The sequence below is a fragment of the Heptranchias perlo genome, unplaced genomic scaffold (genome assembly GCF_035084215.1).
Source record: "Heptranchias perlo isolate sHepPer1 unplaced genomic scaffold, sHepPer1.hap1 HAP1_SCAFFOLD_44, whole genome shotgun sequence".
Lineage (NCBI taxonomy): Eukaryota > Metazoa > Chordata > Chondrichthyes > Hexanchiformes > Hexanchidae > Heptranchias > Heptranchias perlo.
Window position 1 is genome coordinate 8,849,137 of NW_027139453.1, and position 54,730 is coordinate 8,903,866.

Sequence of the window (54,730 nt, forward strand, 5' to 3'; positions counted from 1 at the left end):
CGTTCCTGGAATTGCGTGTAACTCCCGTCCCGGAGGTGAAAGGTCAGCATCAAACATACGGCACCCAAAACTACATAGGAACATTAGGAGCAGCAGGAGGCCATTCAGCCCCTCGAGCCTGTTACATAGGAACAGGAGGAGGCCATTCAGCCCATCAAGCCTGTTACATAGGAAAATTAGGAGCAGGAGGAGGCCATTCATCCCCTCGAGCCTGTTACATAGTAACAGGAGGAGGCCATTCAGCCCATCAAGTCTGTTACAACGGAAAATTAGGATCAGGAGGGGGCCATTCAGCTCCTCAAGCCTGTTATATAGGAATAGGAAGAAGTCATTCGGCCCCTCGAGCTTATTACATAGTAACAGGAACAGGCCATTCAGCCCATCAAGCCTGTTACACAGGAAAATTAGAAGCAGGATGAGGCCATTCAGCCCCTCAAGCCTGCTACATGGGAAAGGAGGAAGCCATTCAGCCCCTCGAGAATGTTACATTGGAACATGAGGAAGCCGTTCAGCACCTCTATCCTCTTATATGGGAACAAGAGGAGGCAATGCAGCCCCCATCGAGCCTGTTACACAGGAACTGGAGGATGCCATTCAGCCCTTTGATTCTGTTATACAAGGCAGAATATAGAAAGTACAATGGCAATTTATTTCTCAATCGACATGGGATGGTCGGTATGGGAGCTGGACAAAGTTATGCGAGTGGAGTCTCTCTATTGACCTATGGGGGCCTGAGCGTTACGGTTGGGGAGAAACACAGCCAGTTTGTACATAGAAAATACAAAGAAGAAGTGGAAAAGGAAATGAGTTGCAAAAAGAGATTATGAGAATAGACTAGCAGCAAACTTAAAAGGGAATCCAAAAGTCTTCTATAGGCATATAAATAATAAAGGGGTAGTAAGAGGAGGGGAGGGGCCGATTAGGGACCAAAAAGGAGATCAACACATGGAGGCAGATGGGATGGTCGAGGTACTAAATGAGTACTTTGCATCTGTCTTTAACAAGGAAGAAGATGCTGTCAAGTAAAAGGGGAGGTAGTTGAAATACGGGATGGGGCAAACATTGATAAAGAGGAGGCACTTGAAAGGTTAGCTGTACTTAAAGTAGATAAGTCACCCGGTCGAGATGGGATGCATCCTAAGTTGCTGAGGGAATTAAGGATGGAAATTGCGGAGGTGCTGGCCATAATCTTCTAAATATCCGTAGATACCGGGGTGGTGCCAAAGGACTGGAATATTGCAAATGTTAGCTCCTTGTTCAAAAAAGTGTATTCGGATAAACCCAGCAACTATCGACCAGTCAGTTTAACCTCGGCGGTGGGGAAGCTATAAGAAACGATAATCCGGGACAAAATTCATAGTCGCTTGGATAATCAGATAATAAGGGAAAGCCAGCACGGATTTTAAAAGGCAAATCGTGTTTAACTAACTTGATTGAATCATTGGATGAGGTAGCAGAGAGGGTTGATGAGGGCAATGCAGTTGATCTGGTGTATATTGACTTCCAAAACCATTAGAGACCATAAGACCATAAGAGATAGGATCAGAAATAGGACATTCGGCCCTTCGAGCCTGCTGCGCCATTTAATGAGATCATGGCTGATCTGATTTTTACATCAACTCCACTTTCCCACCCTTTCCCCAAATGACGTTTGATAAAGTGCCATATCATAGGCTTGTCAGTAAAATTGAAGCCCATGGAATAAAAGGGGCAGTAGCAGCTAGGATACGAATTGGCTAAGTGACAGGAAACAGAGAGTAGTAGTGAACGGTTGTTTTTCGGATTGCAGGAAGGTATTCCCCAAATGTCGGTATTAGGACCACTACTGTTTTTGATATATATTAATGGCTTGGATTGGGTGTACAGGGCACAATTTCAAAAATTGCAGATGGCACATTATTTCGAAATGTAGTAAATAGTGAGGAGGATAGTGATAGACTTCAAGAAGACATAGGCAGGCTGGTAGAATGGGCGGACACGTGGCAGATGAAATTCAATGTCGTGAAGTGCGAAGTGAGGGAGGACGAGGAGAGGCAATATAATCTAAATGGTACAAATCTAAGGGGGTGCAGGAACAGAGAGATCTGGGGGTATATGTGCACAAATCTTTGAAGGTCGAGAAAGCGCATAAAAAAAGCATACGGGATCCTGGGTTTTATAAATAGAGACATCGAGTACAAAAGCAAATAAGTTATGTTGAACCTTTATAAAACACTGGTAACGCCACAACTGGAGTATTGTGTCCAATTCTAGGTGCTGCACTTTAGAGAGGATGTGAATGCCTCAGAGAGGGTACAGAAAAGATTTACTAGAATGGTTCCAGGGATGAGGGACTTCAGTTATGGAGAAACTGGGGCTGTTCTCCTTAGAGCAGAGAAGGTTTAGAGGAGATTTGATAGACGTGTTCAAAATCATGAAGGATTTAGATAAAGTAAATGAAGAGAAACCATTCCCATTGGCGGAAGGGTCGAGAACCAGAGAACACAGATTTAATGTGACTGGCAAATGAACCAAAGGCGACATGAGGGGAAACATTTTTAACGCAGCGAGCGGTTATGATCTGAAAATCGCTGCATGAAAGGGTAGTGGAAGCAGAGTCCATCGTAACTTTCAAAAAGGAATTGGATAAATACTTGAAGGGAAAAAAAATCAGGGCTACGGAGAAAAAGCAGGGGAGAGGACGAACTGGATTGCTCTTGCAAAGAGCTGGCACACGCAAGATGGACCGAGTTGTCTCCTTCTGTGCTATAACCCTTTTATATGATTCTGTACAGGAGCAGCAGGAGGCCCATTCACATCTTCGAGCATGTCCCATAGGAAAAGGAGGAGGCCATTCATCCCCTCGACCCTGTTACTTAGGAAAAGGAGGAGACCATTCAACCCATTCTCGAGGGCAATTAGGGATGGGCAAAAAATGCTGGTTTTGCCAGCAACGTCCACATCCCGTGAACGAATAAAAAAAAAACCCTTAAGCCTGTTACGCAGGACCATGAGTACGCCATTCAGCCCCTCGTGCCTGCTCTGCCATTCAATAAAATCATAGTTGATCTGTACCTCAACTCCATTTTCCCGCCTTCACCCCATATCACTTGACCAACAAAACTCTAACTATCCATCGAAAGTCTATCTATATATTTTAAAGTTGTTTAGAAATGCTTTGCAGAGCATCAGAAACAACTGAAATAACAGTGAAGAGAAACAGTTTTATTGTAGAAATATTCTGTTTATTCCTTATACAATAAACAAGTACAGAAAAATATTTTAAAAATACAAGCAAGCACTGCGCTGTGAATACCTGATCTAATGACAAAACTATGAAAAATAATGGGCAATTCTGATCTTGGTTCCCGACCAAAAACTATGGGTGAATTTTACAACTTGCAATTAAATTTGTTCATTAATAGAATTGTAGTGGATACACCAGGAATCTCGTTAAACAGGGTTTTGAGTTGGGAATTTGAATTCCACTCTTAATGTTAAGCATCGATTGACCAGAATGACCAGTATGAGGAATTTTGGTTATGTGCAGAGACTAGAAAACACTGGGATTGTTCACCATGGAGCAGAGAAGGTTCAGGGGAGATTTATTGGAATTGTACAAGGAATGAGGGACTTCATTTACGTGGAGGGACTGGAGAAGCTGGGGTTGTTCTCCTTAAGCAGAGAGGGTTAAGTGGAGATTTAATAGTGGAGTTTAAAATCATGAGGAGTTTAGATCGTGTAGATACGGAGAAACTGTACCTACTGGCAGGAGGAGACAGATTTAAGATAATTGGAAAAAGAACCAGAGGGGGAGATGAGGACAATTTTTTTTACATCGTGAGTTGTTATGATCTGGAATGGCGGTGGAAACAGATTCAATAGTAACTTTCAAAAGGGAACTGGATATATACTTGAAGGTGAGGACACTGGCTGGGCTATGCTGAATGACTAAGCTCTAATTGGATAGCTCTTTCAAAGAGCCGGCACAGGAACGATGGGCCAAATGGCCTCCTTCTGTAAGATTTCATTCATAAATTCAACGATTCAATATTAAGATTTAAGGAACACGGATTAACAATTAATGGTAAACCATATAATCCGTAAACAGAAAAGCTCGTGTATTGCTCAATTCTTAACCTATTTAAACAAAAAACGGAGTGCCAAAAACATGAAAATAGTTATTAAAATAGAAAAGACAGAACGGGGCGTAAATCTGCTCACAGATTTCCCGGCTTAGCCGGCAGAAGTTCAGGGGTTCTGCTGGAGTTACACCAGAGCATCGGTGGACGTTTGGACCAAATTCACCGTAGGTATTCACAACACACTTAACTTTTATCCCTTTCCCAAACGTTTATCTTTGGCTTCATCGTTTTTCTGACCATCAGTCAAACCTTTTGCTGTAAGATGCCTTGTGAATATCAAAAAAGACACCGTTATTAGCATCAGTGAATCAGAGAAGGATACAGCACAGAAGGAGGCCATCCGGCTCATCGTGCCTGTGCTGACTCTTTTACGAGTTATCCCATAAGTCCCACTCACCTGCCCTATCTCCATTGCCCTTCAAATGTTTCCCTTCCATATATTTATCCAATTCCCTTTTCAAAGTTACTACTGAATCTGCTTCCACCACCATTTCAGGCAGTGCATTCCAGGTACAAACTACTCGCTGCATTAAAAAAAATCTCCTCATCTCGCCCTGGTTCTTTTGCCAATTGCCTTAAATCTGTCTCCTATGGTTACCGACCCTCCTGCCACTAGAAACAGTTTCCCCATAGCAACGCTATCAAAGCTCTTATGATTTTGAACAACTTGATCAAACTTCTCCTTAAACTCCACACAACTGGAGTCCCTCATCCCTAGTACCATTCTGGTAAATCTCCTCTGCACCCCCTTCAAGGCCTCGACATTATTGCCCTGGCAAGATCAATACGTTCAGTAATAATTGGGAGGCAATTGAATCATATAAAACGTTAATTGCTGGTAATACAATCTTAATCATGAAAAACTGTCTTCTAATATCACGATAAAATATTTTAAATTTCATAATGAATATTGTAAAATCTCTGCTTAATGCTTCGACCTAAATCACCGAGCACGGTATAATGGAAATGGCTCGGAGGTTTATACTTTTAAACAAACGGAAGTCTTGCATTTCTGGCGCACCTTTCACAATCTCAGGGCGTCACAACGTGCTTTACGGCCAATGAGGTATTTTTTTTTCTGAAGAAAAGTCGCAACTGCAACGTAGCAAACTCGGCAGCCAATTTCTGCCCAGCATGATCCCATATAGAGCATTGTGTTAATGACCAGCTAATCAGTTTGTCAGTGATGTTGGTTGAGGGATAAATGTTGGCCCAGCACACCGGGGAGAACTCCGCCTGCTCGTCTTCCAAACAATGCCTTGGGACCTACTGCCAATCTTTATTGGGAGTGGATTCTCTTATTGTAATTCTGTATAATGGAGGATTCTTCTCATTATTGTGACTGAGGAGTAAATTTGTGTATTAGAGCTCTATACAATAGGAGTGGGGAATCTAAATCTAAGGATCATAATGTAGGTAGTCACTAATAAATCCAATATGGAATTCAGGAGAATTTTACCCAGAGAGTGGTGAGAATGTGCAACGTGAAGTATTTGAGCTGAATAACATAGATGCATTTAAGGGGAAGTTAGATAAGTACATGAGGGACAAAGGAATAGAAAGTGTGAGGAGGCTCCTTCGGAGCATTAACCTCGGCATGGATTAGTTGGGCCGAATAGTCTGTTTTCTGCTGTGCTTTCCATATAATGCTGTGAGTGAATAGATAATGGATTTCACCACTAGAATTGTGTGCAATGGGAATAGTTGGAATGAACGTGGAATGGAGTTTTGCTGCATAAAATCTACGGGATGGGAGTGCACTTGTGTGCAGGGAGCCAAGGACTGAACGAAAACTGCTCTTTTACCTTCTCCGCTTATCTTTAGGAATATAGGAACAGGAGTTGGCCATTTAGCCCCTCGAGCCTGCTCCGCCATTCAATGAGATCAGGGCTGACCTGTGACCTAACTCCATATACCCGTCTGAGCCCCATATCCCTTCATAACTTTGGTTCACAAAGAGCGATCAATCTCAGTTTTAAAATTAACAATTGAGCTAGCATCAACTGTTATTTGCGGACGACAGTTCCAAACTTCTACCACCCTTTGCGTGTGGAAGTGTTTCCGAACTTCACTCCTGAAAATCCTGGCTCTAATTTTTGGGCCATGTCCTTTAGTCCCACACTCCCCAACCAGAGGAAATAGTTTCGCTCTATCTACCCCATCAGTTCCCATTAAAATCTTGAAAACTTCGATCAAATCATCCCTTAATCTTCTAAACTCCAGGGAATACAACACTAGTTTATGTAATCTCTCCTCGTAATTTACCACTTGGAGTCCAGGTATCATTCTAGTATATCTACGTTGCAGTCCCACCAAAGCCAAAATATCCTTCCGAATGTTTGGTGCCCAGAACTGAACTCAATACTCCAGCTGTGGTCTAACCAGGGCTTTGTATGGCTGTGGAGTATCTTGTAACCCCTCGTATTCTAGTCCTCTAGATAGAAAGGCAAGCAACCCATCAGCCTTTTTGATAATTTTCTGTACCTGTCCATGACATTTTAATGATCGATGTACATGGACCCCTAAGTCTATTTGGACCTCCACTGTTTCAAGCTTTTCACCATTTAGAATTTTCACTGATCTATCCTTCTTAGGTCCAAAGTGGATGACGTCACACTTGCTTACGTTGAAATCCATTTGCCACAATTTTGCCCATTCACTGAATCTATTAATATATATTTGTAATGTTATGCTTCCATCCACACTGCTTACAATGCTTCCTATCGTTGTTTTATCTGCAAATTTGGATATGTAGCTCTCTATCCTGCCATCTCAGTCGTTAATAAAGACAATGAATAGTTGAGGCCCCACCAGCCACATCCTGCCAATTTGAGTTCCTTTAAATGTGGAGGTTAATGTTGTGAATGCATATTTCATGAACTTTAGTCATCTTACCTTAGTTTTCCAAACGAGTATTGAGATGAAGGTTGCGTACAAGATGCTTTTACAGATCAGGATCAGATAGGACAATTTTGCTGTCCCCATGCTTTGCATTTTCTCTTCTGTTAAGTGAATACAATGAACAATGGTGTCATTTTTGATCTCTCAAGGAAAAAAACGCTCGCAAATTGAACACTTTCCATTTCAAGAGCCCCGTGTCAGCGTCATTTTCCAAATCCAGCTGTGACAGAACTGGTCAACAAAATCTGCTCTACTTTGACCCACGAACTTGCCCTGGGGCCTATCTCAATACCGCAAGTCTGTTCCATTTAAAAAAAAAAACATTCGTGGGATGTGGGCGTCGCTGACGAGGCCAACATTTATTGTTCATCCATTATTGCCGAATACGTGACATTTCCAATTTCGCAAACTTCTCGCTCCTGGGGAGTGAGGAGGGTGCTCTCTGAGCGAGACAAATGTTTACCACCAAATTTTTGGTAATTTTTGCACTGGGAACTCATTAGGTTTTGAGTTGAGAGTCATCGTTAGCCGCCACTCAGATGGTAACACTCTCCCCTCTGAGTCAGAAAGTGGTGGGTTCAAGTCTTACTCCAGAGACTTGAGCACATAATCCAGACTGACACTTTCGGTGCAGAACTGAGGGAGTGCTGTACTGTCTGACCTTCAGTGCTGAGGGATTGCCGCCCTGTGGGAGGGCTAGTACAGAGGGAATGCTGTACTATTGGACAGGCAGTACTGAGGAAATGCTGCAGTGTTGAAGCTTCAGTGCTGACAGAGTGCTGCACTGCCGGAGGTGCCGTCTTTCGAATGAGAGTTAAACCATGGCCTGGTCTGTCCTCTCAGTTGATGTCAATGATGCGACGGCCACTAGTGGAGGAAGAGCATAAGAGTTCTCCTCGGTGTCCCAGCTAATATTCATCTCTCAACCAACAGCTAAAACAGATTATCTGTTCATTTATCTCATTGCCATGCATGGGATCTTGCTGTGCGCAAAATGGTTTCCGCGTTCCCGACTATACAACAATGACTACACATCAACAAGTTATTTATTGGCTGCAAAGTGCTTTGTGAAGTACTGAGGTCGTGAAAGGCGCGAAATAAATGCAAATCGTTCTTTGACTGGAGAAAAGAATTCCATCTCTCAGCCCAAGATCTCACAGAGTAAAGTGTAAGGTTTAAGACAGATCTACCCCCATCCAGGTCTTCCCTCTCCTGCATTACGGGGGAATTGCATTTCCTATGTGGGTGACATTAACCCAAGTCCCAGAGAAAACAGGATTTCGAAGCCAATCCATTGGAACTGATCTCGAAAGCCCGTTGACATGCAACGTTAACCCAACCTTAATATCCCCACAGATGTTGCTCATAAAGTTGAAAAAAAGAAACAACAGTTTGCAAATTTTGGAAGGAGAGAATATTTGAAATGATTGACACCGTAACAATGCTGGAATTCTCACACATGCGCTCAGATCACTTCAGAGAAGCAGTGGGAAACTCACCTTTACTCACACCACAGATTTCTGAAAAACAAGAATGAAGAGAGAGAATAAAGGGTTAGCATCAGAGTAGTTCATGAAATTACTTCATGGATTCAGATTATCATATTTGTAAGTCAGACTCCAGTCTAATATATTGTGGTCGTCGTTTCAATGGAGTTTTTAATTGATGTTTCCTGCGAACATTTATTCATTTATTTCTCTATTAATTCAATCATCAATTTATTTCGTTATTTCTTGAGTTTTACTTTATTTATTTCTTTAGTTGCTTCGTTATGTAAATATTGGTTTACTGATTTATTTTGTTATTTATCAATTTACCGTTTCATCTATTATTTAGTTATTTATCGATTTTTGCTTTATTTATTGCTTGAGATGTTTAGTTATGTAAATATTGATTTACTGAATCATCTATTTATTTACTTGCTAATTTATTCATTCAGCCATTCATAACGAAGTAACTTGCTCACACCCTGTATCTACTGACGGTAATGCAAACATTCTTTGCTCAAGATTTGCCTAAAGGATATCTTAGGTCATTAATTACGCATCGATTTCCATCCGAATCTGTGTACATTGTATATTATGGGCATACTGATATGAATTACAGAACCTAGTTATACACGTGTTTATATGTCTGCAGGAATATGATTGAAAACGTATTTTCGAGTGATACATTCCGCCTTTATCAGTATACACATCCATTATAAATTTCGATGTACACACTTATAATACAGATTGCCTTTGCAAACTTAAAAGGGGTGCAGCAACAGCGAAACCTAGGCGTTTACATACAGAAATCATTGAAAATAGAAGGACAAGTTCATAAGTCAGTTAAAAAAGCATATGGGTGCTTGACATTATAAACAGAGGCACAGAGTACAAAGGCAAGGAAGTTTTACTGGTTGGGCCTCAGCTGGTGTATTGTGTTCAATTCTGGGCGCCACTCTTTAGGAAGGATGTCAAGGCCTCAGAAAGGGTGCAGAGGAGATTTACTGAACTGGTACTTGGGATGAGGGACTTCAAATACGTGGAGAGACTGGAGAAACTGTGATTTTCCTCCTTAGAGCAGAGAAGATTAGGGGGACATTGAATAGAGGCGTTCAAAATTATGAAGGGTTTTGAGGAGAAACTGTTTCCATTGGCAGAAGGGTCGGAAACCAGAGGACACAGAGTTAAGGTGAATGTAAAAAGGTGAGATGAGGAGAATTTCGTTTTTACGCAGCGAGTTGTTATGATCTGCAATGCACTGCCTGAAAGGGCAGTGGAAGCATATTCAAAAGGATCTTTCAAAAGGGAGTTTGATAATTACTTGAAGGGTGGGAAATTGCTGGGGTTTGGAGGAAAAACAGGGAAATGAGACTAATTGGATAGCTTTTTCAAAGAGCGTTCACAGGCACGATGGGACGAATGGCCTCATTCTGCTCTGTATGATTCTTTAATATCAATCAAAGTTTGGGAACAGTAGGTGACGGTGACTAAATACAGAGAGGGACAAAACTGGCCCTGGAATGAAGGCGTGATTATGAATGATTGGACGTTAACAGAGGACCGTGTCTGCTCTATCAATTGAACTGAAAAGATCCCCCGGCTACGATTGAAAGAAGGGCGGGGTGTGTGGGGGAGGTGTGGGCGGTCTCCCCGGTGTCCTGGGGGCAACATTTATCCCTCAACCGACGATCTGGTCATTGTTTGTGAGAGCTTGCTGTGTTCAAATTGGCTGCCGGGTCTCCTACATTTCAGCAGTAACTACTCTTCAAAAAAGTGCATTATTAGCTGTAAAGCGCTTTGGGACACCCTGAGGTCGTGAAAGGCGCGATAGAAATCCAAGCTTTTTCTTTCTTTTAAGCTAAAAATAATCAAATGTTACGGATCTCATTAGTGCGCCTACCAGCTTTGATATCTATTTTGGCTTTGAATGTTTCATGTTTTGATCCGATTTGGTAGTGCTCCACTTCACAAAGAACATTCTTAGACACAGCCCAATCCTTGGCTTCGAATCTCAGCCGACTGCTGATGCTGTAGTGTTTACCCCCTTCCCCTGCGATGGAATTACTGTCGGTGTGAATGCTTGTATCTTTGGAGTCTTTCTTCTTGCCATCGACCAACCAATGGATGTAAATGTTATCTGGGTAGAATCCGGTCACCAGGCAAACCACAGTCGCTTTCTCCTTTTTTTGGATCTCTTCGGGAGAGGGCTGGAACACAACGACTTTGGGATCTTGAATCTCATGTTCTGTTTGGGATTTTGTTTAATTACATGGAGAAGAAAACAAGTTTAGTCAACAAGTCAATCTGCTCAATCATATTTTACATGGAATTTCATAGAATCTACAGCGCAGAAACAGGCCATTCGGCCCAACTGGTCCATGCTGGTGTTCATGCTGCACACAACCCCCACCGCCCCTCACCCCTCTTCTTCTTACCCTCGTGTGTTTATCTCGCTTCCCCTTAAATGCATCAATGCTATTCGCCTCAACCACTCCATGTGGTAGCGAGTTCCACATTCTAACCACTCTCTGGGTCAAGATGTTTCTCCTGAATTCCCTATTGGATCCACTAGTGATCATTTTATATTTGTTCTCCCTGGTTTTTGTCTCCCCCACAAGCGGAAACATCTTGTCTACGTCTATCCTGATAGGATTAGATGAAGAGGGGTGGCAGGAGGCTCGTGTGAAGCATAAACACCGGCATAGACCAGTTGGGCCGAATGGCCTGGATCTGGGCTGTACATTAATGTGTACTCACACTTTACAAATGCTTTGATGGATTGCTAATCGTGAGCAGGCTTTAAACTGACTGAAGCTGACTGTTAATTTATGGAAGTTTTGCGACAGTTGTTTGAAGCTCTGGTCAGACCCCATTTAAGGGATTGTTTACAGGTCTGGGCACCGCACCTCAGGAAGGATATATTGGCCTTCGAGGGGGTGCATCCCAGATTCAACAGAATGACACATGGGCAAAAATGATTGAATCATGAGGACAGGTTGCAGAGACAAGGCTTGTATTCCCTCGAGTATAGAAGGTTAAGGAGTTATCTGATGGAGGTGTTTAAGATGATTAAAGGAGTTGATAGTGTGGATAGAGAGAAACTATATCCTCTGGTGGGGGAATATTTAGAGTTAGGCAGTTCAGGGGTGATGTCAGGAAGTACTTCTTCACAAAAGGGTAGTGCAAATTTGGAACTCTCTCTTCCAAAAAGCTATTGAGGCTGGGGGATCAATTGAAAATTATAAAGATTATATTGATAGACTTTTGTTAGGCAAGGGTTTTAAGGGTTAAGGAACCAAGGTGGTCAGATGGAATTAAGATACAGATGATCTAATTGTATAGCGGAACAGGCTCGAAGGGCTGAATGGCCTCCTCCTGTTCCTGTGTTCCAACCTATGTTTGATTAGACCAGACTACTCGGGATGTTGGCTCCTTTACAAAAATTGTTGACAGGGGTTTCCATCCGTTTCTAACTTTACAGCGGCCCTCCCGGGCTGTTTTTAGTTTTAAAATAATCACTATGAGTTCAGGATTATGTTCTTGTATTTAACTTTGTGAAATTAAATGCATTTGGATTAACCAATGGAAGCGTAATTTGTCAGTTTCACATATTTCACATTGTTAATGTTGTATCATCGCGAAAGTAGAGAAGGGATTTCAGTACAGAGCACATTATTATAAAGCATTATGAATACTCCTGGAGCATAATGATTTAAGAGTACAACTTCGTCTGACAATAAATGGCACAAAATCTAACTCTCTGACACCATGGAACATGTTCTGTTCAACTAACTGCAACCTTTATATTTATCCGGTCTTTTCTATTCTATTCATTTCTTGATGGTTATAATTTAACAGGAGAGGAGTTACTTTAAACTTGTATAGGAATTTGGTTAGACCACACTTGGAGCACTGTGCACAATTGGTCTCCATATACCTGGGTTAGACCACACTTGGAGCGCTGTGCACAGTTCTGGTCTCCATATACCTGGATTACACCACACTTGGAGCACTGTGCAAAGTTCTGATCTCCATATACCTTGATTAGACCACACTTGGAGCACTGTGTACAGTTCTGATCTCCATATACCTGGAGTTACACCACACTTGGAGCACCGTGTACAGTTCGGGTCGCCATATACCTTGATTAGACCACATTTGGCGCACATTTACAGTTCTGGTCTCCATGTACCTTAGTTTGACCACACTTGGAGTACAGTGAAGAGTTCTCGTCTCCATATTATAGAAAGGATTTAGAGGCACTGGAGAAGGTGCAAGAACGATTCAAAATGATGATACCAGAACTAAGTAGGCTCTACTTATCAGGCAAGGCTAAACAGGCTGGGGATCTTTTATCTCGAAAAGAGAAGGCTGAAGGGTGACCTGATCGAGGTCTTTAAGGTTATTAAATGGTTCACTAGGTAGAGGAAGGGAAAATGTTTCCTATTGTCGGGGAGACCAAAACTTGGGGTCATAAATATAAGAAAACAATTTGTAAATCCAATAGGGTATTCAGGAGTAACAGTTATACCCAGAGAGTGGTGAGAATGTGGATCTCCCTACCACAAGGAGTAGTTGAGGCGAATAGTATAGATGGATTTAAAGGGAAGCTGGATAAGTACATGCCGGAGAAAGGAATAGAAGGATAAGCTGATAGGGTGAGATGAAGTAGGGTGGGAGGGGGCTCGTGTGGAGCAAAAACACCGGCATGGACCTGTTGGGCTGAATGGCCTGTTTCTGAACTGTAAATTCTACGCAATTCTATGTAATTTTAACTCTGTTGACGATTTGCACTATAAATCCCAGTCCTTTCACCTCTCTTAATCCAATCTTCCTTTCCCTCTCGTTACTTCTCTTTCTGATTTAACTTGAATTCAACCCATTGTAATTCACCCTCCTTCCCAGTCGTCCCTCTCAATCTTTCTCCATCATCAAATCTCAAGGGTAAAGGAGATACATTGTAGGTCCCGCCATTCAGTGAGGACCCCCATGGCTCTTTCGTCTTCGCCCCGCCGTTATCAGCTCGCACGTCCTGCAAGTTACAGCGCAATTTTAAGGAAGGGTGCAAAAAAAAGCCGAAATAACGGCCGACACCTCGAGATGCTGAAAGCATGTTGTCGGACTCTGAATAATGCAAATAAACGACAGGTGTGTGTCTCTGTCCCTCTGTGTTAGTTTAGGACAGGGAGGAAGTCTCAGATCAGGCTGAGGCACATTGTAACGGAGATTAAATGGAATGATATAACGTTTAATATTCGTGTTATTCTCAAATGGAACCAAAATGATTTCTTTTCATTGGGTTAAGTGCTTAACCATAACCCCCCATTGGAGGTCACCCAGTAACCATCAATCTGTATGATGAATATAATGTTTTGACCCGTTCACTTACCTAAAACTACTAACTTGGTCCCATCGCCAAACGTATACTCATAGTTGTTTGAACACAGTGCTACAGGACAGTCTTAAAACTGTCAACTGGTTAGCAATTTAAAATGCACCGTCTTCAGATTGATCCTCAAAACGGTAAACTTACATACTATTAATCTGTGATGTAAAAATAGCAAGTGTTCACTCTGCAGCAACAATTTGCATTTATATAGCGTCTTTGACGTAATAAAACGTCCCAAGGCCCTTCATGGGAGCGTCATCAGACAAAAATTGTCACCGAGCGATATAAGGAGATATCAGGATAGGTGACCAAAAGCTTGGTCAAAGAGGTAGGTTTTAAGGAGCGTCTTAAAGGAGGAGAGAGACGCGGAGAGGTTTCGGGAGGGAATTCCAGAGCTTAGGGCCCAGGCAGCTGAAGGCACGGCCGCCAATGGTGGAGCGATGGGAATCGGGGAGGCCAGAATTGGAGGAGCCCAGAGATCTCGGAAGGTTGAAGGGCTGGAGGAGATTACAGCGATAGGGAAAGGTGAGGACACGGAGGGATCTGAAAACAAGGATGAAAATATTAATATCAAGGCGTTGCCAGGGCGGGAGCCAACGGTGTTCAGCGAGGTGATTCTGGTGCCAAGTGTATCATGCATTTTACAACATTTAAGTTCATCTGCATAACTCAAGCGTCCTCATTTGGGGGGAACTACAAAAGCTTTAATTCTGTACTCACCTCACATAACATGATCATTTTTTGTCGCCTTGCTGAACTAATACTGACTATTCTCTGTACACAATGTTACAGGGCTGGAGTAAAACCACAGGCCTTAGAGGAACTGGGCTAATGCATTGTTGCAACATTTAACACGCAATCGACTGTTCATTCGAGTCCTTATATTCAGGAAGTTATTACATTAATTACAAATTCACTTTAATTTGCAACTGATTAATTCCTGGGATGAAAGGGTTGTCCTATGAGGAGAGATTGTGTAGAATGTGCCGATACTCTCTGGAGTTTATAAGAATGAGAGGTGTTCTAATTGAAACATATAAGATTATGAGCAGGCTTAACAGGGTAGAAGCTGAGAGGTAATTTCCCATGGCAGAAGAGTCTAGAACGCGGGGGCATAGTCTCGGAATAAGGGGTCGGCCATTGAAGACTGAGATGAGGAGGAATTTCTTCACTCAGGGGGTTGAGAATCTTTGGAATTCTCTACCTCAGAAGGCTGTGGATGCTGAATGTTTTCATGTATTCAAGGCTGAGATCGATACATTTCTGGACTCTAGAGGAATCAAGGGATATGGGGGTCGGGCAGGAAAGTGGAGTTGAGGTCGAAGGTGAGCCATGATCTGATTGAATGGCGGGGCAGGCTCTGGGGGCCGTATGGCCTACTCCTGCTCCTGTTTCTTATGTTCCTTGTTATGTAACTGAATTTCAATATAGTTAAGTGTGAGGTGGTGTATTTTGGTAGGAATAATAAAGAGGCCACATACTTGGATAATAAGAGACTAAATAGGACAGAGGATCAAAGCGATCTAATGGTACAGATACACACATCACTAAAAGTAGCTTTGCAGGTTAATGAGGCCATAAAGGCAAATCAAGCACTGTGGTTCATTTCTAGAAGGATAGAATTGAAAATCAGTGAAGTTATGATAAACTTTTATAAAATCTTGGTTAGACCACACTTGGAGTACTGTGCACGGTTCTGGTCTCCATATTATAGAAAGGATATAAAGGCAATCAGAAGGGTGCAAAAAAAGATTCACAAGAATGTTACCAGAACTGAGAAGATATATTGTCAGAAAAGGCTGATCAGAATGGGGCTCTTTACTTTCGGCAACAGAAGGCTGAGAGAACATAAGAACATAAGAACATAAGAAATTGGAGCAGGAGTAGGCCAATCGGCCCCTCGAGCCTGCTCCGCCATTCAATAAGATCATGGCTGATCTGATCCCAACCACAAATCTAAAGAACACAAGAAGTCGGAGCAGGACCCGGCCACATAGCCCCTGGGCCCTCTCCGCCACCCACAGTGCATTGACCGAGAGGTGACCTGATAGAGTACATTGAGATAATGAAAGGGGTTGATCGGGTAAACGTAAAGGAAATGTTTCCATTTGTGGGAGAGTCCAAAAGTAGAGGTCATAAAAACAAAATTGTCGCTAATATATCCAACAGGGAATTCAGGAGAAACTTCTTTACCCAGATGGTGGTTAGACTGTGGAATGTCCGACCAAAAGGAGTAGTTGAGGCAAATAGCATAGATACATTTGAGGGGAAGCTGGATATGTACACGAGGGAGAAAGGAATAGAAGGAAATGCTGATAGGGTTAGATGAAGTAGAGAGGGAGGTGGCTCATGTGGAGCATAAACGCCGGCTCAGGCCAGTTGAGCCGAATGGCCTGATTCTGTGCCGTCGTTTCGATGTAACCCGATGAGATTCTCCATCGCAATCCCACTCTGACCTCTCTGGCCTCGGCCTCCTATATTGTTTCAATGAAGCTCAATGCAAACTCGAGGAACACCACCTCATTTTTTAACTAAGTACTTTACAAGCTTCCGGACTCAATACTGAGTTTAACAACTTCAGATCATGAATACTGCTCCCATTTTCTCCGACACCTCCCCTGGGCCTATCTTTTAACGGAATCATAGAATCATAGAATTATACAGCACAGAAGGAGGCCGTTGGGCCCATCGTGCCTGTGCCGGCTCTTTGCAAAAGCTATCCAATCAGTCCCACTCCCCCGCTCTTTCCCCATAGCCCTGCACATTTTCCCTTCAAGTATTTACCCATTTCCCTTTTGAAAGTTATTATTGAATCTGTCTCCACCGCCCTTTCAGGCAGTACATTACAGATCATAACAACTCACTGCGTAAAAATGTTTTTCATGTGACCTCATCTCTTTTGCCAATTATCTTAAATCTCTATCCTTTGGTTACCGACCCTTCTGCCACTTGAAAGAATTTCTTCTTATTTACTGTATCAAAACCCTTCATGACTTTGAACACCTCTATCAAATCTCCCCTTAACCTTCTCTGCTTATGGATAACAACCCCAGTTTATAAAAGACTTTGGGTTTCCTTTTATTTTACCCACTGAACTCTTCTCATACACTGTCTTTGCCCCTCTTATTTCCTTTCTCAGTTGTCCCCTGTACTTTTTGTATTCAGCTTGTTTCTCGACTGAATTATCAACCGAACGTTTTCTATCCATTTTTATCTCTATATCTTCAGTCATCCGGTGAGCTCTAGCTTTCAGTGCCTTTCTTTTCCCCGCCGTGGGAGTGTGTCTAGTCTGTACACGAACTATCTCTTCTTTGAATGTGTAACATTGCTTCATTACTGTTTTACCTTTTGGTTTCTTTACTTGTCCCATTGCCACCCCACTTTTGCTTTGCACAATCGTTCTTTTTGTCATTTAATCACTCCTGCCCTCCACCATATCAACCTTTTCTTCTTTCCTCCCCTTCCCCATTGCCTCCACCGCCCCCACCCCCGCCTTTTTTTCCCTGGCTCTACACTGACTAAAAGAATGTTAAATATCCAACTTATTTCAGTTCTGGTGAAAGGTCCCCGGCCTCAAACGTTAACTTTGTTTCTCTCTCCACAGAAGCTGCCTGACCTGCTCAGTGTTTCCGGCATTTTCCGCTCTTATTTTAGATTTGCAGCATCTGCAGTATATAGATTTTGTTATGAAACATATTATGATTTGTTAACTCCCATTTTTGGGAAGAACAATTATATCCATTTGTGTACTAGAATAACCTGCAACTGTTTAATTTGCCCTCCATGAAAATTAACATCTTTCTCTGTATATTTTATATTAAAGTCACCAGTTATTATTTTGCAGTGAAGCCCGATTTTAATACTCATTCGTTTGCCCAACTGAAATGTCTATTTTAGAAACAAGGCGGAATGATCCATTGTTCTGTGCAATTTTCGGTTGCAAATCGGAAACTATAAACAGCCAAAGCTACAATCGTTTTTTAAACGCTTCAAATCACCCAACACTGTCAGTTTCGCCCCGTCACCAAAGAAATAATCGTAGCCTTCAGAACACTTTGTTTTAACCCAGCAGCAAAACTAATCTGACCAATAAAGGTGCGGGGTATTGGGGGATTATAAAGGTCATGTTTGCTTGTCCACAACAAGCTACAATTGAGAAATTGCCCATTTTTAACCACGTTACCTTGCATACAATTCAAGAATTAGTCATGACCCTTCTCTCTCTCTCTCTCTAGCCTGGTAGCGTCCATATTTTAAATCATTGAAAAAACAGTCTTTCAGCAACCTTAAAGCACTTTCCTCCGAATCTTGACAACATAGATTTTCAGAGTTGACCCAACATTTCTCAACTCACCTGTCACCCTCAATTTGGTGCCACTTCCGAAGTAATATTGTTATCCAGAACACAGTGCGAGACTCTTGTATCAAAACCTCCTGAGGCAAAATTGGGTTTTTGCCCTTTATTACAATTGGCCCCATATTCATGTTATCTGCTTTCTTTAATTTATACATTATCAACTCTACATTTCTAGTTTGCGAACAAACTCAAAGAATCATAAAATGATACAGAATAGAAGGACGCCCATCGTGCCTGTGCCCTGCTCTTTGAAAGAGTTCTCCAATTAATCCCACTCCCTTGCTCTTTCCCCGTTGCATCTGAAAATTTATCCACTTCCAGTATTTATCCAATTCCGTTTTGAAAGTTACTATTGAATCTATTTCCACCGCCCTTTCAGGCAGCGCATTGCAGATCAGAACAACTCGCTGAATTAACAACAAAATCGCCTCATCTCGCCTCTGGTTCTTTTGCTAATTATCTTAAATCTGTGTCCTCTGGTTACCAAACCTTTTGCATAGAAACAGTTTCGCCTTACTTACACTATCCAAATCTTCACGATTTTGAACACCTCTATTAAATCAACCCCTTAACCTTCTCTGCTCTATGGAGACAAGCCCAGTTTCTCCAGTCTCTCCACATAACTGAAGTCCCTCATCCCTGGCACCATTCTAGTAAATCTTCTCTGCACTTTCTCCAAGATCTTGATACCCTTTGCGAAGTGTGGTGGCCAGAATGGGACGCTACACTGCAGCTGGGGTAATTTATAAAGGTTTTCCTTGTTCAATTCCTTATAAATCCTTAATCTTTGAATGTTCTTTTCATCTTTATCAAATTTTCATTGCAAACCCCTTGACTCTTTATCGTTCTAGCTCAGTCACCTCATCAACTCGCGTTAAACATTAGGTACAGGATTAGATCATTCAGCCTCTGATATAATTGATAGTTATCACAAGGCGATTCCCACAGGCACAATGGGTCAGCAATTTTGTTTTCGGAAATATTTGATATTCCATATCGGGTTCAGAAGCAATCGATGGAATCGAAGCATGAATAAGATTATGGTTACACTCATGTGTTCGTATACAGTGGAGTTCCCAGGGGTCAGTATTAAGACCACTGCTGTTTTTGACATTTATATTAACGACCTGGACTTAGGTATAGAGGGTATAATTTCAAAGTTTGCAGATGACACGAAACGCGGAAATGTAGTAAACAATGTTACGGACTTCAGGAGGACAGAGGAAGCTGGTGAAATGATCAGACACATGGCAGAGGGAATTTAATGCAGAGAAGGGACTAAAGGTAATGCATGCAAGTTTGCTGATGACACAAAGCTAGGTTGGAAAGTAAGCTTTGAGTAGGACACAAAGAGTCTGGAAGGGGATATGGACAGGTTAAGTGAATGGGCAAGAATATGGCAGATTGAGTATAACGTGGGCAAATGTGAGGTTATTCACCTTGGTAGGAAGAATAGAAAAACAGAATATTTTTTAAATGGTGCGAAATTATTGAATGTTGATGTTTAGAGGGATTTGGGTGTCATCCTGGACGAAACACGGAAAGTTTACATGCAGGCACAGCAAACAATTAGGGAGGCAAATGGTATGTTACCCTTTATTGCAAGGGTTTCGGAGTACAAGAGTATGGAGGTTTTGCTGCAACTGAACAGGATTTGGTGAGACAACACATGGAGTACTGCGTACAGTTTTGGTCTCCCTATCTAAGGAAGGATATACTTGCCTTAGAGGCGGTGCAGCGAAGGTTCAGTAGATTAATTCCGGGAATGAGAGGGTTGTCCTATGAGGAGAGATTGAGTAAAATTGACCGATACTCTTTGGAGTTTAGAAGAATGAGAGGTGATCTCGTTGAAATACATAAGATTTTGAGAGGGCTTGACAGAGTAGGTGCTGCGAGATTGTTTCCCCTAGCTGGAGAGTCTAGAACTATTGGGCCTAGTCTGAGGATCAGGGGTCAGCCATTTCGGACTGAGATGAGGAGAAATTTCTTCACTCAGAGGATTGTGAATCTTTAGAATTGTCTACCCAGAGGTCTGTGGATGCTGAGTCGTTGATTATGTTCAAGACTGATATCGATAGATTTTTGAACTCGAGTGGAATCAAGAGATTTGGGGATTGGGCAGGAAATTGTTCAGGCCGAAGATCAGCCATGGACTGTTTGAATAGCGGTGCAGTGTCGACGGAACGTATGGCCTACTCGTGCTCCTATTTCTTATGTTCGTATGCTCTTAGAAGTGTGAAGGGATAAGTTTTGGTAGGAAGAATGAGGAGAGGCAATAAAAAGTACATGGTACAATTTTAAAGTGGGTGCAGGAATTGAGAGATCTGAGGGTGGATAATGCTTCGAAGGTGGTAGGACAAGTTGATAAGGTTGTTAAAAAGGCATATGCGATCCTTGGCTTTATTAATAGAGGCATGGAGTACACAAGCAAGGAAGTTATACTAAACCTTTAGAAAACACTGGTTAGGCCTCAGCTAGAGTATTGTATTCAATTCACGGCACCGCACTTTTGGAAAGATGTCAAGACCTTAGAGAGGGTGCACACGAGATTTACGATAACTGTGCCAGGGATGAGGGGCTTCGGTTATGGGGAGAGACTCGGGAAGCTGGGATTGTTCTCCTTAGAACAGAGAAGGTTAAGTGGAGGCTTGAAAGAGGTGTTCAATATCATGAACGGTTTTGACAGAGTAAAGAAGTAGAAACTGTTTCCAGTGGCAGAAGGGTCGGGAGACAGAGGTCACAGGTTTGATGTAAGAGCCAGAGGCGATATATGATGATCTGGAAAGGGCGGTGGAAGCAGATTCAATAATAACTTTCGAAAGGTTAATTAGATAAATACTTGAAGGGGGAAAATGTTAAAGGGCGACGGGGAAAGAGCAGAGGAATTGAACTAATTGGATAGCTCTTCCAAAAAGCTGGCACAGGCATTATGGGCCGAATGCCCTCCTCTTGCGCTGTACCTACTATGATATTATATATCAGGCCCATGGCGCTGTATCTAGGTTGATAGCATGGCCATTTTCAATTTCAATGAAACAATACTCTCTCAGCTCTCATGACGTGAATCTCTCTGACACCACTTTAATATGACGAGCCAAAATGGTTCCATATCACTTACCGACAACAACGAGTTTTGAGCCATGGCCAAATATATAATCGTTATTTCCTGACACACCGTTACACAGTCGTAATAAAACTAGTGACTCCTCAATTCTCCACACAACTGCCAGTAAGCACAGTTGGATCACTTTGGGTAGAGCTAAATTCATTTCCCCTCCCTGTCGCTCTCCATCTCTTTCTGTTATACTTTTTCTCCTCGTCTCTGCCTCTTTCCTCCTGCCTTTCTCTCAGTTCCCAATTCTGTGCCGTTCTTTCTGTATTTCTCTCTCCCCCAGTCTCTCTCTATACCTGGTTGCCTCTTCCTCTCTGCCTATCGCTCCCCTCAAACTAACTTTTCTCCTACGTTTACTTGTTTTAATTTGTGCTTCTTTATTACAACTCGTCTTTCCTCTACATTTCATATTCTCTCCACTTTCAAACTCGTCGACACAATCAGTGCCCAGCCACCAGCAGTTAATTGATATATTTTGATCAACATCTCATTTACCCAAGACGGTTAACTTAATGCCGTCTCCAAAAAATGGAAGACGAGTTGTTCCTGCTCCCACATCATAATCTCCCATCAAAAAATATTCTTGAATGGTGTTGCAGCATTTTGGACCGCCCCACTTACTTATATCTGATATTGGCCCGTAGCTAATACGAACTAACTAGAACAACAAAAACTTGCATTTATACATAAGGAGATATTAGGACAGGTGACCAAAACTTGGTCAAAGAGGTAGGTTTTTAGGAGCGACTGAAACGAGGAGAGGCAGAGAGACGGAAAGGTTTAGGGAGGGAATTCCAGAGCTTAGGACCGAGGCAGCTGAAGGCATGGCCGCCAATAGTGGAGCGATTAAAATCGGGGATGTGCAAGAGGCCAGAATTGGAGGAGCACCGAGATCTCGGAGGGTTTTTGTGATGGAGGAGGTTACAGAGATAGGGAGGGGCGAGGCCATGGAGGGATTTGAGATTAAGGATGAACATTTTAAAATCGAGGCTTTCCCGGACTGGGCGCCAATGTCGGTCAGCGAGCATCGCGGGTGATGGGAGAAAGGAACTTTGTGAGAGTTAGAATACGGGCAGCTGAGTTTTGGGTGAGCTCATGTTTCTGGAGCGTGGAAAATGGGAGGCCGGTCAGGGGACCATTGCAGTTGAGGAGTCCAGAGGTAAGAAAGGCACAGATGAGGGTTTCAGCAGCCGATGAGCTGAGGCAGAAGCGGAGGCCATAGTTAATATAAACTTATAAACTAACCAGGATGTTTGGAATTAAAACTGACATCCCCAATACTTCCTGTACAGTTAACTACTTAATCCTCTTACTGTTCCCAGAACTCTTATCAGGACGGAGTTAAAACCTTTGACCTATCTCGAACTTGTGCACCCGGCGTGTTTAGATCAGCCATGATCTCAATGAATGGCAGAGCAGGCTCGAAGGGCCTAATGGCCTACTCCTGCTCCAATCTCTTATGTTCTTATGTGTTCTTAGGTAGCTCTTCAACTGATAACAACTGACAACATAGGAACAGGAGCAGGCCATTCAGCCCCTTGAGCCAGTTCCACCATTCAAAATGTTATGGCCGATCTATTTCTCAACTCAATCTACTCGCCTTGGTTCTGTAACGTTAATGCCCCAGCCTAAGAAAAAATATCAATCTCAGTTTTGAAACTTTCAATTGACCCACAGCCTCAACAACTTTTTGTGGGAGAGAGTTCCAAATTTCCACTCCCCTTTGTGTGAAGAAGTGCTTCCTGACATCAACCCTGAACGGCCGAGCTCTAATTTTAAGAGTATGCCCCCTTGTTCTGGACTCCCCCCACCAGAGAAAATACTTTCTCTCCGCCTACCTGATCAAATCCTCATGGAGGATACATAGAGTTATGTACAATGTACACTACAGAAACAGGCCATTCGGCCCAACTGGTCTATGCCGGTATTTATGCTCCACACGAGCCTCCTCACATGCCTCTTCATCTCACGCTATCAGCATAACCTTCTATTCCTTTCTCCCTCATTTGTTTATCTAGCTTCCCCTCAAATGCATCATTTCTGTTCGCATCAACTACACTCTGTATTAGCGAGTTCCACATACTTACCATTTTTCTGAGTAACGAAATTTCTCCTGAATTCCCTATTGGATTTATTACTGACTATCTTATATTTAAGGCCTGTAGTTCAAGTCTCCCCACAAGTGGAAATGTCTTCTCCACATCGATCCGGTCAAACCCTTTATAATCTTAAAGACCTCTATCAGGTGACCCCTCAGCCTTCTCTTTTCTAAAGAAGAGAAATCCAGCCTGTTCAGCCTTTCCCGACAGTTATATCCCCTCAGTGCTGGAATCATCCTTGTAAATCTTTTTTGAACCTTCTCCTGTGCCTCTATATCCTTTCTCATAATATGGAGACCAGAACAGTGCACAGAAAAATGGACTCTCATCTTTTTTAATTCTATAGCCGTGTCCTCGTTTTGTGATCAAGTTGAATACTTCTGTTTGCATCTCCGCTGATCTGAGTATTTTAGTAAAACTCCTCTCTGTTCGCTTTCAAACTCCTTTCCTACAGTGAAAATTAATTCGGCTCTCCAAATCTCGCTTCGGAAGCTAAAGTGTTACAATCAACTTAATTCGTTCCTATATTTGCAAATTCGTGAATTGAGCCAACGTTTCTACCATTAGACATATTTTCGCTTACCTAACACGACCAGCCTCGTCCCATCTCCGAAGTAAGCTTCATTGTTGTACACAGCAGTATGGGGCAGTAAGAAAACCCCCTCTGCAATCTCGATCGCTCGATCTATTCTAGTGGTGTTTCAGACGGTTTTGACTTTGGCAATGTCCCGTAAAGGTTATTGGAACATAAGAACTTTGGAACATCGCGATAAAGCGACATAGGGAAATATGATCAGGAGAAGACCATTCAGCCCCTCGAGCTTGTTCCACTATTCAACTAGATCATGACTCATCAGCATCTTAACTCCATTTACTCGCCTTGGTCCATTAAGACCCTCGAACAGCAACATTCTATCAATGTCAGTTTTGAAATTTTCAATCGGCCAACAGCATCAAGAGTTTTTTTTGGGGGGAGAGAGCTCCAGATTTCAACTAACGTTTGTGTGAAGAAATGTTTTTTGCCATCACCCATGAACGACCCAGCTCTAATTTTAAGGTTATGCCCTCTTGATCTGGACTCCCCACCAGAGGAAATAACTTCCCCCTATCAATCTTATGAAATCCTTTAACCATCTTAAACACCTCAATTAGATCCCCTTAATCTTTTATACTGGAGGGAATACAAGACTAGTCTGTTCAACCTGTCCGCGTAATATAACCCTTTTATATTGCAAATACAGAAACATTACCCCAACCAACCGTTGAACATTGTTTATACATATATTCTGAACGAGAGAAGAAACAGAAAAACACAGTTACCTTACCCAAAATAGCCAACTTGGTCCCGTCGCCGAAGTAAAGTGTGTTCCCTGCGCAATGCTCAATTCTTAGTCATGAACAGGCCCGGGATTTCCCCATTCTAACTGAAAGCGTCGGGGGCTCTTACAGGCAAATAGTAACGAAGCATGTCTCGTATAGAACAGGTTTTGTAAAACTAAACATTTTAATCATCAGTAAACAATTTATCTACCGTTTGGGAGAGAGATTAGAGACATGATAATTGACTCACCCAGAACTGTTAATCTGGTGCCTTCTCCGAAGTAATACACGTCTGTAGCACAGTGATACCCCACCGTCTCAAAATAGTTAGGTCTGGGTTCCAGTCTAATCTGTACCATCCCATTCCAATCTGAATTATCTCGTTCTAATCTGCACCATCCCATTCCAATCTGAATTATCTCGTTCTAATCTGTACCATCCCATTCTAATCTGTATAATCCCATTGCAATCTACAGATTCCATGTATGATTCAATTATAATCTGCATGGAACCCATTCCAATCTACAGGGAACCCTTTCTAATCTGTATCATCCCATTCTAATCTGAATTATCCCATTGTGATCTGTGTAATCCCATTCCAATCTATAGATTCCATGTATGATTCAATTATAATCTGCATGGAACCCATTCCAATCTGCAGGGAACCCTTTCCAATCTGTATCATCCCATTCTAATCTATAGATTCTAGGCTAATCTGTATGAGTTCATTTATAAACTCATCTTCGGTTAAGTTAAGTCTGTGTTCAGACCACGCTAGATTTCCCATGTTGCATTCAACCAGTTGTGTGTACCACCTCCAACTTTACTGAGTTTACATACATCTTAAGGGAGAAGAGAGAGGTAGAGAGGCGGAGAGGTTTAGGGGGGAAATTCCAGAGCTTTGGGTCTAGGAAGCTGAAGGCACGGCCGCCAATGATGGTGCGATGTGAATGGGAGGATGGACAAGAGGCCAGAATTGGAGGAGCACGGAGATCTCGGAGGGTTGTAGGGCTGGAGAAGGTTACAGAGATGGGCAACAACGTTAGAATTCATACAGCTGGACAGGAATTTTTGTTAAAACTGCCGTTTTCTTACCTAATACCGATAGTGCGGTGCCTGTTCCGAAGTAGGGAGTGGTCCCAGCACGTCACGAAATCCTCTTACATCAATAGCGTCGGCAAGAAACAGCTAAAAGTGGGTGTCTAAGCATTTCACCACCTCAGGGCGTCCCAAACCACTTGACAGCAAATTAAGCAATATTTTGAAATGTAGTCACCATTGCAACGTTGGAAATACGACAGCCAATTTGCTGCACGTACTGTACTATGGCAATGACCAGATCGTCTGTTTTTTTTGTGAGGTTTGCTGAGGTGTAAATATTGGCGTTCACGGAGCATATTAAAGGTTCGTTTCTTTTAATGATACAAAACGGTTAGGTTTTCCATAAAAGAGCCCTGGGTTATATGGGTGGATTATTCTAATGCACCTTTTAAAAGTAAATGTCCCAGCTCTCACAGTGATACAGGTGTGAAGCTCACGCTTTTAGCGTGTCCCCAGCGCCCTTGCTGATCTTTCGAGTCTCGTGTCGACGTAGGTTTTTGTGCGGGGGTTGCATTGGATTCTATCACCGTGCCCCCCTGTCCCCACGATGATACAAACTCCTACAAAAAAGAAATATCAGATCGAAAGCAGCACCGCTCCGCCTCTCAACAGGCACTGGAGGATTCAGCTGGTGACGTCGCTTGAGATTGAGGTATTGGAGATTAGTTAGCATTCAGGAGCATAGGAACAGGCCATTCAGCCCCTCGAGCCTGTGACATGTGAACTGGAGTCGGCAATTCCGCCCCTTCGACCCTGTTCCATAGGAAAAGGAAGAGGCCATTCAGAACATCCAGTTTGTTACACGGGAAAAGGAGGAGGCCATTCAGAACCTCCAGTCTGTTGCACGGGAACGGGAGGAGGCCATTCAGAATCTCCAGTCTATTACACTGGAATCGGAGGAGGCCATTCAGAACCTCCAGTCTGTTACACGGGAGCAGGAGGAGGCCATTCAGAATCTCCAGTCTATTCCACGGGAATAGGAGGAGGCCATTCGGAACCTCCAGTCTGTTACACAGGAATACGAGTAGGTCATTCAGCCCCCTCGAGCCTCTTAGAGAGGAACAGGAGGAGGTCTTTCAGCCCTTCAAGTCTGCCAGGCTTTTTTCTTCTGTCACTTGAAAATGTCCCCACAATGTGCAGGACCTCGGGAAGTAACGGCACTGTCTCTCAAACAGACTACATTTTATACATAAATACAATAACTCTTGCACACTGTAATCTCCGAACCGATCTCTCAGAGCACCCTGTGTACCAGGTGCACGCTCGTCGGCCAGGTGTCGTGTTTAGATTTGTAACGCTATTATCTTTTCAGTTTATCTTTGTTCAAACCGCCGCACTTCCCCATACGTCTGCCCCAAACTAAAACGCCGAGAGACCAAACGTTTAATTCTCTTCATATGGAACGTTATCTCCATCTGAATGAAGCTCCGGGTTATGGTCTAAACACGAAGTGTCTAACAACAAAAGCAGACGTTAAAAGAAGAAATGGGAAACCGGCGTTTGAATATTTTCAAAGAAAGGCGAATGTGCGTTCAGTTCAGTAAGTAGATTTATCTTTGTCCTTTTGCAAACATGGTACAATGTTTAAATCAATTGTTGCTTTCAAATGTTCCCCGGACGCAACAGAGTTATGAGCAATTATGTCATTCTTGTTTGGAAATTATTCCAGGGATAGTGGACTTTAGTTACGTGGATAAGCTGGAGAAGCTGGGGTTGTTCTCCTTGGAACAGAGACGGTTGCGAGGAGATTTTATAGAGGTGTTAAAAATCATGAAGGGCCTAGACAGAGTACATAAAGAGAAACTGTTCCCATTGGCGGACGGGTCAAGAACCAGAGGACATAGATTTAAGTTGATTGGCAAAAGAACGAAAGGTGACATTAGGAAAATCTTTTTTAGACAGCGAGTGGTTAGGATCTGGAATGCATTGCCCGAGAGGGTGGTGGAGGCAGATTCAATCGTCTTTTTAAAAGCGAACTGGATAAGTCCTTGAAAGGAACAGCATTTGCAGGGTTACAGGGATAGAGTAGGGGAGTGGGACTAGCTGTATTGCTCTTGCATAGAATCGGTGCGGACTTGATGGGCCAAATGACCTCCTTCCTTGCAGTAAGCTTTCTATAATTCTATAAATTTGGTTAGACCGTACTGAGAATACTGCGCTCAGTTCTGGATTCCTTATTACAAAAAGGGTATAGAGGCACTCGAGAATGTGCAACAAAGATTTACCAGGATGATACTAGAATTGAGAGGTTATACATATCAGGAAAGACTTAACAGGCTGGGGCTCTTTTCTCCAGAAAAGGGAAGATTGAGGGGTGACCTGATGGAGGCCTTTAAGATTATGAAAGAGTTTGATAATGTAGACGTAGAGAAGATGTTTCCACTTGTGGGGGAGACCAAAAATAAGGGCCATAATAAAAGATATTCACTAATAAATCCAATAGCGAATTCAGGAGAAACTTGTTTCCTGACAGAGTGATGGAGCCGAAAAGCATAAGTGCATTTAAGGGGAAAGTACATGAGGGAGAAAGGAATAGATGGATAAGCTGATAGGGTGAGATGAAGTAGTGTGGAAGGGCTCTCGTGTGAAACATAAACACCATCATAGACTAGTTGGGCTGAATGGACTGTTGCTGTGCTACAAACTCGATGTAATACTCCAATACATCGACTTCAGCAGCATTACACGTGTGAATGTGGTTCCGATTATATGAGCTCCTTTGGTTTATAACCTAAACGCTTGTGTAAAATGCTGTTAAGAGGATTTGTCCACCATTAGGTTTGTGACATCGCTAACATAAGAAGATAAGAAATAGGAGCAGGAGTAGGCCATTCGGCCCCTCGAGCCTGTTCCGCCATTCAATAAGAGCATGGCTGATCTTCAACCTCAACTCCACTTACCTGCCCGATCACCATATCCCCTGATTCCCTTGGAGCCGGGACATCTGTCCATCGCAGTCTTGAATATATTCAACAACTCAGCATCTACAACCCCCGAGAGTAGAGAATTCAAAAGATTCACAATCCTCTGAGTGAAGAAATTCCTCCTTATCTCGGTCTTAATTGTCCGACCCCTTATCCTGAGACGATGCCCCCTAGTTCTAGACCCGCCAGCCAGGGAAAATAATCTCTCAGCATCTACCCTTTCAAGCTGCCTCATAATCTAATGTTTCAATTAGATCACCTCTCATTCTTCTGAACTCCAGAGAGTAGAGGTCCATTATACTCAACCTCTCCCAGGAATTAAGCGAGTGAACCTTCGCTGCACGACCTCTAAGGCAAATATATCCGTCCTTAGATAAGGAGACCAACACTGTACACAGTACTTCATGTGAGACCTCACCAAAGCCCTGTCCAATTGTCGTAAGACTTCCTTACTTTTGTGCTCCAACCCTCTTGCAATAAATGCCAACATTCCATTTGCTTTCCTAATTGCTATACCTGCATGCTAGCGTTTTGTGTTTCTTGTACGAGGACACCCAAGTCTCTCTGAAAACCAACAATTAATCGTTTCTCACCATTTAGAAATTATTCTGCTTTGCTATTCTTCCTAACAAAGTGAATAATCTCACATTTCCCCACATTATACTCCATCTGCCACCTTCTTGTCCACTCACTTAACCTGTCTATATCACTTTGCAGACTCTTTGTGAGGTCCTCACAGTTTACTTTCCCACTTCGCTCTCTATCATCAGTAAACTTGATACATTACACTCGGTCCATTCATCTAAGTCATTCATAGAGATTGTAAATAGCTGAGGCCCCAGCACTGACCCTTGCGGCACCTAGTTACAGCTTGCCAGCCTGAAAATGACCAGTTTATCCCTACTCTCTGTTTTCTGTCCGTCAACCAATCCTCAATCCATGCTAATATATTACTCCCAACCGCAAGAGCCCTTATCTTGTATAACAACCTTTAAGTGGCGCCTTATCGAATGCCTTTTGAAATTCCAAATATACTACATCCACTGGTTCCCCTTTATCTACCAGTTAGTTACATCCTCAAAAAACTCGAATAAATTTGTCAAACACGATTTGTCTTTCATAAAACCATGTTGACTCTGCCTAATCATATTATGATTTTCTAAGTATCCTGTTCACACTTCCTTAATAATGGATTCCAGCATTTTCTCGACGACTGATGTCAGGCTGACTGGCGTGTAGTTCCCTGTTTACTCACTCCCTCCTTTCTTGCACAGCGGGGTTACATTTGCTAGCTTCCAATCCACGTGGTCTGTTCTAGAATCTAGAATTTTTTGGAAGATAATAACCAGTGCATCCACTATCTCTGCAGCCACCTCTGTTGGAACCCTCGGATATAGGGTCAAGGGGATTTATCAGATTTTAGTCTCATTAGTTTCTCAAGTAACGCATAACGAACAGAAAAAAGTCGCCGGTTTTTAGTCTAAATGGTTGCGGTGCAAATAATGTTTAATCCAGCAAATTTTCGGTCGCCGTTAACTACAGTGGAGATCTGAGCGGCGAGAATGGACTTTTTTCAGCATTCGACAGGGTGACGCAAATGGTCCATTGATTTTGCGATGGATTGGGACATGGCTTATCTCACTTATTCCGCAAATCGCTGAATATTCTTTTCTTACAATTTAATAATGGCGCCCGCCGTTAATACATCGTTAATATATCTCAATTTCCCAGCAGTTCCAGGCCAGAATGGACGGTTGGGTGTATTGTGCGACAGATAAATATGTAGCAATTGTAGATGAGAGAAACCTTCACATGGAGAATAATGGCAAGATATCAATTTGCTCTAATGACACGATTACTGACACTATTAGACACTATTACTATTCGACACTATTACTGCTCAAGTTACTGATAATGATATACTGCTGGTCCAGTTACTGATAACGACACTATTGCTGCTTAAGTTACTGATAATGGCACTATTACTGCTTCAGTTACTGATAATGGCACTATTACTGTTCCAGTTACTGATAATGGTACTATTACTGTTGCAGTTACTGGCAATGACACCATTACTACTCTAGTTACTGACAATGACACGATTACTGCCCCGGTTACTGATAAAGGCAATATTACTGCTCCAGTTACTGATAATGACACCATTACTGCTCTAGTTACTGATAATGACACTATTACTGCTCCAGTTTCTGATAATGGCACTATTAGTGCTCCAGTTACTGATAATGAGACTTTTACTGCTCCAGTTGCTGATAATGAGACTTTTTTTGCTCCAGTTACTGATAATGAGACTATTACTGATCCAGTTACTGATAATGAGACTATTACTGCTCCAGTTGCTGACAATGAGAAAATTACTGCTCCAGCTACTGATAATGTGACTATTACTTCTCCAATTAGTGATAATAACACTATTACTGCTCCAGTTACTGATAATGAGACATTACTGCTCCAGTTACTGATAATAACACTATTACTGCTCCAGTTGTTGATAATGACTTCATTACTGCTATTGTTACTGACAATGGCACTATAACTGATCCAGTTACTGATAATGACACTACTACTGCTCCAGTTACTTATAATGACACTATTACTCCTCCAGTTTCTGATAATGACACTATTACTGCTCCAGTTACTGATAATGACACTATTACTGCTTCAGTTACTGATAATGACACTATTACTGCTCCAGTTACTGATAATGATATAATTACTGCTCCAGATACTGATAATGACACTATTACTGCTCCAGTTGCTGATAATGATATAATTACTGCTCCGGTTACTGATAATGAGACTATTACTTCTCCAGTTACTGATAATGACACTATTACTGCTCCAGTTACTGATAATGGCACCATTACTGCTCGAGTTACGGATAATGACACTATTATTGCTCCAGTTACGGATAATGACACTATTACTGATCCAGTTACTGATAATGACATTATTGCTGCTCCAGATACTGATAATGGCACTATCACTGCTCCAGTTACTGATAATGACACTATTACTGATCCAGTTACTGATAATGACATTATTGCTGCTCCAGTTACTGATAATGGCACTATTACTGCTCCATTTACTGATAATGACACTATTACTGTTCCAGTTACTAATAATGACACTATTACTGCTCCAAATACTGATAATGTGAAAACAAATGCATCATTGCGTGGCTTTCTCTGAACCAGGTGTGCAGTTAAGCATCGAAATAAATAATTTTCATTTTCATAGCGCCTTTCACCACTTCAGTTCCCAAAGCACTTAACAGCCAATGATGTGCCTTTGAAGTGTAGTCACTGTTGTAATGTAGGAAAAGCGGCAGGTAATTCGCGCATAGCAAGATCCTACAGACAGCAATAAGATAAATTGCTAGATAATCTGATGTTGATTGACGGGTAAATATTGGCTAGGACACCAGGAAGGACTCTCCTGCTCTTTTTCCAATAGTTTCTATGGGAACGGCGACTTCGTTTAACGTCTCATTCGAAAGTCGGCACCTCCGACAGTGTTGAACTCCCTTACTTCTGCCCCTCTGACAGTGCAGTACACCCGTAGTACTGCCCCTCTGACAACGCAGTACCACTCTCAGTACTGCCCCACCAACAGTGCAGCACTCCGTCAGTACCGGATGTCCGATAGTGCAGCACTCCCTCAGTACTGACCTTCCGACAGTGCAGCGCTCCCTCAGCACTAGCTGTCCGACAGTGTAGCACCCTCACATTACTGCCCCTCCAACAGTACAACACTCCTTCAGTACTGGATGTCTGAAAGTGCAGCTCTCCCTCTGTACTGCCCCTCCAACAGTGTAGCACTCCCACAATACTGACCCTCCGACAGTGCAATACTCCCATAGTACTGACCCTCTGGCAATGCTGCACTGGGAGTTTCAGCCGAGATTATATGCTCAATTTTCTGGAACCCACTACCTCTGACTCAATGGCGAGAGTGCTACCCACTGAGACATGCCTGACATTCGTCATCTAAAGGACAGATTCCTCCCCACGTGTTGAAGCTCTTGCATTGCTTGAAAGGAATCTGTTGTGCGATGTTTGCAGATGAACTGTCATCTTAGAAAACCCAAGATTCACAATGGAGGCACAGATCCTTGCATTTTTTCATTTAGTTTCCAACCGTGACTCAGTTAACAAAAGGCGTTTGAAGCTTTGGCGGAAAGTTGGTGCTAGGTGGCGCAATTGCTTTCATAATAGTACTGGGTTTGCACATCATTTCCTGCCGCCCCCGTTCCGATTATGTCTCTCCTGCTTTATCCCCCTCCACATTTATTCCAACACCCCCACCCCCACCCTGCGCTTTGTCAAATTCCTCGAACTCCCTCCGTAACTGCACTGTGGGAGATCCTTCATTACACGGACTGCAGCGGTTCAAGAAGGCGGCTCACCACCACCTTCTCAAGGGCAATTATGGATGGGCAATAAATGCCGGCATCGCCAGCGACGCCCACATCCCATGTATGAATAAAAGTAAAAGGGTCCAGTCTTTAGCAGTGGATCAAATTATCTCCATTCGTGTCAGAGGCAGACAACGAGGTCATGTTGACTTCATATCCCCATGAATCAAATTTAGTCCTGATCTATCATCAACTCTCATTGTGGAGAGTCGACACCCGTTTGCCACTGACACATATTGACTGTGTCCACTTCCACTAGGAATCTACTCTTAAGATAACATTCTCCGTCTCCTGTCGCTTTTCAGTCCACACGACCATGAGGCGAGTGTTTACATACTGAACTGTGACTGCCGCCGGCCGACACACGAATTAAGAGCAGGAATAGGCCATTCGGCCCCTCGAGCCTGCTCTTCCTTTTGATAAGATCATGGCTGATCATATTGTGACCTCAGCCCTACTTTCCCGTCTATCTACTATAACCTTTGACTCCCTTGTTAATCAAGAATCTATCTAACTCAGCCTTAAAAATATTCAATGACCCTGCCTCCACCGACCTCTGGGGAAGGGAATTCCACAGACTCAAGACCCTCTGAAAGAAAAACATTCTCCTCATCTCCGGGAGACTCTTATTTTTAAACTATGGCCCCTTGTTCCATTCTCTCCCTCAAGGGGAAATATCCCCTCAGCATTTACCCCTTCTAGTCCCCTGAGGATCTTATATGTTTCAATAAGATCACCTCTCATTCTTCTAACCTCCAGGGTATACAGGCCCAACTTGTCCAACCTTTCCTCATAAGATAACCCCCTCTTCCCAGGAATCAATCGAGTGAAACTTCTCTGAACCGCCTCCAAAGCAATTATGTCCTTTCTTAAATGAGGAGACCAAAACTGCATTTCAAATGTGAATCTACCATCTTCTCCGTATCTCCTTCTCCTCCAAATCTCCCAAGCTCTTTGTGCCTTGGTCAAGTGAGCCCCATACCACAGTATGTGACGTGCCAGTGTCAGCTAGCAATAGTTTTGGGCGGTCTTCAATCCGTCCTTTGGAATTAGGTCCTCCATACTGTTGCTGGTGCAACGCACATAAGGTTACCTTGACCAAAGAGGCTGCAAGCCGACATTTCATCTGTCACTGACTTTCATGAGGTAGCGCTGAGCTGTTTATGCTTCCACGACTGGGGGTGGGGCAAGAGAGGGGAATGCTGGGGAAGGGTAGAATTCTATCTCCTGTCGCGGAGCGTCTATCTCAGATTTTAATCTTTCCTCCAACTCCTGCATTTTCTTTTGACAGTGGTTATGATTCCCCTCTCCTGCTACACGAGGCTGGTCGCCCTGTTTCAGACTTCGGACTCCCCGTCGGGCACTACTTAAATCACCGACCTCCTTTATCCACCTTTTATCCTGACCTTCCTGTCGTTGTAGCTCGGCGTTACATGATACTAAATTTCTGGCTGCATTTGCCCCTACGGTTTGAATGTGGTCTCCTCACTCAGCCAAAGTCCGGTTGCAAGAAGCTATACGAGCTGATTCAATTTCCAGTTTTTGTTCCATAAACTATTTGTTGAGCTCTGCCTCGGTTTCTAATTGTTACTTGAGTTTTATAATTTAACGTCCTTCTCATAACACGACTATAATTTTCCAGTTTTCCTTATTCACATGTTTTTCTTTGGTTAGTGTCTGAAGCAACTCTCCAAACTGTTCGAGGTATTCTGCATTCTCTGTCAAAGAGATTTATTAACTCTTGGATAATAGAACGACACGAGATTTCCGAATTCTTGTCCTAGACTTAAGATATATCCTTTATTTAGTCTTTTCTCTTTTTCAGTCTCTTTTTTCTTATCAATGCCAATCACAAGATAAAAGGGGTGCTGCCAGTTTGCTGACAGCCATCACATTTCAGTGCAGCTGAGATGATTATCACAACGTTTTCAAAATTGATGCCCTGCAATTAACAAGACATCGTTGTTTGATTACAGTTACACACAACATTAAGTCTTTACACATCAATTCACACTCACAAATACTGAACACGACTATAATCAGATCAATTCACACTCACCAATACTCAACACGACTTCAATCAGATCAATTCACACTCACCGATACTCAACACAACTTCAATCAGATCAATTCACACTCACCAATACTCAACACAACTTCAATCAGATCAATTCACACTCACCAATAGTCAACACAACTTCAATCAGATCAATTCACACTCACCAATACTCAACACAACTTCAATCAGATCAATTCACACTCACCAATACTCAACACAACTTCAATCAGATCAATTCACACTCGCCAATACTCAACACAACTCCATTCATATCAATTCACACAACACAACTTCATTCAGATCAATTCACACTCAACAGTGCAGCACTCCCTCAACACTGCTCCTCCAACAGTGCAGAGCTCCCTCTGTACTGACCCTCCGACAGTGCAGCGCTGCCTCAGTCATGCCACTCCGACAGAACTATGATAACTCTCTTCTTCAAAGCAATCATTTTGCGACCATGCTTTACACTGGAAGGGTTTTTGTCAGGGTTGTGAATCATCCTGAACCGCTGTGCCCCATCACCGGCGGCGCAATAATACAACGCCGTGTCGGTCCGTCCCAGGCCTGTAATCTTGAGCGTGGATTTCTTATCGCCGTCACTGCGCACCATTTGAAATCTGGCCTTAAATTCCTCTTCCATTTCTGCTTGCGACGACCAAACGATTTTGCCAATTAACAGCAGCCCCCCTCCAGCGGATTTGTACCAAAGCATGCTGGAGCGTGCAGTTCCATTCTGGAAACAGTTTAGTTCCACGCTTTCTTGTTGAGTTACAACGATCGAAAGGGGCCACTGAGATACGAGATCTGAGAGGGAAAAACCTACAAAGGAATTGGTGAACAATGAAGATCATTCAGCGACACAATCAATTATGTATTGACTACACAACCTGAAAAGGACGTTCCGTTTATCAATAAAAAAACCGGCCAGCAACGAATTAGTAAAAGTTAGAAGCAGAAAATTTACATAGAATCGTGCAGCACAGAAGGAGGCCATTCGGCCCCTGGCGCCTGTGCCGGCACTTTGAAAGAGCTATCCAATTAGTCGCACTTTTCATCTGTTCTTTCACCATAGCCCTGTAAATATCTCCTTTTCAAGAATTTATCCAATTCCCCTTTAGAATCTGCTTCAATTACACTTTTCAGGCAGTGCGTTCCAGATCGTTACAACTTGCTGTGTAAAAAAAACACAATTCTCCTCTCCTCCTCTGTTTCTTTTGCCAATTATCTTAAATCTGTGCCCTTTGGTTACCGACCCTCCTGCCTGTGGGAACAGTTTCTCCCTATCGATTCCATCAAAACCTTTCACACAATAAAAACATGCACTGGTTAAATAAAACATTATTGCAATAACATATTAAATAATCGATTATTGATGTATAATCGTCCCGCCATATTCATATTACTATAATTGATTAGATGAATCTAAGAGAGACGTTGCCTAATCGGGACGTTTACGGGTCTTCAGACATAAAAGAGTTAGTTGCAGAAAATGTAAATGCATCTTCGTCAGAAGCAATCGGTCGGTTGCAGCTTTGCAGGTTGTGAGTTACCCTTGGAATTAGCAGATGGAGCGTCATAACCGGAAATTACGTCACCTGCAACCTTAAATCCGCGAACCGCAAAATGAACAGGCAAAAAGCCAAAAACAAACAAGAGCCCTTCAAAGCCACAATCAGCAACCTCATGGCTTGTCACATCACTCATTAAATCAAAAGGCCAACCACCGTTCAATGTGGAGTTAAGAGCGGCGTGTCAGGAGACTATACGATCGAATGAAGGATTAGCCCCAGTGATGCATCTGCACAAGATTTACCTACATCACAATCCCCCTTCCCATTTACTGGCACAGGTGATAATGAGAGAACTTTCAAATGGGATTTGGACAAATACATGAGGAAGAAAATTACAGGGCTTGTAGAGAAAGTGCAGGGCAGTGAGACGAATTGGATTGCTCTTTGAAAGACCCGGCACAGGCACGATGGGCCGAATGTCCTCCTTCTGCGTTGTATGATTCTTTGATTGCAACTGTATCCAGGACTGGAATCCTGTATCAATAGCAGAGACCCTGAGAACGTTGTTGTAGATATGTGCACAATTTAATCGTTCACGGAATGTTTAATCCAGTGTAAAATCGCTTTTTTAAACATATATTTATCGAATTCAATAGAATTTACGGCACAGAAACAGGCCATTCGGCCCGACAGATCCATGCCGGTGTTTATGCTCCACTCGAGCCTCCTCCCTCCCTAAATCATCCATCCCTATTAGCATTTCCTTCTATTGCTTTTTCCATGGTGTACTTATCTAGCTTCCCCATAAATGCATCCATGCAATATATAACGTTGTGAGCTATTATCTGTTTCAATTATTTAGCAGAGAAAATTGATAAATTGGTTCACGACGACTACTGATGACTTTTATCAGTTCAGAAAATGAAGCTTACGTCACGTCAGACAATACATCGATCACATAATAAAATATTGCTTCATTACACAAGCACACAAACGTGGAGCAAAAATTTAATAAATCACGCCAAGCAGTTTATGAAGGACTATTAAAAAAAAGTCAATGAAGTCGGGAAAGGAAATAACGGTGTTGGTTGTAGGCTCATGTGAAATCTGCAAAAAAAAAGAGCGAAAGTGGGAAAGTGGAAATTTGATGTGAAATAAACCGGAGGTTGTCGATTACAGAACCAGAGTAGATGATGATGGATTTGAATTTGTATGATTTATTTGCACGAGCTGCTCCGAATGTTGCCACGCTGATGTGAGCAATTCCCGGCCCATTGTCATTGATTGCGTGTCGACAAACTGGGGGCGATGGTAGCCGCGCCGCAAAGGTTACTGAGTCACCAGAAAACACCATGGCCGATTGCAGCCCTCATTGTTCAATGACAACTGCACCGTGGCTGCAGTGTGTACCATCCACAGGATGCACTGCAGCAACTCGCCAAGGCTTCCTCGACAGCACCTCCCGAACCCGCGACCTCTACCACCTAGAAGGACAAGGGCAGCAGGCACATGGGAACAACACCACCCGCACGTTCCCCTCCAAATCACACACTATCCCGACTTGGAAATATATCGCTGTTTCTTCATCGTTGCTGGGTCAAAATCCTGGAAGTCCCTTCCTAACAGCAATGTGGGACTGCAGCGGTTCAAGAAGGCGGCTCACCGCCACCTTCTCAAATGGCAATTCGGGATGGGTAATAAATGCCAGCCTCGCCAGCGTCGCCCACGTACCATGAACGAATAAAATAAGGGGAATGCTTTTTGGATCACATGGCCTTTTCTACACTTTGTCGCTGGTCCTCTTGGCGGGTAATTAATACGAGTGCCCGGTGTCACATAGAGAGCTTTCGGCCTGGAGCAGCATTACATTTCATCTGCCACTGTCCTCCTCACTGTTCACAACACTTCCAAGCTTTGTGTCATCTGCAAATTTTGAAATTTTAACCTGTACACCCAAGTCCAAGTCATTAATATATCTGGGGAGTCCAGAACGAGGGGTCACAGTCTCAGGATCCGGGGTATGCCAATTAGAAACTTGATGAGTAGAAATGTTTTCACTCAGAGGGTGGCGAACCTGTGGAATTTGCTACCACAGCAGGCAGTGGAGGCCAATCATTAGATATATACAAGAAGGAGATAGATATATTTCTTAATGCTAAAGGGATCAAGGGATATGGGGGAAAAGCGAGAACAGGGTACTGAGTTGAACGATCAGCCATGATCATTTCGAATGGCAGACCAGGCCCGAAGGGCCGAATGACCTATTCTTGCTCCTATTTTATATGTTTCTATGTTTCTAACAAGAAAAGCAATGTTCCCAGCACCAACCCCTGGTGAACACCACTGTACACCTCCCTCCAGTCCAAAAAAGCAACCGTTGACCACTACTTTCTGTTTCTTGTCCCTTAGCCAATTTTATATCCATGTTGCTGCTGTCCCTTTATTCCATGGGTTGCAATCTTGAAGATAAGCCTATCGTGCGGCACTTCATCAAACGCCTTTTGAAAGTCCATATACGCCATTTCAACTGTCTTGCCCTCATCTACCCTCTCTGTTACCTCATCAAAAACTCTATCAGGTTAGTTAAACACGATTTGCCGTTAACAAATCCGTGCTGGCTTTCCCTAATCAATGCACACGCGCCCAAGGGACTGTGAATTCAGTTCCGAATTATTGTTTCTAAAAGTTTCCCCACTATTGAGGTTAAGCTGACTGGCCATTAGTTGCTGGGTCGAACCTTGCACAATTTCTTGAACAATGGTGTAACATTTGCAATTCTCCAGTTCTCTGCCACCACCTCTGTATCTATGGATGTTTGGAAGATTATGGCCAGCACTCCAACAATTTTCACCCTTACTTCCCTCAGCAACCGAGGATGCATTCCATCCGGACCGCGTGACTTATCTACTTTAAGTACAAATAACCTTTCAATACCTCTTCTTTATCAATTTTTATCCCATCCAGTATCTCAACTATATCTTCCTTTTCTGAAGTATCCCATATACCTTTAGTTAAAAAAATCTATCAATCTCAGATTTAAAATGAGCAATTAAGAGAGCATCAATTGCCATTTGCGGAAGAGAGTTCCAAACTTCTATTACACTTCGCTGTAGAAGTATTTCCTAACGTTAGTCGTGAAAGTCTTGGCTCTAAGTTTGAGATTATGTCCCCTGGTCCTGGACTCCCCAACCAGCAGAAATTGTTTCTATCCTATCAGCTCCCCTTAATATCTTGAAAACTTCGATCAAATCACCCCTTAAACTTCTAAATTCCAGGGAATTCAAAGGTAGTTTGTGAAATCTCTCCTCGTAATTTAACCCTTGGAGTCCTGGTGTCATTCTAGTAAATCTACGCTGCACTCCCTTCAAGGTCAACGTGTCCTTCCTAAAATGCGGTGCCTAGAACTGAACACAATACTCCAGGTGTGGTCTGAACAGGGCTTTGTATAGCTGCAGCATAAATTCTACCCTTTTGTATTCTAGTCCTCTCGATATAAAGGCCAGCATTCCATTAACCTTTCTGATTATTTCCTGTACCTGTCCATGAATTTTTAATGATCTATGTGCATGGACCCCAAAGTCTCTTTCGACCTCCACTGCTTCGAGCTTTCCGCCATTGAGAAAGTAGTCTGATCTCTCCTTTTTAGATCCAAAGTGGGTGACCACACATTTGCCTGCACTGAAATCCATTTGCCAAAGTTTTGTCCATTCACTGAAACCATTAATTGCTCTCTGTAATTTTATGCTTCCATCTACACTGCTTACAATGCTGTCTGTCTTTGTGTTATCGCCAAACTTGGATACGCGGCTCTCTCTCCTGTCATCCAAGTCGATAATAAATACAGTGAATACTTGATGCCCAAACACCGATCCCTGTGTGACACCACTAGTCATACCCTGCCAACTTGAGCACCTGTCCATTATCCCTACTCTCTGTCTCCTGCAGCTCAGCCAATTTTATAACCACATCAATAATTTATGCTCAATTCCATGAGCTTCAACTTTAGCTAACAGCCTCTTACGAGGGGCTTTACGAAAGCCTTCTGGAAGTCCAAATAAACAACATCCATTGACATTCCGCTGTCTACTACTTTAGTCACCTATTCAAAAAACTCAATCAGGATCTTCAGGCATGTGCTATCGTTTACAAATCCATGCTGGCTCTTTCTGATCAGCTAAATATATTCAATTTGTTCACTCACTCTATACTTAATTATAGAATCAGGTAATTTGCTAGGCTAACTGGTCCAAAGTTCCATAATTTCTCTCTCTCGCCTTTCTTAAATAATCGAGTGGCATGTGGAAATTTCTGATCTAAGAGAACGGTTGAATAACCGAGAGAAGTTTTGAAGATTATAGTTAGGGCATTTGCAATGTTCTCACCTATTTATTTTGAACCTTGAGATGGAAACCATCTGGTCCTGGGAACTTGTCACTCTTTTGTGCCATTAATTTCTTCATTACTGTTAATTTGCTTACGTTAAATATGGTGAGTCCCCGTCCCCGATTCAAAATTAGTTGCCTTGGGGATCTGGCATCTCTTCATCAACTGTAAATACTGATGCAAATTAATTATTTACCATGTCCGCCGTTCCCTTATTTTCCTTTGCAATATCAACTCTATCCGCTTTCAATGGACCCACATTTCCTTTGAAAACCGTCTTATTCCGAATATAATTGTGAACATTTTTGTGTGGATTTTGATATCCCTTGCAAGTTTCTTTTCATTCTCCCTTTTTGTAGCTCCCACTATATGTGTTGTCACCCTTTGCTGTTTTTCGTATCTCTCCCAGGCGCCAGGATCTGTGTTATTTTTTGCATTTTTGTACGCTTGTTCTTTCAGTTTTATGTTGTCCATTACCTCTTCTTTCGTGCATGGCTGATTTTTTGTCAAGTAAAGCTCTTGACCATTGGGTGTAATCTGGTTCTGTATCATGTTAAATTATTTCATGAACACCGCCCACTGATTTTCTGTCGTTTTACCCATTAACAGATTTGCCCAGTTTACTGTGGACAGCCGCTGACTCATCCCGTTGAAGTTGGCCTTACCTAAATTCAGAATCTTAGTAGCTGACACGGGTTTCTCCCTTTCAAACAGAACATTGAACTCCATCATATTCTGATCACTATTTGATAAATATTCAGGCACCGTTAGGCTGTTAACTAAATCTGGCTCATTACTTAATGTTAAATCTAATATGGTCTGTTCCCTTGTTGTTTTCAGGACATATTGTTGCAGAAAGCTGTCCTGAACACACTCAAGAAATTTGCTACCTTTCTGACATGAGCTCGTCTGCTTATCCCAATCACTATGAAAGAAAAATCACTCACCTGCCTTTGCTACATGCATGTCTAATCTCTGCATTTATACATTCTGCCATTTCACAGCAACTACCAGAGGGACGATACACAACTCTCACTGCAGTCGTAAATATTTTCCTATTTCTTAATTCTACCCATAAAGTCTCGACTGCCTGCTTACCTCTCGTTATATCCTGTCTTATCATTGAATTAATTCGGTCCTAACTCACTGGGCTATTCCGCCACTCTAACAGTTTTTCTATCCTTCCTACAGACTTGATAACCTGGTGCATTCATTTCCCAGTCTTTATCGTCCTGCAGCCATGTCTCAGTAATGGCTACCGTGTCATACCCTGTAAGTTGAATTTCTGCCTGCAATTCGTTCAACCTGTTCCTTATACTCTGTGCGTTTGCATAAAGAACGCTTATTTGGGTCCCATACCGTAATTGACTGCCTTCTGGAAGTCGACATAAACATTCCCCTGTCCATTACTTTAGCCACGACTTCAAAACATTCAATTAGGATCGTCAGGCATCTGCTGTCCTTTGCAAATCCATGCAGACTCCCTTTGCTTCTGCTCTAATGTTGTTTTTCTCATTATTTCTTATTTCTCTCCCCTAATATAATTACTTTACATCTTTCAGTTTTTGCGTTGTTTGTAGTGCATAATTTTTAACTTTCCTACTCGTTTCCTTTTCGTTTGTTTTTGAATTATCATTTTTACTACCTTTTCCACCTGACCGCTCCCCCTCCACATTTACAAGTTTAAAGTCCATGTGACCGCCCTATTTATCCTTTATGCTGGGTCATGGTGCCAGCCTGGTTAAGGTGGTGTCCGTCCCAACGGTACAGTTCCTTCCTGTCCCAGTACTGATGTCATTGTCGCATGAAATGTTGCCACTCTTTCTCTTATCACTCCTTCAGCCACGTGTTCACCTCGCTAATCTGCGTATCCCCATGCCAATTTGCACGTACCTCGGGTGATAATCCAGCGATTATTGCTCTTAGGACCTCATTATTTGAACCATATTCTGTTCGCAATTATATATTGCGATAAGTACATCAAGAGAAGGCATTTACAGGGCAATGCGAATAGGGCAGAAGAGTGGGTCAAATTGGATAGCTGTATCAAACAGGAACGTTGCGGTGAATGGCCTCCTTCGATGCTGTATCATACTATGATACAATGACACAATGACACTATTTGAAGCAATGCAAATGTAACAAATTAAGAACATAAGAACATGCGAAATAGGAGCAAGAGCAGAGCATGCAGCCCCCGAGCTTGTTTCGCCATTAAATAATTTCATGGCTGATCTTCGACCTCAACTCTACTTTCCAGCCTGTTCCCCACATCCCTTCATTCCACGAGAGTTTAAAATTCTATCGATCTCAGTCTTGAATATATTCAACTACTGAGTATACTGAGCTTCCACAGCTCTCTGGGATAGAGAACCCCAAAGATTCACAACCGTCTGAGTGAAGATATTTCTCCTCATCTCAATGCTAAATGGCCAAGAACTTACCCTGTGACAATGATCCTCAGTTCTAGACGCTCCAGCCAGGGGGTACAGCCTCTCAGCGTCTACTATGCTAAGCATTCTTGCAATCTTATATGTTTCATTGAGATCATCTCTCATTCTTCTAAACTCGAGAGAGTATAGGCCCACTCAATCTCTCCTCATGTCACAACCCTCTCATCCCAGGAATTAATCTCGTGAACCTTTGTTGCACCGCCTCAAAAGCAAGTATATCCTTCCTTAGATAAGGAGAGCAAAACTGTACGCAGTTCTCCAGGTGAGGTCTCATCAAAACCCTGTACAAATGCAGTTAGACTTCCTTACTCTCGTATTCCACCTCCTAACAATAAAGGCCAACATACCATTTGCCTTCCTAATTGTTTGATGTACCTGCATGTTACATTTCTGTGTTTCTGGTACAAGGACATCCAGATTTCTCTGAACACCAACATTCAATAGTTTCTCATCAATTAAAAATATTCCGTTTCTCTAGTCTTCCTACCAAAGTAAATAACTTCACATGTCCCCTCATTATACTTGTTCTGCCACCTTCTTGGCGACTCAGTTAACCTGTCTATTTCTCTTTGCAGAGTCTTATTGTCCTCCTCACATTTTACTTTCCCACCCAGCTTTGTAACGTCAGTAAACTTGGATAAATTATTCTCGGTTCCTTCATCCAAGTCATAAATATAGATTGTAAACAGCTGAGGCCCAAACACTGATCCTTGCGGTGCTCCATTAGTTACAGCCTGCCAAACTGAAAATGACCCTTTTATTCCAACTCTGTTTTCTGACCGTTAACCAATCCCCTATCCATGATAATATAGTACCCAAAAACCCAAGAGCCCTTATGTTATGTACCAACGTTTTGTGTAACAGCTAATGGCTTTTGAAAATACAAATATACGACATCTACTGGTTCTCCTTTTTTTATTCGTTCATGGGATGTGGGCGTCGCTGGAGAGGGGGGCATTTATTGCCCATCCCTAATTGCGCTTGAGAAGGTGGTGGTGAGCCGCCTTCTTGAACCGCTGCAGTCCGTGTTGTGAAGGTTCTCCCACAGAGCTGTTAGGAAGTGAGTTCCAGAATATTGACCCAGCGACGATGAAGAGACGGCGATATATTTCCAAGTCAGGATGGAGTGGGAATTCGAGGGGAACGTGCAGGTGGTGTTGTTCCCATGTACCTGCTGCTCTTGTCCTTCTAGTTGGTAGAGGTCGCGGGTTTGGGCGGTGCTGTCGAGGAAGCCTTGGCGGGCGAGATGCTGCAGTGCATCCCTATGGATTTTAGACACTGCAGCCACAGTGCGCCGCTGGTGAAGGGAGTGAATGTATAGGGTGGTGGATGGGCTGCCAATCAAGCGGGATGCTTTGTCCTGGATGGTGTGGAGCTTCTTGAGTGTTGTTGGAGCTGCACTCATCCAGGCAAGTGGAGAATATTCCATCACACTCCTGACTTGTATATTGTAGATGGTGGAAAGGCTTTGGGGAATCAGGACGTGAGTTCCTCGCCGCAGAATACCCAGCCTCGGACCTGTTCTTGTAGCCATAATATTTATATGGCTGGTCCAGTTAAGTTTCTGTTGAATGGTGACCCCCAAGACCTTGATGATGGGGGATTCGGCGATGGTAATGTCATTGAATGTCAAGGGGAGGTGGTTTGACACTCTTTTGTTGGAGATGGCCATTGCCTGGCGCTTGTCTGGCGCGAATGTTCCTTGTCACTTATGAGACCAAGCCTGGATGTTGTCCAAGTCTTGCTGCATGCAGGCTCGGACTGCTTCAGTATTTGAGGGGTTGCGAATGGAACTGAACACTGTACAATCACCAGCGAACATCCCCATTTCTGACCTTATGATGGAGGGAAGGTCATTGATGAAGCAGCTGAAGATGGTTGGGCCTAGGACACTGCCCTGAGGAACTCCTGCAGCAATGTCCTGTGTCTGAGATGAATTGCCTCCAACAAGCACTAACATCTTCCTTTGTGCTCGGTATGACTCCAGCCACTGGAGAGTTTTCCCCCTGATTCCTATTGACTTCAATTTTACTACCGTTCCTTGGTGCCACACTTGGTCAAATGCTGCCTTGATATCAAGGGCAGTCACTCTCACCTCACCTCTGCAATTCAGCTTTTTTGTCCCTGTGTGGACCAAGGCTATAATGAGGTCTGGAGCCGAGTGGTCCTGGCGGAACCCAAACTGAGCATCGGTGAGCAGGTTATTGTTGAATAAGTGCCGCTTGATAGCACTGTCGACGACACCTTCCATCACTTTGTTGATGATTGAGAGTAGACTGATGGGGCGTTAATTGGCCGGACTGGATTTGTCCTGCTTTTTGTGCACAGGACATACCTGGGCAATTTTCCACATTGTCGGGTAGATGTCAGTGTTGTAGCTGTACTGGAACAGCTTGGCTAGAGGCCGAGCTAGTTCTGCTTACTAATCTTTTTGGCAACTTTTTAGGCCTCTTCGCTTTAAGCTAATACTATCCTTAGCTTCTCAAGTTCGCCACGGTTGGATCACTCTTCGCGGGAATGATGTTATTCCTCAAGGGAATGGATACTCCTTCAAAATTATGAAATATTTCTTTAAATGTTCGCCATGGCTATTTGCCATCATAACTTTTCATCTAATTTCCTAATTAATCTTGGCCAACTCGCCCTTCATACTTATGTAATTGACTTTATTTAAGTTTAAGACTCTAGTTTCGGACTTAATGATTTCTCTCTCGAACTCAAAGTGAAATTCTGTCATATTATGACCACTCTTCCCCAGTCGATCCCTTACTATGAGATTACTAATTAACCCTGTTTCATTGCACCAGAGGAGGTATAAAATAATTTATTCCCTGGTTGGTTCCACGATATATTGTTGTAGGAAACTGTCCCGAATACATTCCAAGAACTCATCGTACAAACTATTTATTATTAATTTCCTTCCCTCGTTCTTTTCCCTTCTTTCTCTCTTTCTGTCTCTCTTTATTTATTTGTTTGCTTTTGTTTATTTTTCTTTCCTTCATTTTTTTTCTTTCGTGTTTCTTTTTCTTTATGTTTTTCTTTCATTTATTATTCATTTTTTTCCTTTCTTTCTCCCTTCCTCGTTTTTTCGTTCTCCCTCGTTCTTTCCTTCTCTCTCCCTCTTTGTTTATTTTTGTCTTTCTCTCTTTCTTTCTTTATACCTTTTTCTTTAACTCTTTTCCTTCTTTTCGATTCTCTTCGTTTCCTTTACTTGACCTGACTTAATAAATCACAATATGCAGATTATTCAGTTTCCTTTGCAAATAAAAACAAAGAGTGAAACAAAATAACGTGGGTAGTCATTGGTATCTGGCGTCGCGAGAAAACAACAGACATAAGGAAGTCTAAGTGTTTTTTTGTGCTAAATGGTCGAGAAGTGATGGCGTTACAGGGAATCGTCGACCTCCTGCATTCTTGCTCATTCTGCGCCGAAGCGTGTACTGGTACAGGATACAATGGAGCTACAGCGAACCTAGTGGTTACAACCTGAAACTACAAGCACCTGGGATTTCAGGCTTTCCCAGTCTCACCGATTATGTAGATATTTTCAAGTAACATATTCAAATTGATCCGCCTTCCAATTTTCTCCTCTCCTTCAGGTGCTGTCGCTTGTTACATGGATTGCGTCGAATATACAGCGCAGAATGAGGCCATTCGACCCAAGAGGTCTATGGTGGTGTTTATGCTCAACAGGAGCCTTATCCCACCCCTCTTCTTCGAACCCTATCAGCATGCTCTTCTATTTATTTTACCCTCATGCCTAGCTGCTCCTTAAATACATCTGTAATATTCGTCTCAACCACACAACGTGGTAGCGAGTTCCACATTCTCACCACTCTCTTGGTAAAGAAGTTTCTCTTGAATTCCTTATTGGATTTATTAATGACGATCTTATATTCATCAACCCTAGTTTCGGTCTCTCCCACAAATGGAAAACGCTTCACTACCTCTACCCTTTCAAATCATTTTATAATCTTTAAGACCTCTATCAGGTCACCACTCAGCCTTCTCTTTTCCAGATAAAAGAGCCCCAGCCTGTTCAGTCTTTCCTGATAGTTGTAACCTCTCAAGTTGAGGCAGCGTCTCTTGGGCATCGGCAGCCATTATTCACGTGCGAGCGCAGAGTATGTGCGTTGACAGAATGTTCGATCTTGGGAAGATGAGGACGGGGTAAGAGTGTTCTCATCTGACGCCAATTAACACGCCCACTTTCCTGGAGATAGTTCCCCTGATGGCAACTAAGAGAGCCAATTCCGGTCCGTGCCTGCAATTGGCCAAATGCTGCACACACAGCGCGGATTGAACGGGTGCAGTTCTGCACTCAGTCACACGGGGGCGCTCCTCTATGACGTCAGTGTTCGAGGGTTTTTGTCAAGGCGCCAAATGAACCTGAGTCGCTGTGTCCCATCACCGGCTGCACAGAAATACACCGCCACATCAATGGGTTTGACACTGTTGATCTTCAAAATGGATTTCTTATTTTCCATTGTCCGTGTAATGACAAACCTGTTTTCAAAATCATTTTCATACTGAGCGTCACCACCTGTATAAATAGAGCCGATTAAGACGAAGCCCCCGCCGGTGGACTGATAATACCACAGCATGTAATTGCGCAGCGTCCCGTTCTGAAAACAGTTCAGTTCGGCGGATCCTCGATCGTTAACGCTGAGAAAGCGGGGCCATTGATGCACCACATCGCCCCGGGAAACACCTGGAAACAGTAATTGGGGAAAGAATTAGGATGCTTTATGTTGCACGTGCGACAATAGATGTGGGAGTTGCGCCGAATTAACGATATAAATTAAATCTACAGCCAAATCTCCTACAAATACCTGGGACAATACAACTGTAAAATTGAACCGGAAAAGCTGCTTTAGGGTGAAAATATTACAAGGTTACACTAATATTAATAACAGTTATTGACCAAAAAATAATAGATTAAAGAATCAACTATCATGTATTAAATAATTAATTGCTTGTATATCATTAATCGCGGTGACGTTAACGAATTGCATTATTTAGGACATTAATTATCCTTTTCCGTTGATCAAGAATATAAATGAACAGTGACTGTCGTTCAATTTTAACATACTCAGCATCATAAAGTAAACAGAGAAGACGAGGAAATTTAATCACATCTTTGCGGGTTTCTAAGACACGTTCTGCTGCTTGTTCTGGCTTTAAGGGTGCGACCCAGGGTACATGCAAAATCGAACGTCACAAGCGGAAGTGGCGTCAAGACAACGATCTCTGTTCCTGTCGTTAAGTTATAATATTATCAGAGAATTAAATTATCCATTTGTTTGTTTCTTTCTCTCTTTCTTCCTTCCTTTCTGCCTTCCTTGTTTCTTTATTGTGTTCTGTCCTTTCTTGCTTTCCTTCCCTCTTACATTATTCACCTGCCTTTTCCTTCTTTCGTTTCTTTCCTTCTTTCTTTCCACCTTTCTATCTTTCTATCTTTCCTTCCCCTTTCCCAATTCACCCTACACTTTTGCATCTCTGCAAATTTCTTCATTTTAGTTTCTCTTCAAGATGTTTTCAAGTAGAAGCGAGCAGAACATTAAATGTAGCATGGAGTGTGAGGTGGCTCGTCAAACGACTGTGTCTCGGTGACAGATTTTGTAAGGGCGCCCGATTTGTCTGCGGCACTGTGCACCATCACCAGCTGCACAGAAATAATCCGCCGCATTTGAGGGGTTAACGCTCTGAATCTTCAAACTAGACATCTTATCGTTCATAGTGCGTGTGATTTCAAATCCAGTTTTGAAACCATCTTCATATTCAGCTTTGCTGCTTCTGTAAATATACCCAATGATCGTCAGTCCTTGCCCAGCGGACTGCTGGTACCAGAGCATGTTATCTCGGGCTGTTCCATTCTGATAACAATTTATCTCGGCCTCTCCACCCTGGACAACAGCAATCGAACGGGGCCACTGATGTATCACATCCGCCAGCGGACAGTCTGTAAAAGAGAAGTGAGATTTTTTTTAAAATCGGATAAAATTAAGAAATTTTCTTCGCTGTTCAACTTTTGGCCTGGGCGTGCAACTGGCATTGCAGAGCCGCGCCTGTATAACGGGCGGCCGATACGCAACGCTGGTTCTATGATTTAAAATATTCCCGGATATCTCTGGGATTATCGACAAATTATCAATAGAATCGCAATTTTCTTGCAGTTAGGTAAGATAAAAAAGGATTATTTAAATTTCATTTATAATGAGAACAATTTATACATCAATAGACAGTAAAACAGCTAAAATCACTTTAAGCAATCAATAGGCAAAAAGCTTACAGTTTAAAATAAATTATCGATATTTAATAATTGATTGCTCATATATTAATGCTCGATAATAATATTAAGGCATGGCACGATGTAGTTTAGTAAATATTTTCGGTGGTAATGTGATATTAGAATAACACTTATAATCATTTAACGTTATCTTACACGGCAACAGAAATAAAAGAGCAAAGAACAGCAAACACAAATGCATCATTGAAGGCAATCGACGATATAATGCGGCAGATGAGGCCTGACAGAAATTGCGACGCTGATTCTTATGCATATGTAAAATGAAACGTCAGAACAGGAAGCTGCGTAAATAAAAGGAAAGAATTTGCATTGATACAGCGCCTTCCGCGACCTCGGGCCGTCCCAAAGCGTTGGACAGCCAATTAAGTACTTTTCGAAGTGTAGTCACTGTTGTGATGTAGGAAACGCGGCAGCTAATTTGTGAACAGCATGATCCCACAAACAGCAGTGTGATAATGAGTTCCCCTCATCTCCTCATCTGGTCTTTTTACCAATTACCTTAAATCTGTGTCCTCTGGTTACCGACCCTTCTGTCAGTGGAAATAGTTTCTCCCTATCTACTCTATAAAACTCTTCACAATTTGAACACCGCTATTAAATTACACCTTAACCCTCTTTTCTCAAAGGAGAACAATCCCAATTTTGACATCTTTCCTAAATTGTGATGGCCAGAATTGGACACAATACTCCAGCTGAGTCCTAACCAATGATTTATAAATGTTGAGCATAACTTCCTTGCTTTTGTACTCTATGCCTCTACTTATAAAGCCCAGGATCCGATACGCTTTTTTAACAGCCTTATCAACTTGTCCTGCCAGCTTCAAAGACGTGTGCTTGGAAACTCTCAGGTCTCTCTGATCCAGCACTCCTTTTAAAATATGTACCCATAGCCTCGCCCTATCCTTTTCTGCCAACCATCCGCAGCCTACATCCCCCTGCGCTGCCTTTGGCCTCCAATGCCGGCTTTCTGTGCAAAACTTTCCCTTTACCCACTAATGGTAACAGAGCAATCATATTCTCCAAAACAACTTTTATTGATATAGCGCCTTCACCGAGGACAACACGTCCCAAGGCGCTTCACAGGAGATTATCAGACACAATTTGTCACCAAGCCACACGAGGAGATAATAGAATAGGTCACCAAAAGATCGGTCAAAGAGGTAGGTTTTGAGGAGATCATTGAGGGAGGCGGAGAAGCGGAGAGGTTTTGGAGGGATTTCCAGAGCTCACGGTCCAGGCAGCTGAAAGTACGATCGCAAATGATGGAGCGATTAACAACAGGGATGCGCAAGAGGGCAGAATTGGAGGAGTGCAGTGATCTCGCAGGGTTGTGGGGGCTGAAGGTGGTTACGGAGATAGGGAGGGGCGAGGGCCATGGAGAAATCTCGTAGGGTTGTAGGGCCGGAGGACGTTGCAGAGATAGGGAGGGGCGAGGGTAATGGAGAAATCTCGTAGGGTTGTAGGGGCTGGAGGAGGTTACAGAGATAGGGAGGGGCGAGGGCCATGGAGAAATCTCGTAGGGTTGTAGGGGCTGGAGGAGGTTACAGAGATAGGGAGGGGCGAGGGCCATGCAGAGATCTCGGAGGGTTGCATGGCCGGAGGAGGTTATGGAGATAGGGAGGGGCGAGGGCAATGGAGAGATCTCGGAGTGTTGTAGGGCCGGAGGAGGTTACAGAGATAGGGAGGGGCGAGGGCCATGCAGAGATCTCGGAGGGTTGTAGGGCCGGAGGAGGTAACAGAGATAGGGAGGGACGAGGGCCATGGAGAGATCTCGGAGGGTTGTAGGGCCGGAGGAGGTTACAGAGATAGGGAGGGGCGAGGGCCATGGGGAGATCTCGGAGGGTTGTAGGGCCGGAGGAGGTTATGGAGATAGGGAGCGGCGAGGGCCATGGAGAGATCTCGGAGGGTTGTAGGGCCGGAGGAGGTTACAGAGATAGGGAGTGGCGAGGTCCATGGAGAGATTTGTGAACAAGGATGAGAATTTGAAAATCAAGGTGTTGCCAGAAGAAGGGGCAAAAATAATTTATTCATTTATCTCATAGTTTCTCTTCATTTTTCACGACTAACTCTGTTCTGCACTATAGCCCTTGAAACTTCAACTAAGTTTCCGATATGAAAACGGCGCCTCCAAGTATTAAAGTAAGTTGCCCCTGTTATACCAGAGCTCCCCACAGCGATACTTGATAGAAGATGATTGCATTGAAACGAAAGGTCGTGATGGCTATGGTAAAGTCGCAGCCTTCACGTATAATGATACATTATCGTCGGTTTTAACAAAGAAATTAACTAGTTTCAAATAAATTAATGCCAGAATAGCAGATAGAAGAATGCCATGCACGTTAAGCGTGCGAGGGTAATATCAGGATGATAGATCTGGCAGTCCCTGGATCGTTTTTGATCCAGTGGAAGGTGATATTTCTGAACTTATATGATTGTTGAGACTCGATGAAGTAACTTTAGACAATAGAACGTATGTAAGATATAACCAATTCCCTCTCACCCACTGTATGCTTAATACACCACCCCCATCTGGTTCAAATCTATGAATTAAGTTAAGTTCCTATTTTTCATCCAGGTGAATCAATAAAAGAGTAGAACTATCAATGAGAGTAAATTTAATAATATTCCAACTATATTGATATTATTTTGAAACGGTTCAGGAGGCGCCATCTCTACAAACGCTTTAGAAATGTTACCCTTAATTATTGGGGATTCAGGTGGTTTCGAGACCGAACAGATTCAATCACGGGAAAAGAAATAAACATTTAACGTGTAAACAATACTTATAAACACATTGGCGTTAATGAATTCGAACAACACCAACAATTAGAAGAAAGAAGGAACTTGCATTTCTAATCACGCCTTTTACGATCTCAGGACGTCCCAACGCGCTTAACAGCCAATGAAGTATTTTTGATGTACAGTCTCTATTTTAAAGCAGGAAAACCGGCACTAATATGCGAACAGCAAGATCCCACTGTAATGAGATCACTTTTAGTGATGTTCGTTGAGGGATAAATATTGGCCCAGGACACCGAGGACAACTCTCATGCTCTTCTTCCAATAGTGGCCGTGGGATCTTTAACGTCCACCCCCGAGGGCAGAAGGGGCCTCGGTTTAACATCTCATCCGAAAGACAGGAATCTCCGACTGTGCAGCGCTCCCTCAGTACTGCCCCTCCGACAGTGCAGCACTGCCTCAGTACAGCCCCTCCGACAGTCCAGCACTCACTCAGTACTGACCCTCTGACAGTGCAGCACCAGCTCAATACTGCTCCCCCCGACAATGCAGCATTCCCTCAATACTGACCCTCTGACAGTGCAGCGCTCCCTCAGTACTGAACCTCCGACAGTGCATCGCTCGATCAATACTGACCCTCCAACAGTGCAGCACTCACTCAGCAGTGACCCTCCGACAGTGCAGTACTCCCTCAGTACTGACCCTCCGACAATGCAGCACGCCCTCAGTAGTGACCTTCCAACATTGCAGCGCTCCCTCACTACTGACTCTCCAACAGTGCAGCGCTCCCTGAGTAATGACCCTCCAACAGTTTTGCACTGCCTCAGTACTGACACTCCGACAGTGCAGCGCTCTCTCGGTACTGATCCTCCGACAGTGCAGTGCTCCCTCAGTACTGCCAAGAAGTCAAGCAAACCGCAGGATTTGGAGAGTTTTTGGAATCAGCAAAAGGTGACCAAAGTGTTGATAAAGTGGGAGATATTAGAATGTAAGATTTGGACTTAAAGGAAAGAGGGTAGCGAATGGAAACGTGAGCCCCTTAGAGGCTGAGACAGGGGAAATTATAATTGGGAGTAAGTAACTGGCAGAGACGTTAAACACATATATTGTATCTGTCTTCACAGTGGAAGATACAAAAGATAATGGGGATCCAAGGGTCTTTCGAGAGTGTGGGACTTAAAGTAATTAATATTGGTAAAGAAAAATTAATGGAGAAATTAATGGGACTAAAAGCTGACAAATCCACGGGACCTGATGGCCTACATCTGAGGGATCTAAAAGGGGTGGCTGCAGAGATAGTGGATGCAAGGATTGATAGTTGTGATCTATCAAAATTCACTAGATTCTAGAATGGTCCCAATGGATTGGACGACAGCAAATATAACAACGCTATTCAAGAAAGGGTGAGAGAGAAAGCCTGAGGGGGAGTTAGCCTGACATCAGTCGTCTGGAAAATGCTGGAATCCATTGCAGTAACATGGCATTTATAGAATCTTAATATGATTAGGCAGAGTCAAGAGAGTTTGATGAAAGAGAAATCGTGTTTGACAAATCTATTAGAGTTTTTTAAAGATGTAACTAGCAGCGTAGATAAAGGGAACCAGTCGGCGTAGTGTATCTCGATTTTCAAAAGGCATTCGATAATTTGCCACACAAAAGATTTATCACACAAGATAAGGGCTCATGGGGATGGGGTGATATATTAGAATGGAAAGAGGATTGGTCAACGGACAGAAAGCAGAGAGTCGGGATGAACGTGTCATTTTCAGGTTGGCAGGCTGTATCCAATGGGCTGCCAAAAATATTGGTGCTGGGGCCTCAGCTATTTACAAACTATATTAATGACTTAGATGAAAGGACCGAGTGTGATGTATCCAATTTCGCTGGCGATAGAAAGATGGGTGGGAAAGGAAACTATGAGGAGGACACCAAGAGTCTTCAAAGAGATATAGACAGGTTAAGTGAGTGGGCAAGAAGGTGGCAGATTGAGTATAATGTGGGGAAATGTGGGGTTATTTACTTT

The 54,730-nt window shown here is 42.9% G+C and overlaps 1 protein-coding gene across 1 annotated transcript; it reads right to left on the reverse strand.

Annotated features, from left to right (window-relative positions):
* Positions 1 to 4,301: 4,301 nt before the first annotated feature.
* On the reverse strand, positions 4,302 to 50,203 carry LOC137312929 (uncharacterized). Its single transcript, XM_067979299.1, has 9 exons — positions 50,104 to 50,203; positions 49,251 to 49,620; positions 41,830 to 41,947; positions 35,778 to 36,044; positions 21,377 to 21,602; positions 10,413 to 10,757; positions 8,525 to 8,545; positions 7,020 to 7,126; positions 4,302 to 4,390 (listed from the first exon to the last, which is right to left on the reverse strand). The coding sequence occupies exons 1-9, from the start codon at positions 50,150 to 50,152 to the stop codon at positions 4,364 to 4,366; spliced, it is 1,530 nt and encodes a 509-aa protein (XP_067835400.1). The 5' UTR covers positions 50,153 to 50,203; the 3' UTR covers positions 4,302 to 4,363.
* Between the last annotated feature and the right edge of the window lie 4,527 nt (positions 50,204 to 54,730).

Excerpts from the sequence above, each read along its gene's own strand:
- LOC137312929 (XM_067979299.1), bottom strand. The coding sequence starts at position 50,152 with ATGATGCATTTGTGTTTGCTGTTCTTTGCTCTTTTATTTCTGTTGCCG. Across the intron at positions 41,948-49,250 it reads CACCGAGACACAGTCGTTTG|TGATCAGAATATGATGGAGT; the intron begins ACGAGCCACCTC and ends TTTATCAAATAG. Across the intron at positions 36,045-41,829 it reads TGAGTCAGCGGCTGTCCACA|AATGGAACTGCACGCTCCAG; the intron begins GTAAACTGGGCA and ends AACTGTTTCCAG.